The 69,779-nt window shown below is 43.5% G+C and overlaps 1 pseudogene; it reads right to left on the reverse strand.

Annotated features, from left to right (window-relative positions):
• Positions 1-32,277: 32,277 nt before the first annotated feature.
• Positions 32,278-59,428, reverse strand: LOC106977436 (60S ribosomal protein L23a-like; annotated as a pseudogene).
• Positions 59,429-69,779: the final 10,351 nt, after the last annotated feature.

Raw genomic sequence — 69,779 nt, forward strand, 5'->3', positions numbered from 1 at the left:
GAGTAACAAGGAGTCAGGTTGTGCGTGTGCAATTTGATGTGATTTTAGGTGCGAAAGGAAACCACAGGCCCAAAATGGAATCACGTAGGCCACGTCACCAAGGGCTTAATACGTAACAAAAGTGCAGTTGCAGCCTGTCCCGGAGATGTAGTCTCAGTTTTCTGATCAGGCACCAGTGAGACAATCTGCCGTGTGGTCCCCCCAGTCTCCATAGGAAGATGGAGCATGGGCTGATCTGTCTGATGAGTCCCCCCAAGGAAGTGACCTTACTTGAAACAATCTCTTCTTGCTTCTGCTACTAGCTCCCTTGCCCCATCCTCCTTCCGATAAAAGCCTTTCATTTTGTACAGTTCCTCGGAGCTTCTTGGCTTGCAAGACAGGCTGCTGCCCCATTCTGGAATCACTTATAAAAGCCAATCAGATCTTCAAATGTACTCAGTTGAATTTTGTTTTCTACCATTGGCCCTGCCCAGCTCCTGGCAGTTTCGCTTCAGATCTCAGCACTCAGCTTTCTTGCTTTGAGGGCTCCCCACTAACATAGTCTACTTGGCCAATTAGCTAGACATTGCTAATAGAGTCCTGTCATGGAGGTCTATCTTTCTAGTCGTGTGACTTTGTCCAAAATCCCAAGAGGAGAATAGGTTCAGCTCCAGCTGGGTGGGGCCACTTTGTTCACAGAGACGTTCTGTGGTTGGAAGTGGTGACGGAGGCCCCATCAGGAACTACAGGATGAGACACACTTGACTTTCCCAAAATTCGTCCCTGATCCCCTCTCCAGCCCCTGATTTTTCCTGAGACTCGCAGTCCCCAAGAAACACAAGCTCTTTTACCCCCAGCCCACAGTAGCCAGAATTCAGAAATCCCTCGGGAGCCTGAGACGTGTGGGTTTATTTGATACATTATGGGTTTTGAAAGTTAAAATAATTCCAAGTTCATTTCCCAGACAAGATGGGAACCTGGGCACACTCTGTGCCAGGAAGTAAAGAAAACTCAAGGAATGATGGGAATGTCATCCAGTTTGGGGGTCCCTGTAATAACCCCATTTTCTAGTTTCTAGTTTTAATGCTTTGACATCTGGGGCCTTGTTGACCCTGGAGGCACTGTCCCTCTGGGGGTACCTAATTCCTAAACATAGTCAGTGACTCATCTTTTCATACGCAGACCAACCATTGCAGAGCCCACACTCCAATCTCTTCCTCCATCAGGCTTTCGTGCTCAGGGCCACTGTTCCCCTGCCCTAATCACCCCAGGCCCCGGGTACTAGACAACTAAGGACAGCCCCTTTGACCCAGAGCCTGCTGAAATTACTCGAACTAGCCACTCTTACCCCTGCCTACCTTGCCTGGCCCATTCTTTCCCATGGAAACTACAGGAAAGGCCTCCCCCATTTTCCCCTCACTTCCTCTGCCTCCTTTACTGACACTGGTGCCTCCCCATGTGGCCCCACGCTGTGTCTCCTGTTTCGAGGGATCTGTGCATATAAAAAACATCTTCCTGCAAAACAGTCATTCTTGTGTGTGATGTTTTCATATCCCGATTAAAACAATCCTGAGTATCCTTAAAACACTCCCACTGGCCAAAGTGGGGACAGTTTGAACATCAGAGTAAGGAATGCCAGCAATGGCTTAAAACCCATTGCCTAGACTTCCACTCGTTGCTATTGATAATAACGAATAAAGGAACAAAGAAGTTGATGGGGAAAGAGGAAAGCTCTTCCTCACAGTAGAGTGCCAACCAGTGAATGTGGAGGGGACAAGGGAATCAGAAATACGTTAATACTAAATGCTGAAGCCAGTGGGTAAAGGTCTTAGGAACAGGGTATTGACATGGTCTGAAAGGATCTCCCCGGAAATTACTTGTTCATTTGAAAATAAAACTCAGTAACTTTACCGAAGAGAAACTGACAGACACAACCCTCACTCAGAAGGGAGCCTGTTCAGCATGGTAGACCCTGATAAAGCAAGTACGAGGCCACGAGAAGCTTAGAAAACTCTGTAAGAAAGGTTGCCTCAAGAAGGACTTTTAACCACACTTCTGAAAATATCAGAAAATCAAATTAAGCAGAAGATCTTTTCCCCTGAAACTCTAACTGGTTGAATATTGCTGCTCACGTGATAGGAACTCAGATACCCTGTCATTGGGGGGTAATTCTGCCATTTCCAAAGTACTTTGCCAAATATTATCTCACTCGACGCTATTTTTCACAGTAATTCCGTGACGCAGATATTGTTACCTCCTGTTTTACGCAGGAGCAAACTAAAGCCAGAGGCGAAGAGACTTGCCCAAGGTCACACAACGGAGCCACGACCTGACCTGACCCCGTGCTCAGCGCCGGCGTCCCTCCCACGCTGCACTGTCACCTGAGGTCACTAGCACCCTCTGTATCCTTTGAAAAACTCTGGGTGACTCCACCTTACAAAGGAAGGTGTTCTTGACGGGGTAAGAAAAGCATTTTAATATTTCTCTTGAGTCTCATTTCATAAGTACACTTAACCTGGATCACTGTGCTCCTTTTAGTAAAATTCCTGAACACATCAGAAAAAAAAACAAATATCAGAGCAGTAAATTACATTAACAGAGTTGTGTGTGTGTGTGTGTGTGTGTGTGCGCGCGTGTGTGTTAATGTTGGTCAAGTGAAATGTGAAAAACCCCACGGGGATCAATTTCCATCCATCCGGAAAAGCCAAGGAGACAAATATCACCATCACCCACCCCTCAGCACCACTTTTGTCCTGACGGGCACACAAACCTCCATCAGTGTTGTTTTCCGCATCTTCTGGTACCTTGTACACGGAAAGAGTTGGTGGGAAATCAGTCCCCAGAATGCTATCTTACTCTCTCCAGATTGCTATCACAGAATACCACAAAACTGGGTGCTTTCCAAACAACAGAAACTTATTTCTCATAGTTATGGTGGCTGGAAAGTCCAAGACGAAGGCACCAGCAGATTTGGAAGGAGAGTCGTTTGCTCATAAATGGCCATCAGCTTTGTGTCCTCACGCGGCAGAAGGGGTGAGGGAGCTCGCTAAGATCTTTTTCATAAAGGCACTAATCCCAGTTGAGAGGGCTTCACCCTCGTAACTCGATCACCTCCCAGAGGCTCCCACCTCCAGATACTATCACCTTGGGGATTAGGTTTCGACATGTGAATTTGGGTGGGACACGGCCGTTCAATCCGTAGCAGATACTTTTCCTGGTTGTCCTCATGGTTCATGCCAATCACAGAGCAATCACTTGTTTTCCAGAATTAATGCCTTGACTTCTTCTCTTTCTTTCTTTCTACTTGTAATTTTGAGAAATTTACAAAATACCAAAAAAGTCAAAATAATCCAAATGTTAAATAACATTTAACAAATATCCTTATGCCTACTTACCCAGAACTGACTACTGTTAAATTGTTGATATTTCTTTCCATCTTCTTTTTTATTAAAAAAAAAAAAGTAACATAAAATAACAATACTATAGATAAAACAGAAGTTCTTTTTGTTGTTCTCCACCTAAATGTATTCCCCACCCTCTACAAAAAGCAAATATTAAGGGTGCTTGTGTGGCTCAGTTGGTTAAGCATCTGACTTCAGCTCAGGTCATGATCTCACGGTTCATGAGTTCTAGCCCCGCATAGGGCTCTGTGCTGACAGCTCAGAGCCTGAAACCTGCTTTGGATTCTGTGTCTCCTTCTCGCTCTGCCCTTCACCCGCTCACGCTCTGTGTCTCTCTCTCAAAATAAATAAACATTTTTAAAAAATCTTTTTAAAAAAAGCACAAACATTACAGGAATTTATTTATAAAATCTTATACATACATATGCTCAAACAGCCTATACTATTATGTTTGTTATCCAATACTTTAGCACAGATTTTTTTCTTCGCAAGAGAAGATAAAGATGACTACATTCTTGCAGTTTTGAAGGCTTTCTGGCTAAAATCGAATCATCTTATTTCTTCCCAACACAAATAAAACTTCATGAGGTGAGTAGTGATCATAATCACATGTGTGTTTATAGAAATTGTATATTTATGTATAATGTGTATACATTTATATTTATTCATATATAATATGTTATATGTTACATATTATAATAATACATTGTATTATATATTGTATATTATGTATATAAATTCAATACCCTTATTGGCTACTCATGTTTCCTGCTCCTGGGAGCACCATTTTCTCTTGTTGTCTCCATAGATCTTTGCACTTCAGGACTCCATGGCTACCTTTTGGAACTTTCCATCCATTAAAGCAACTAGACTCCACTGCTCCTGACAGTTGAGTGCTGCATCTGGCCTCTGCTGGTCACGTATCCTTTTTCCCTCTTGCTTTTGGAGACTCTAATTCTGTGACCATATCTCCTACCAGCAGCTCCGACCCACGTCTCCCTCTGAGCAGCTCAGCAGTGCTGGTGCTCCCGTTGAAGTCTTCATAAATCAGTTTCAGAGAGAGGGGTGCCTGGGTGGCTCAGTCGGTTAAATGTCCGACTTCAGCTCAGGTCATGGTCTCGCTGTGAGTTCGAGCCTAGCATTGGGCTCTCTGTTGTCAGCACAGAACCCGCTTTGGATCCTTTGTCTCTCTCTCTCCTCCCTCTCTCTCTCTCTGAAAAATAAACACATTTTTTTAAAAAAGTTTTCAGACAGAAAAAACAGGCTATGTGCCTGAACAGGAATCTGAATGACATCAGATTTTCCAACAGCCAAACTCTGAAAGTTAGATTACAAGCAATGCCTTTACACTTATGAGGAAAAAAAAAATTAGTTTTTCAATATAGAATTCTAAACTCAGCAAAACCACCAGTTAAATGTGAAGACGGTTTCAGACATGGAAAACCCCAAAATTTGCCTCTTTTGAAGAAGCTACTACTATGAATTGAGTGTTAGTGTTCAACACCCAAAATTTATACGCGAAGCCCTAACTCCCCGATGCACCAGTACTTAGAGGAGAGACCTTTGGGAAGTGATTAGGTTTAGACGAGATTATGAGGGTGGACTCCCCACAATGGGATCAGTGGAAGAAGAAGAAAAAGAAGGCCAGAGTGCCCTCTCCCTTTTTCTCTGCCTCCTATGGAAGACACGGCAAGAAGGCCGCCATAGGCAAAGCAAGGAGAGGACCCTCACCAAGAACCAAATTTGCCAGCCCCTTGATCTTGGACTTCCAACCTCCAGAATTGTGAGAAATGAATGTTTGTTGTTTAAGTCGCTCGGTCTGTGGTGTTTTGTTACAGCAGCCTGAACTAAAACACGACCCTGGTATGTGCTCTACCATGATGAGAGACTCCCAAGAAGGAGGAAGATGTGTCATTCGCGAAACAAGGAATCCACCCCAGGAAATGAGGCAAGGAATTCCCAAAGAGCTTTGGGATCCTCCAGGAGGGACGTGTGCACAGGGTCGGACTATGTGAGAGGACTGACCATGTAGAAACTGTTTTTGAGAAGCATTTTGTTGAACTGCTCAAGCATACAGTAAGACTTAACCAAGGAGTCAAAGAAACGCACGCAGTTTTTTTTTAATCGACTCAATCATTAACTCCAAGAAAAACAAAAACTACATAAAAGGTTCGCTTGACTCAGACAAAATTGCCATTTTCATAGGTCAGAATGAACAGATATTGAAAGGCTTAACCTGACCTACTCAGAGGAGAACACTCAGCTAATCAATGAGCAGGATTTACTTACTTAAAACTTGGGGGGGAAAATCAACGTGTTGATTTAAACAAAAGTTGTGATGTAAATGTGAAGGGGATAGAAGGGAATAGAAAAGGACTAAAATCTTCAACTATCATGATAGGAAGTCAAAGCAATGCATAATGTCTAAAATGTATGAATCAGGAAGGAAAGAGCAGAAAACAAATTCAGAGGACTCAACGTTTAAATACGATTTGACTTTTTTTTTTTAAGTTGATTTACTTATTTTGAAAGAGACAGAGACAGCACAAATTAGGGAAGGACAGAGAGAGGGGAAGATAGAGAATCCCAAGCAGGCTTCATTCTGCCAGCACAGAGCCCAATGTGGGGCTTGAAACCACAAAGCCATGAGATTGTGACCTGAACTGAAACCAAGAGTCAGACGCTTTACCAACTGAGCCACCCAGGTGTCCCTAATACTATTCGACTTTTTAACTACGTGCAGGTATTGCTGTGATAAAAACAGACTTTCTGAAAAGACATAATCATCTCATAGTTGGGCTAAGATAAACACATCAGTTACCTCCCACCACAGGACAAGGAGCTTGCATCCCATGAACCATGGGGCTCGTGCTGGAATTTCAGAGCCCGGAAAGCACGCTGCAGCACCCCCACCCCACCCCGGGGCTCATTTCCACAACAAGGTTCAAGGCTCAGCAGCTCTGCTCCTCACGGCAGCCTGGACCCAGCAAAGTGGCTTTCTCTTGAACCGGCAGGGTTTCTCTGACACATCGGGAGGTTCGCACAAGAGCAGCATCCAATGGCAGAGGCCAAGTGATACTTAACTTTAATTCCATCTCTGCATGAAAGATGCTTCCAACCTTTGGGGGAGACAGTTTGCTGCGGTTCTGAAGATGGAAGAAGTTCATTAACATGGTAGATCCCACCCCCTGCTTGTTCATGGTTTCACTTTCCGCTGTTTCAGTTCCCGGTGGTCAACCACGGTCTGAAAGAGACGATCCTCCTTCTGGGGTGTGGTCAGAAGGTCAGTGGTAGCCTAATGCTACCTCTCCGTGCCCACGTGACTCCCCTCCCTGCACCTCATCACGTGGGCATTTTATCCGCTCGCTCCGTGGTGAGAAGGGAGGGTGTCATACAATAAGATATTTTGAGAGAGAGGGAGATGACGTTCACATGACATTTATTTCAGGATATATTATAATTGCTCTATTTTAGTATTAGTTATGGCTGTTGATATCTGACTGTGACAAATTCATAAATCAAACTTGGTCACGGGATATACGTATAGGTAAAAAACTATGGGGCTTAGTAGTATCTTTGGTTTCAGGCATCCACTGCGGGGGTCTTGGGAATGTATCCCCCAGAGATAACGCGGGACTTTGGTAATGAATGCTCTTCCTTGAAATAATTCATGCTGCCAGAGGCTTTGACCCTTGTATAGGAAACAAAGTTTCTGCTATTTCCTTCTGCTTCTTCTCTGAGTGTTTCACTCTCCCCAGGAGAGTTTGTAACACCGCGGCTTCAGGCTTTAGATTTTACCGGCCCTGAGTTTAGTTAGACCTACGAGAGCGAATCCCGTCATCTCCTGGAGCCTCAGTTTCCTCTTTGGTAAAAGAGGATAAAGAAGTCGAGCTACATTTGGTTATTTCTGTTGAGCCATGTTAAGTACTGTATCCAGGAAGTGCTCCATAAACAGCAGCTGCTTTTTGTTAAAGTTTCTTCGCTTATTTTGAGAGAAAGAGAGAGACCGTGCGAGTGGGAAAGGGGCAGAGAGAGGAGAGAGAGAGAATCCCACACAGGTCCTGCACTGTCAGTGCAGAGCCCGACGCGGGGCTCAAACTCACAAACTTGAGATCAGGACCTGAGCCGAAACCAAGAGTCAGCCTCATGACTGGCTGAGCCACCCGGGAGTCCCACGGCAGCGGCTTTTCAACAAGTCATACTTTATAGAATGTTGAGGGTGAGAACAAACCTTAGGGAGACCAACCTTCCTTTTGTAGATGAAGAAATTGAGGCCCAGAGGTTTAAATGATTACGGGCCCAGCACAGCCGGCCCTGGAGTCAGGTCCAATGGCACCCAGGGCAGCCTCTGCTTCTCACCATGCTTGCAGTGCTGCTCCTTCTCCATGCAGAAGGCTCTATTCCCTTCACGTCACAGGAGCATCCCTCCACTGAAATCTGAGGGTACCGACTACACCGTCCCGAGTAACTGAATTATTCTTCGTGTACACGTACGCGTCTTCCCAGATGGATCCAAGTTCCTTAAGACCATGATACGGCATCACGTGCACGTCTGATGTACTTTAGCATCCTCGCAGAGTGCCTAGGTAAGGCTGGCAGTTAAAAGGAAATCAGTAAGTTCTTCCTGTTTCTGAGAAAGCAACGCTGTGAAGTCACTCTCAAGTTGGCCCGAGGTCAAGTCTAGGCCAACTTCTCTGTAACGGCGTGTGCCGTTTTGAAAGGTCTCTGTTCCCTCAGCACATGGGAAGCAACGTGGAGATAGTGTCTTTCTTTGGAAACTAATCTTGGTGGTTCTCTTACACGCTTTGTATTTACATTTTATGGAAGATACCTCCGCCGCCATGATTCCTGTGTCTTTTTCTGGCAATAGCAGTGCCGGTTATAAGAAGAAATCTTGCAGAGCTCGGTTTTTAGAAACTTACTGAATTCTAGTGCTACTTGTACGAACCTTCTGCACGGTCTCCTTATACCCACATCTTAAATTAAAAGAAGGTTAGAAGCCTCAATAGGCACTTCCACATCTGTGCAGGAAGATAAAGGTTCAAAGGTAGGTTTGTGCCAAACACGTGCGGGCCCCATGAACAGAAACACTGTCATGGGATGCTAGATAAGCTGTAGGTAATAAGCGCATGTATGCATTAGCTCCAGGTTTTACGTACTCTGTTAAAAGACAATTTTTCGGGGCGCCTGGGTGGCTTGGTCAGTTAAGCGTCCGACTTCGGCTCAGGTCATGATCTCACGGTCCATGAGTTCGAGCCCCGCGTCGGGCTCTGTGCTGACAGCTCAGAGCCTGGGGCCTGTTTCGGATTCTGTGTCTCCCTCTCTCTGACCCTCCCCTGTTCATGCTCTGTCTCTCTCTGTCTCAAAAATAAATAAAGGTTAAAAGAAAAAAGATAATTTTTCAATAAAAATATTGAACCATACAAAATATTCATTCCCTTGATCCACACCTATACATTTAGTCTAAAGAGAGCATTACAAAGAAAATAGTTGAATGCATAAAACTATTTCCAGCCGGAGCATTTATAATCATAAAGAATTTGTAAGCAACACATAAACCCAACAATTGAAGAAGATTAAGGAAATTACAGAACATTATCCAATGGAATTGTATACAACCATGAAAATGATAAATATGAAGACTGCATAAAGGGTCACCTGGGTGGCTCAGTTGGTTAAGCATCCAACTCTTGATTTCTGTTCAAGTCATGATCTTATGGTCATGGGTTTGAGCCTGACGTTGGGCTCTGTGCTGACAGCATGGAGCCTGTTTAGGATTCCCTCTCTCTCTCTCTCTCTCTCTCTCTCAAAATAAATAAATAAATAAATAGGGGCGCCTGGGTGGCTCAGTCGGTTGAGCGGCCAACTTCAGCTCAGGTCATGATCTCTCGGTCCCTGAGTTCGAGCCCCGCGTTGGGCTCTGTGCTAACAGCTCAGAGCCTGGAGCCTGTTTCATATTCTGTGTCTCCCTCTCTCTGACACCCCCCCCCCCCGTTCATGCTCTGTCTCTCCCTGTCTCAAAAATAAATAAAACGTTAAAAAAAATTTTTTTTAAATAAATAAACTTAAAAAAAAGACTGCATATAAAATGGAATAGTCAGGATGCAAGATCAAGATACAAAAATCGATTCTATTTCTATACACTTGCAATGAACAATCCAAAAATGAAACTTAAAAAAAGGAACTCCATTAGCAACAAAGAAAAAATGTCCCTTCTCACCACTCCTTTTCACCACCATATTGGAAGTCTGAGCTAAAGCAGTAAGATAAAAAAGAGAAATACAAGGTATACAAGTTAGGCAAGAAAAAATAAAACTTCCTTTGTTTGTAAATGACATGACAGTGTATATAGAAAATCCAGAAGAATCAATAGCCAAAACTCCTGAAAGTCATAAATAATTATAGCAAGGTCGTAAGATATAAAAGTCAATTGCTTTCCTTTATACCAGCAATGAACAAATGGAATTTGAAATTTAAAACAATACCATTTACATTAGCTTCCTAAAAATGAAATAATGAGATATAAATCTAACAACACATATAAGATCTACATGAGAAAAACTAGATAACTCTGATTAAGGATGTCAAAGAATAACTAAATAAATGGAAAGATGTTCCAAGTTCACGAACAAGACGCAATATTGTCAACACGTCTATTCTTTCCAACTTGATCTATCGAGTCAATGCCATCTCAGTCAAAATCTCAGTGAGTTATGTTGTGGATATTGATGAGCTGATTCTGACCTTTATATGGACAGGCAAAAGATTCAGAATAGCCAACACAATACTGAAAGAGAACAAAGTTGGGAGATTGTCACTACCTGATTTCAAGGCTTACTATAAAGCTACAATAATCAAGAGAGTCTAGTATTGGTGAAGGAATAGAAAAATAGATCAAGGGAACAGAAGAGAGAACCAAGAAATAGACCCATATAAATATAGTCGACTGTTCTTTGACAAAGGAGTAAAGGCAATGCAATGGGGCGAGGATAGTCTTTTCAACAAATGATGCTGGACATTCAATGCAAAAAAAAAAAACAAAAAACAAAAAAAAAAAACACCCTTCACAAAAACTACCTCAAAATGGATCATAGACCTAAACGTAACATGCAAGCGTGTCACACTAAGAAAAAAATCTTGGATATGGTGATGACTTTTTAGATACAACAACAAAGGCCCACTCCATGAAAGAAATAATTCATAAGATAGACCTCATCAAAATTAAAAACCTCTTCTCTGAGAAAGACACTGTTGAGAGAATAAAAACACAATCCACAGACTGGGAGAAAATATCTGCAAAAGACATATATGACAAAGTATATGAAAAGGTGCCCAACACCATAAGTCATCAACAAATTGGAGATTATAATAACAGTGAAACACACCTCTTAGAACAGCCAAAATTGAGAACACTAACACAAGATGCTGACAAGGATATGGAGCAACAGCAGCTCTCATTCATCGCTGATAGAAATGCAAAATGGTGCAGACACTTTGGGAGACAGCTAGGCAATTTCTTACAAAATTAAACATACTCTTACCACACAATACAGCAGTTGAACTTCTTGGTATTCATCTAAAGGAGCTGCAAACGTATGTCTACACCAAAACCTTCACATGGATGTTTATACCACCTTTATTCATAATTTCCAAAACTTGCAAGAAATCAAGATGCCCTTCAGTTGCTGAATAAATAAACTGTGGTATATCCAAACAATAGAATATTATTTAGCAGTAAAAAGAAGTGAACTATCAAGCCCCGAAAAAGCATAGAGGAACCCTAAATGTACATTACTAAGTGAAAGAAGCTAATCTGTAACAGCTACATACTGTATGATCCTAACTCTCTGACATTCTGGAAAAGGAAAAACTATGAAGACAGTAGAAATATCTATGGTTGCCAAGAAAGAGGGCTGGAGGGGGGGGGGATGCATAAGCAGAAAGAGGGCTGGGGGGCAGTGAAAATGCTCTGCATGATACTATAATGATGAATACAGGTCAGTATGTATCTGTCCAAACCCATAGAATGTGTAAGAGTGAGTCCTAATGTACTGGACTTTGGATAATTGTGATGCATCGGTGTAGGTTCATAGATTGTGACAAATATACCACTCTGATGTGAAAAGTTGTTAGTGAGGGAGTTTGTGCATACGGCAGAGTGTGGGGGGTATATTAGAACTCTCTCTATTTGTTGCTCAATTTTGTTGTGAACCTAAAAGTACTCTAAAATACAAAATCTATTCAAAACAATTTCTATGCACAATAGCATCACAAAGAATAAAATATTTAGGAATAAATCTAACAAAAGAAGTTAAAAACTTACACTCTGAAAACTGCAAAATGCCAGTGAAAGAAATTAAAGACAACCTAAATAAGTAGAAAGACGTTCCGTGTTCGTGGATTGGGAAACAATATTGTTGAGACAGCAATACTGACCAAATTCACGTATACATTCAATGCAATTCCCAGATGCCCCCACCCCCTTTTTTTTTCAGAAACTGACAAAATGATTGATATGGAAATGGAAGGAACTCAAAAGAGCCAAAACAATTTTGAAAAAAAAAACAAACTTGGAAGACTCACACTGCCCAATTTCAAAATTTACCACAAAGTTACAGTAATCAAGACAGCACAGGGGCGCCTGGGTGGCTCAGTCGGTTGAGCGTCTGACTTCGGCTCAGGTCATGATCTCACGGTCTGTGGGTTCGAGCCCCGTGTCGGGCTTTGTGCTGAGGCTCAGAGCCTGTGCTCAGAGCCTGGAGCCTCCTTCGGATTCTGTGTCTCCCTCTCTCTCTGACCCTCCCCTGTTCATGCTCTGTCTCTCTCTGTCTCAAAAATAAATAAACATTAAAAAAAAAAAGCACAGTACTGGAATAAGGACAGATATATAGATGACTGGAATAGAATTGAAAGTACAGGAATAAACCCAAACATCTGTGGTCAACTGGTTTTTGATAAAAGCTCCAACACAATTCAATGGGGGAAGAAACAGCCTTTTAAACAAATAGCGCTTCAAACAAAAGAATGAAATCAGCCTACTTCCTTATACCGTACCCAAATTTAACTCCAATCAAATCATAAGCCTGGATATGAGAGCTAGAACTCTGAGACTCTAAGAGAAAACATAGCAGCAAATCTTCATGACCTTCTATCAAACAATGATTTCTAAAATAACAACACCAAAGAGGGGAGCCTGAGTGGCTCAACGGTTAAACATCCAACTCTTGATGTTAGCTCAGGTCATGTTTTCACAGTTGTGAGAATGAGTCCCGTGTGGGACTCACGTTGGGCTCAGATAGGCTCAGGATGGGTTTGTGTTGGGCCCCATGATGAAGCCTGCTTAAGATCCTCTCCGTCTCTCTCCCTTTGCCTCTCCTCCACTTGTCTGTGCTTGCTTATACATGCATGTGCACTTGCTTTCTCTTGTTCTCTCTCACTCTCTCTCTCTTTCTCAAAAAAAAAAAAAAAAAAAAAAAAGATACAGCACCAAAGAAAAAAATAGATAGATTAGACTTCATCAAAATTAAAAATTTTTGTGTTTCAAGGGATACCATCCAGAAAGTGCTAGGATAACCCAGAGAATGGGAGAAAATATTTGCAAATCCTACATCTGCTAAGGGACTTGTATCCAGAGCACCGGAAGAACTCTTAGGGCTCAATTACAAAAAAAGATACACCTAATAAAAAATGAATATTGGGGCGCCTGGGTGGCTCAGTTGGTTAAGCGTCCGACTTTGGCTCAGGTCATGATCTCCCAGTTCCTGGGTTCGAGCCCCGCATCGGCTCTGTGCTGACAACTTAGAGCCTGAAGCCTGCTTTGGATTCTGTGTCTCCCTCTCTCTCTCTCTGCCCCTCCCCCCACTTTTGCTCTGTCTCTCTCTCTCTCTCTCAAAAATAAATGAACATAAAAAAAATTTTTTAAATGAACAAAGACTCCAAACAGACATTTCTCCAAAGAAGATACACAAATGGCCAATAAGAACATAAAAAGAGACTCAACATCAGTAGCCATCAGGTAAATGCAAATCAAAACTACAGTGAAGTACCATTGCACACAGCTGGGATGACTAGACTCAAAAAGGTAAGTAGTAACATGTGTTGGCAAAGATGTGGAGAAAGTGGGCCCCTCATACACTGCTGGTAGGGATAAAAATGGTGCAGTGGCTTTGGAAAACAGATTAAAAAGAGTTACTACGTGGCCCAGCAATTACATCACTAGGTGCGTACCCAACAGGAATGAAAACACACGTTCGTATAAAAACGTGTGGGCCAATATTCAGGAAGACGTTATTCATATTAGCCAAAAAGCGTGACGAACCCAAATGTCCATCAACTGATGAATGGATAATAAATTGTGGTATATCCATGCAGTGGAATAGTATTCAATACTAACAAGAAATGAAGCACTGATACATGCTCCAACATGGATGAGGCTTACAAACTGATACCAGGTGAAAGAAGCCGGGCACAAAAGGCCATGGCGTGTATGACTCCGTTTGTATGAAATGTTCAGAAGAGGCAAATCTATAAGGACAGAAAGCAGATTCATGGTCACCTAGACCTGGAGGAACAGGGAAAAGTGGGAATGAATGCTAATGTAATGTGTACGGGGTTTCTTTTGGAGTGATGAAAATACTCTAAAATTGGTTGTGGTGATGGCTGCACAACTCTGACGGTACAAAGAAACATTTAAAGTGTACATTTAAAACCACGTGAAATGGAAATGTACGCCAGTAAAGCTGTTGTTAAATGAGCTGTATCACAAGTTTAAAAAATATATAAATTATACCAACAATACGACAATTATGTATAAATTCAGCCAAGCATGTAAGATAGATAAAGAATGGAACTCATGGTCAAATCTGACCATTTATATTATTCAAGGGGAAGATTATGGGTGTAGTTACTTTCAAGATGTTGTAGGGTTTTTTGTGGTTTTTTTTAAGGTTTATCTATTTTTGAGTGAGAGACAGAGCGCAAATGGGGGAGGAGCCGAGAGAGAGAGGGGACAGAGGATCCGAAGCAGGCTCCACACTGAAGTAGTGAGTCTGGTGTGGGGCTCGAACTCACAAACCGAGAGATCATGACCTGAGCTGGTCAGAAGCTCAACAGACTGGGCCACCCAGGCGCCCCAAGGTGTTGTAGTTTTTTTTAATAAATGCTATCTTCAGATGGTCAAGGGGTGGGGGGAGAAGGGATAATATTTCTTTCTTTTTATTGGTCCAGTAAAAATGGGGAGCACCGGGGAGGCAGAAAAAGGGCCACCTGCTGACCCACTTCCTGATTACTCCTTCCCAGTACTCATAACCCACCTGGGACATCTGTATACCAGACCTTGCCCAAGTGGGCCTTCCTTCTTCCTTCACTCCTTCTCTGTTCTTTTCTTTCTGCCTTCCTGCCTCCCCTCCTTCAAAAAGCAATTATTGAGTCTGTGCCACTAGGCGGGCCCGGTGGAGTTGGACATTCCCAGACCCACACCCTCTACATGAACCCACAGCCAAATGCTACAACTATGCAGAGTCATAACATGATCTCATTTGTGTGCTCTGGGTATGCCAGTGTCTTCGCTTGGGATGCACTTTTTTTCCTTTCTCAGTCTACCAAAGTCTTTCAAGGCATATCACCTCTTCCATGAAGTCTGCCCTGATTTCCCCGATCAAAATTACATCTTCCTGTGTTTACATTCCTCAGTCACGTTGCTGGTATCATTTGCTCTATCATTTTATTTTATTTTTTTGATGAATATGTGTTCACAAAACTTTATTAAATCACATATACTTAGGTCCTAATTTTTCTGGTTTTGATTTACCACGGTACGCGTACCAAATTTCTTAAGCGATGTACAATCTTTTGAGATCTAGTTATCAGTTTGCTGTGACATATCCAAGTTTATTTTCTCAATTTGAGTGCGGAGTTTCTATGACCCAGAATATTGTCTATCTTGGTGAGTATTCCATGTATACCTTCATCTGATTTTTATCATTTATTTTATTCTGTTTGGTATCATAATTGGTCATTGTGCAAATGCCATTTACTCTCATTAGAGAGAGTCTCAAGTTCCTTGAGAGCAGTTACCTCATTTAATTCATTTATTTCCCAAAACCTAGCATAGGGCCAGACACACAGGAGCTGCCCAAAAAATGTTTGTAGAATCGCCCTGCTGTTTAATTCTTAATACTTTTTGCATGATTATTAAACATGCCTAGTGCCAGCATATTTATGCCTGTTAAAAGCTATATGAACTGTGCTCTTAGTTTTCAACTTTTTTAAAAAGTTGAGGGGTGTCTGGGTGTCTGGGTGGCTCAGTCGGTTGAGCATCTGACTCTTGATTTCAGCTGGGGTCATGATGCCAGGGCCATGGGATCAAGCCCCGTGTAGGGCTCCACACTCATCATGGAGCCTGCTTCAGATCCTCTCTCTCTCTCTTCCCCTGGGCCCCCTCTCCCGCTAGCAATCTCTCTCTTTCTTTCTCTCTAAAAAAAAAAAAAAAAAAAGAACTTGACAAATTAAAACGCCAAAAGGAAATTCTGATTTCTCAAAATTGTCTGCCACATGAAAAAGTTATTTTCTTTAGCTCGGTAAACAATTGACAAAGACATGTGTTTGGGAATTAGGGGGAGGGGAAGATATTTGAATAATTACGATGAAGAAACAACCTAAGATAAATGAAAATACCCTCCAAGAATTTCTTGCAGGTAATTTCACTGTATACTTAGCCAGGTATCATAGTCTGTAGTGAAGCATTATTACCAATTGGTTCTGATTTCCCCAGGGGAAGGAAAAAGAGCTGGAACATAGCTTTTCGTTTGGTCTTTGGACAAGCCGTTCGGCACTAGAGTGACAGAATTCTCTCTCTCCCTAGCGGCGGGCAGTCCTGGGCTAGGTCACTGGTCCCATAGATCTCCTGGGTGGCTCAGTACCCCATCACAGGTCCGCAGAGTGAAATCAGGGAAGTCCAAAGCTCCTGCTGAGTGAGCACACCGCCACCTCCTGGTCGAAAGAGATAATGCAGCCATCTGGCCCTGACCAAGGTCGCCAGGAAGAAATGCCAGAGCCCCAGGTGACTGCCTGTGGGTTAGGCCTCTTTCCAGTGCACACAGCCAGCAACCAACCAGGAAGCCTGGGTATGCAGCTCTGAGGGGAGTCTTACTAGCCACCCTTTGTGTGCTCTGAGGCACCATTCGAGACCCCGAGACTTAGCAGGGAACCAACCAGACCAAGTTTCCTGCCCCCAAGGGGCTTAAAGTGTAATGGGGAGACGGACAGCAAACAAAATATATGCAAATTATTTATAGGGAAGAAGGTACTAGTGCTTAGGGCAAAACAAAACCCGAGAAGGGGTAACAGGGGATGCTGGAGGTGCAGCAAGGAGGGCTGCAATTTTAGCAAGAGGTCAAAGGCCTCCCTGCAGCCTGCAGGAAGGTGTCCCCATCAGAGGTGCTGTGAAGAAAAGACCCTGCAGAAGAGCAAGGCCCGTGGGTGGCATCCTCAGAGAACAGCCAGGAGCTTGGGGGGGGGGGGGGGGGAGGGGGGTGAGGGTGGGGAGGTGGGGGGGAGAAGGGGCGGCACGGGGGAGACTTGGCTAGGTGAGATCCGCCTGGCATTACAGTAAGGATTTTTTACCTGGCTGAGTGAGTTGGGCCTCACTCAGTTGGAGGGTCTCCTAGAGAGGGGCACATCTGACCTGCCTTCTAAAGATTCACTCTGTGCGCTGAAAATAAACTCTGGAGGGAATTAAGAGTGCAAGCGGGAGGCGACTCTGGTAACACAGAGAAGGCATCATGGCGGCTTGGGCCTGGGTGCAGCAGCGGGTCAGGAGGAGGCCTGGAGGGTCGGGGAGCTGGTCCTCCAAGGCAGCCCCGGATGTCTCGTGGAGCTCCAGAAAGCCGTGAGCAGGGGAATCAGGACCCAGTTTAAGGCAGCAGTCCCCCAGACTGGGACAAGAGGCCCCGCTCGTGTTCTGACAAGCACATAATCTAGACAAGTACTGGGCCTCTCTAAGCTTCATTTTCTTTATCCTCAAAAAGGGATCAGAGTTCCCATCACCATGGTGTTTTTAAGATAAGTAGGTTAAATAAAAGCACATGGGTCCGTGCTCAGTAGATCATAGCTTTCTTTCGAGTGAAATCTCTATTCACCAAGCATGGCCTCATCACGTTCTCTCTCCTTCTTCCAGGGAAGGCAGGTGAAGGCCACCTCTAGGATTCAAATCTTCAGATCGATGGGGACTTCAGAAACATCGATTCACAGCCTTCCAGCTGCACAAGCTCACAAGCCAGTTCCACCCGGGGAAACTTCTGTGAAGGAAAGAGCCTACTAAATCAAACATCCGTGCCAACCAGAAGCAGAAAGGATGCTGAGCTCTGGCTGGTGGGTGATCACACGAGATGTTGTGTGTGACTTGTGTTTGGGGCTCAGTCTTCCCGAGTCACACTCGGGGCCCACGCTTGTGGCCTGGCGGTCTGCTACACGTTCCCCACACTTACTTCAAATCGAGTTTCGCTAACTTGAGTCTATTTTCCATTACGCATTCTACAGACACTGACATCATTTCCTACTTCAGAGACACCGATTGTACACAGCTGGTGGCAACATTGGACTTCTTCTGTTCTGTGCTCCCTCGCACGTACCGAGCGGTATTGTGACAAGCCACTGTGCCAAACCTCCTTCAGCAGGCTACTCAAATCCAGTTCACAAGCCTCCTCTCAAGCAAGGGGTACTTTAGGTCTCACGTTTGCATTGATAAGACATTCTGATGTCCCTTTCCTAAACAAAAAGACTCCCGCGTGGGTTTTGCTACTGTCCTCTTCACAGAAAGTTACAATGAGTTCTCACACTGAAATCGGAACTGCTGTCTCCCCGTTTGGATGCTCCGCTACAGGAACAGGAAGCTGCATTATCTGATAATTTGGGGGAGAAAGGTCCACTCCAGGTGAATCTCCTTTAACACGAGATCAAAGTGTCTTAGTGGCTCGGTCGGTTGAGCATCCAAGTCTTGACGTCGGCTCACGTCATGATCCCAGGGTTGTGGGATCAAGCCCCGCATCGGGCTCTACACCGATCGTGGAGCCTGCTTAAGATTCTCTCACTCTCTCCTGCTCCTCTCCCCAGATCACGCACTCTGTCTCTGTCTCTCTCTCTCTCTCTCTTAAAAAAAAAAAAAAGTCCTAATAAAAATGGAGTAAAGCACGACAAGAGATCACTAGATCACTTAAAAAGGAATAAAACCTCAGTCGTCATTTCTTGAGGCTTCTAGGGAACTCACTTTTATTTAACTATGAATAAAGGGAAATAATTGAGTATTTATTTTGTAGTCATCTATACTGTCCCCCGAGGTGACCAAACTGTTGATGAGGGAAGTTTCTCTTTCTAGAAGTATTGTGTCTATGTATGAATAAGCAATGACAACACACTGTCACATTGCAAACCCGTAATGACTCTAATGGATCTAAGCACTCAGTATCCATGGCTCACGAGAGTCACCCGGGCAGACGTGCTCACGAGGGTCTCACTCCACCTATGAGGTGCTCTTGCCGAAATATCAAACTGAGTCTGATCAGACTTCTGGATCTAACTGTCAATTTACAGAATACATGGGAGACAAAAAGATGTGATAACCATGTCCCCAGCAAGCAGGGAGGAAAATCAAGCTCTGAGGAGTTCTGCAGGACAAATCCGGTTCCTTCATCCACAGCAAGATTGCAGTGAGGGAGAGAGGGGAGGAGGAGGAGGAGGGCGACGAGGTTTCCGGGGGCAGGGCGGGGGACAGGCAAAGACAGAAAGGGAGAGAGGAGGGAACCTACAGATTAAAAGAAGTTTAAGGCATCCTGTTATTTAGATCATGATTCAAACAACCTGCAAAATTTTAAACTTGTAAAACAGAAATGTATGCATGAAGCTATTTGCTGCACTCAGGCACTATAGCTAATTTTTAAAGTGTGATTATGGCATTATTGTTATTTTTTTTCATCTCTATCTTGTAGACTTACATTCTGAAATATTTTCAGATGCAGTGATAGGCTATAGAGTTGAGGGAAGGGTGGACATGGAGAAAACAGGCTGTGTGCGTCTAGTACGTGACGTTAAAAGCCAGGATGGTCACTACTTCGGGGAAAAATAGAGGCCTCAAGGGAGCTGGTGACACGGTATCTCTTGACCCCTATGCTGACTAAATTGAATGTTTTATTTTATTTTAGTTTATTGTTTTTAGCTTATTTTTTGAGAGAGAGAGAGAGAGAGCAGGGAGGAGCAGAGAGAGAGAAGGAGAGAGAGAATCCCAGGCAGGCTCCACACCGGCAGTGTAAAATCCAATGAGGGGCTCGAAATCCACAAACCTCGAGATCGTGACCTCAGCTGCAAACACGAGTGGGACACTTAACCGACTGAGCCACCCAAGTGCCCCAATTGATTTTTTAAATTTGAGAAAATTTACAGGCCGTACGTCTTATGACTTATGCACTCTCCTATATATGTTTCTGTGTTTATTCAAAAAAGCTTGGCCAAAGTTAAAAAAAAAAAAAAAGCTGGCCAAAAACTGACCCAAAAAATTGGCCATGAGTTAAGAAATTGTTCAAGCCTGGTAACAGATACAGAGGCGTTGATCAAAGAATTACCTATGTTTATGTTTTGGATTTCCCATCATAAACCAAAATCGTTATAGTCAAGAGTCCAAACATAAGACTCAACTCAAGCTTTGTCTTGAGAAACCACACTAAGCAAGCCAAAGACAAGTTTGTCCGAAGTTTGACAGGATGCAGGTTAAAACTGTATCCACGCGCCAATTCTTAGAAGGAACAAAGTGAATCCTGGGCAATGACATCTTTTGCAGCACTGAGTTTCACAATGAATCCATTAAAGTGGGTGGTGTTTTGCTCCATGACACTGCTTCTGCCGTTTCCCCGGGGACCTCCCCTAGTCAGTCCTTCGATGGTAAAATCACACCCTGATCCAGCGTGTGGCATCGTTCTCGACGAGTTTCTCTCCTTCTCGCGTGGACTGCTTGAGTTCTGTCAGATCCTCACCCGTCCGTGACTCTGCAGATGTTCTGAGCCGTTCTCAAGCACCTATTTCAACACTTGCATGAAATCCCAACTCTTCTGCAAGATCTGAAACTCACTGCTCAGTAATATGCAGTCTTGTTTGGGCTGTGGCTATTCAGAGGCTTACAGGTCAGTCCACACAGACAGGGTGACCAAGAAAACAATGGCCGGAGACCAATTCTGCTTCTTTGTGTCCCCCGACCCACCCCCCCCACCCCCGCCCACGAAAGCCAGTGAGAGTGAGGGAGGGGCAGAGGTAGAGAGAGAATCTTAAGCAGACTCCACATCAGTGTGGCTTGATCTCATGACATTGAGATCATGGCCTGAGCCGAAATCAGGAATCGGACGCTCAGCCGACTGAGATACCCCAAGGCTCCCCTTCATTTTAGATAAAGAGAAGAAGTCTACTTAAAACACAATACATAATATACTATAGTTTAGGAGGAGGAAATAGAGATGATTTAGCACTGGCTGAGTTTGCATGTGGTCGGTGCATTCATGAAAGTTTTCCTGCCAGTTGGCTTGGGCTTCCCTCAATTGGTTCCGTCAATAAATTCCTTCCTCAAATAAATAAATTCCCTCAATAAAACTGAGGGCAAGTGGGGGCTATCAGATAAAGAGTAGTCCGGCAGCAAGGACTTCTATGGCTAACGGGTGAGAATCTATGGCTCCTGACATTAGTGAGTGTTGAAAAATGTCCTGACAGTTTCTGAAGCATGACAGAAGAGGCTTACCTCCATCACATACCCCCTCGTTAAACAGAGTAAGAGGTCCTTCCCAGACCCTGCAGCCCCGAGAATTATTATCACCCCCCGTCCCTCATGCCATATCCGCCTCTCTTGATCCCCTCCCCCATCCCTGGCTTAGCATCTCGCCTCTCCCCCAAATGAAACGCAAAACCCTCTCCCCTCTTTTATATAGAGGGGTTCAGCTTGGCCCCCGCCCTGGTCTTCAAACTGCCTTCCCATTTCTCACAACTCGAAGCACAAGAGGACTTCACAGCCACCGACGTGGCTCTCCTTCGAGGGTCATTCAGCAGACTGGACTTTTTATCTGAGTTTATCTTCTGGGGCCTCCACTGACCAAACATCCGTACCTTCCTTCCAGACACAGAGAGTGCTCTGCTCATGACAGACTCTGGCCAATACCGTTCTCTTCACCCTGGGTGTAAGGAGAGAAAACGGAAAAGCTATTTTAACACGAGTTCTCTCAGAATGGCGTCATTGTGAGACCCTTGTACTTTATTCTCTTTTTGCTTATCTGTATTGTTAAGTGATCTGTAGTATAAACATCTATTTAAAACATTTCACCTTGGGGTGCCTGGGTGGCTCTGTCGGTTAAGCGGCCGACTTCGGCTCAGGTCACGATCTTGCTGTCCGCGAGTTCGAGCCCCGCATCGGGCTCTGTGTTGACAGCTCAGAGCCTGGAGCCTGTTTCAGATTCTGTGTCTCCCTCTCTCTGACCCTCCCCCGTTCATGCTCTGTCTCTCTCTGTCTCAAAAATGAATAAACGTTAAAAAAAAAATTAAAAAAAATAAAACATTTCACCTTTTGTAAAAGATTGTATCGAGCATGAAAGGTTATCATGTGTGTAATGTCAGTGAAACTGACTTTTTACCTAAAAGTTATAGCTTATAGAGAAAGACGTATACTTTTTCTCTTTATCTCAAAGGGAAGAAGCATAAATGGTTTGATATTTATTTTGTTTTTCCCTATCTATCCACTACTGTGGCTCCATTGTTTGATTTTCTCACATCATTTATGGGAAAATGTGATTGAACAAGAATTCTGGTAAATGTAGCAGGATTGGCCAAGAGGCAGTTTGTAATCAGCCCATTGCTTATATAATCAGCAGGGTTTTAACCACTCAGGAAGGAACTTCCTGCCCTTTGTTTAATTAAAACAAGTTCTCTTGAAAAAAAAATTCCCTTTCCTGACTAGTATTTACATGAAGAATTGCCCACATTAAAAGCGGCCGCAGTCTATGAAGAGGCATCGTGAAACCAGCTATGAGTTTTCACGGTGCCAATGACCACTGTCAACAGGGGGCATGAGAGATATCTTAACCTTGAAAAAAATGGAAAAGCCTGTCTTGGCTACGATGATAAGGAAGTGAGGCTTAGATCTCCCCCAGTGTGATAACAGCTTCTGGGAAATTTACTCTGGGCTGTGTATCTATCGCTTGTTCCCGATCCACACATTTGCAAACGATCGTGTCACATTGCTGCTGTACCCGGCAAGGTTTGATTCTCTTCCTCATCCTCCAGCCCAAATCCTCACCTGGCACAAAGGGTTAAGAGGATAGGGCAAAGAAGGCAAGTTCTCATGAGATTAATTTCACCAGTCATAGGGGCACCTAGATGGCTCAGTGAGTTAAGCGTCCAGCTTCAGCTCAGGTCATGATCTCGTGGTCCGTGAGTCCGAGCCCTGCACGGGGCTCTGTGCTGACAGCTCAGAGCCTGGAGCCTGTTTTGGATTCTGTGTTTCCCTCTCTCTCTGTCCCTCCCCCTCCCACACTCAGTTTATCTCTGTCTCTCCAAAATGAATAAACATTAAAAAAAAATTTTTTTTTAAGTTTAACCAGTCATCTGTCCAGCAAACCTAGCCAAGGACTAATGGTTCTACTAATGGAGGTCCCTTCTACTGCTGGTGGTTACCTGTGTCTCTTCCTGAGCCCCAGCGTCAGGGCTCCACCAACCACTCTCTCACCAAACCAGATGCCCAGAAGTTACCCTTGACTCTTTCTCCTTTACTTCCCACATCCAATTAATTGTAAGTCCTGCCAGCTTAGCCTTCTAAACTTTTCTTAGGTGGTCTCTTCCTCTTGTCCTTGCCCCTTGGACATTACAACGCTTCAGTTTTTACTTATGGATAGTTCATTCTTTGCAGCTAAGTAAGCTGAAGAAACCCGAGAATAAAGTTTGAAACAAAGGTTAACCAAGTTCTTTGCCCTGTAACAAAACCAGAAAACTGGCATGCCCTATTTTAGTCCCTCATTCTCTACTAGGCATATCCTCCACTGGTCTTACCCTTTCAAATCCGCCATCAGATCTTCAGCATTGTCCCCTTAATGAAATCTTCCGCTGGCTCACTGTGCATGACAAACGAAGTCGGCTCCTCAGTGGGGGGCTCGAGGGCCACCTGCCACTGGCCAGGCACTCTGGCCGCCCCTCTTCTCCTTTCTGCCTCACACCTCATGCTCCCTGTGTGCAGCTGCCCGGGGAGCTGTGTCTCAGCCCATGTGCCCCCCTCCAACACCCCATCCACATCCCACATGCTTCTCATGTGATTTACATGAGAACTCCTACCTGCAACTGACAACCAAACCCCAATATCTTCTCCTTTCTTTATTGCACACCTCCAAACACACTCACAGGCCTATGAATCCCTATATGGCCTATGTGTGTCTACTATGATACTTAGCATATTGAATTCATATTATTTTTCAGTCGTCATGCTTTTCCTTATGGGGTATTTAGTGATTAAATTCACAAGGGTCAAAGAAGAGCCACAGTGGTGTTAAAGTTTTGGCCAACAGGTTCAAGATCTTTCAGGTAGAAAAGATGACTCAGGGAGACGCTTCAAGATGGCAGGGTAGGGAGATCCTAAACTTACCTCCTCCCAAGACAAACCTACGGCCACATACGGAATAGTTTCCTCTGAAGCAGTCCTGAAAATTAGATGAACAGTGCCTCCACAACAAAGAATAAAGAGTCACACTGAGATGACTAAAAGGAGCAAAAATAGCCTCCTCTGTACGGTGACCCACAATTGGAGGTATCCTGAAACTATGAAGCTTTTCCCTAAGGAGCCAGGAGTTTGTGCCCCACATCAGGCACCCTAGCTTTGAGCCACCAAGATGGGCCTCCGAAATGTAAAACCAATGAGGATTAGGTCCAGAGGAACCATAGAACTGTGGGGAACAGAGAACCCGTCCTGAAAGGGCTCGAGCACAGACTCAGAGCACTGCCCCGGGACCCAAGTTTGGAAAGCACGCAGACCATTTGTGAAGAAGACTCATTTACTAATTACAGTGATTGCCAGAGAGGCAGGAACCTGCTAGGACTCCCTGCAGAGAAGGAAGTGTTACGAGGCGCCCCTTTTGCGATCTCACTCTACCCTGCTAATGTTGGGGATGGTAGGTGTCACTTGGAGATCTTCCTCTAACCTGCTAGTGCAGGTGGGCGTGCCTCACTTCTCCCACAGCCTGTGGCCACAGCCACAGCCGCACCACAGCAGCCAGGCACGCGCCTCCCCTCCAACGCACTGCAGTCGCGCCACAGCCCGGCAATCGGCCTGTTCCTACACACACACACCACAGCTCTGGACCCACCACAGGCAGCAGGCATGTCCAGCCCACACGGGGGACACCTTTGCAGTGCCTGGTGGCCAGGGGATTGTGACTCTGAGCCCCATGGGTCATCTTCTATACAAGGCCACTCTTTCAATCCAGGGAGAGGTAGCTGTTTCACTTAACACAGAGACTCGGGCAAAATGAGGACACAGTGGAATATGTTCCTAACTAAAGATTAAGACAAAAACCTCAGAAAAAGACTTTGAGGGAATCGAGATAAGTAATCTACTTCGTAGAGAGTTCAAAGTAATAATACTGAACTATGGAGAAGAATGGAGGAAAACACAGTAAGAACTCCAAGAAAAGGATAGAAAACATAAGAAAGTGCCCGACAGAAGTCACAGAGCTGAAGAATACAATCACTAAACTAAAAAATACACTAGAGGCTTTCAACAGCAGAATGGATGAAGCAGAAGAACAGACCAATAAGCTGGAAGACAAAGCAAGGGAACTCATCCAAGGAGAGCAGAAAAAATTAAAAAATTTAAAAAAAAAGAAAGATTTTAAAGTGCAGCTACCTTAAGGGACTTGTAGGACAACATCAAGCTGAATACCATCTGCATTGTTGGGGCTGCAGAAGAAGAGAGAAAGAAGAGGCCGGAAAACTTGTTTGAAGAAATAATGGTTGAACACCTCCCTAATCTGGGCAAGGAAACAGACAAGCAGATAGAGGAATCCCAAAACACTCCAAACAAGATGAACCAAAAGGGACTCTCACCAACACACATTAGCATTAAAATGTCAAAAGCTACAGAAATCTTAAAAGCAGCAAGAAAACAACCTGGTACGTACAAAGGAAGCCCCATAAGGCTATCAGCAGATTTTTTGGCAGAAACTTCGTAGGCCAGAGGGAGTAGCATGGTGCATTCAAAGTGCTGAAAGGAAAAAACAAAAAAAACAAAAAACTTCCAACTAAGAGCATTCTCCCCAGCAACATTAGCACGCAAAATAGGAGAGATTAAAAATATTTTTTTTTGGATAAGCCAAAGCTAACGGACTTTATCACAACACTGACCTTACAAAAAAATGTTAAAGGGGCTCCTTTAAGCTGAAAAGAAATGGCTGTAATTAATGATGAGAAAATAGGGGCGCCTGGTTGGCTCAGTCAGTCAAGCGTCTGACTCTTGGTTTCCACTCAGGTCATCATCTCAAGGTTCATGAGTTCAAGCCCCACGCGGGACTCTGCACTGATAGTGCACAGCCTGCTTGGGATTCTGCCCCTCCCACATGCTCTCTCTCAAAATAAATAAATAAACTTAAGAAAATGATGAGAAAATATGCAGTAGTAAAAATCTCACTGGGAAAGGTAGATATATGGTACAGTTCATGGATGAATCCCTTATAAAGCTAGTATAAAGATGAAAAGACAAAAGTAATAAAATTAAAACTGCAATAATCTGTTAAAAGAGACATAAAAAGATGTAAAATGTGACGTCAAAAACCTAAAACATGACCGAGGATTAATTTTTTTTAAAAAAAGAAAAGTTGAATCTTCACTGAGGGATCCATTCTTATGATGACATTTAAAGGCTAATCAGGGGTTCCTGGGTCCTCAGTAGGTTAAGTGTCTGACTCTTGATTTCAGCTCAGGCCACGCTTTCACGGTTCATGGGATTGAGCCCCATGTCAGGCTGTATGCTGACAGCATGGAGGCTGCTTGGGATTCTCTCTCTCTCTCTCTCCTTCTACCCCTCCCCCACTTGTGCTCTCTCTCTCTCTCTCTCTCTCTCTCTCAAAGAAAAGGCTAATCAATGAGCAAGTTATAGCTACCAAATTTTCCTATCAGGCACTTCTGGTTTTTTTTTTTTCCATATTGCCAATTCCTGTTATACAGAAGACAGGGATCGATGCAGAGATTTATATAAATGGTATTTATAATTTCAGACAATTATGATAAATATTATATATTTAATTCTTGGGAGGAAATCGGGATAAATATTAAGAAATCTAGAGAAGGTTCTTCTTTCCTAATTAAGGGATATCTTTAAGAAATTAAAAAGAAGAAGTCATAGAGATACATATGGAAGAACTACAAGAGTGTCCACAAAGCAAAGGAAATTTCAACATTCTGGTATTACCCCACGTGAAGAGAAGGAATTGTGCAGAGTTAAAATATCTAAGAAGTAGAAGTCACTGAAAGAGGAACTAAAAAGAAGAGAAGGGACAAAATGGGAGGACAAGAAATGTTGGAAACCACACTGAAGGGACTAAAGTCCAAGCTCATCCAGTTTTATAAAAAAACAAATCCATGTGTTCAAACAGGATATTAGCATCTGCTCTGTTGGGTCTTTGAACGTTTTGAGTGGATGGGGGGTTGGTTCTGATTCTGCTGCTGATTTCTTCCACACGGGCACCAACTGTGATCTGCTCAACAGCAAGATGCCCCATTAGTCGTATCGTGTATCTAGTGTTATGCAACAAAATACTCCAGAACTTAGTTGGTTACTGTCCAAGATTCTCTGGTTGTCAGTTTGGGCTGGGCTCAACGAGGCAGGTCTTCTGTTGGTCCCACATGGGGTCACGCGTGAGAGAGAATCCCAGGCAGGTTCCATGCTGTCAGTGCAGAGCCTGACTCAGGGCTCCAACTCAGGAACCGTAAGATCATGACCTGAGCCGAAATCAAGAGCTGGTCACTTAACTGACTGAGCCACCCAGGTGCCCCAAGTGGGTGTATTATTAAAAGTACCGATTAACTTACATAGATCATAAGGTCTTCCCAGGTAGGTGGATGCGATATTCACCATCGTACAGGGAATGCACAGCTTAGCGTCTAGATAAAGTACAAAATTGTTGAGTGAATGAATGTAGCTGTAGTTTCCAATGCAGGTCTTCAGGAAAATCATAACAGCTCCTGCTTTGGCTATGTTCCCAGTCAATGCTCTTCCAGACTATCCTGAGTCACCCTGTGGAGTGATCACGGAAGGGGTGAAACTACCATTTCTGCATGATGGCAAAATTATACCCGACACCTTTTCTTCGTGCTTTTTCATATCCAACAGACCCTAAAGATCTAGAAGAGAAGGGGAACTCTGTAATAGCCACACCATGGTTCAGTGGTGAGCCTGAGACCAGAGAAACACTTGAATTGTACTCATTCCCCCATCAAAAAAGAAGCAAAAATGGGGCACCTAGGTGGATCTCTCAGTTAGGCGTCCAACTCTTGGTTTCAACTCAGGTCATGATCTCACGGTTTCGTGGGTTCAAGTCCCGCATTGTGCTCTGCGCTGACAGTGGGAGCCCGCCTGGAATTCTCTCTCTCTACCTCTCTCCCTGCCCCTCCCCTGCTCACGCGGTCTCTGTCTCTCTCAAAATGAATAAATACTTTTAAAAAAAATTTTTTAAAGAAGCAAAAATATGTACCTTCACTGATCTTGGATGAGACCTTGCAACAGAAGAGACATCGGGTAAAAACTAGGAACATATGAATGAAGCACAACCTTTAGTGAATAATAATGTGTCAATGTTCATTCATTAATTATAACAAACGTACCATATTAATGTAAGATGCTCACAACAGGGAAGACTTTGTGCAGGGTGTATGGGAACTCTCGGTACTACCCTCTCAATTTTTCTGTAAATCTAAGACTGTTCTAAAGAATAAAGTGTAGAGGTATCTGGCTGGTTAAGCGTCAGACTCTTGGCTTTGGCTCAGGTCATGATCTCGCAATTGTGAAATCAAGTCCCACATCTGGCTGACATTAGGGAGCCTGCTTGGGATTCTCTCTCTCCCTCTCTCTCTGCCCCTCCCCCACTCCCATTCTATTTCTCTCTCTCAAAATAAATAAATAAACACTAAAAATTGTTATGTTTATTTATTTTTGAAAGAGAGAGAGAGAGAGACAGAACACGAGGGAGGAGGGGCAGAGAGAGAGGGAGACACAGGATCCAAAGCAGCTCCAGACTCTGAGCTGTCAGCACAGAGCCTGACACGGAGCTGGAACTCACAAGCCACGAGGTCATGACCTGAACTGAAATCGGACACTTAACTCCCTGAGCCACCCAGACACCCCTCAAAATAAATAAATAAATAAACTTAAAAAAATAAGGAATAAAGTCTATCTTTAAAAATGTATTGAGGCGCCTGGGTGGCTCAGTCGACTGAACGTCTGACTTCGGCTCAGGTCATGATCTCATGGTTCGTGAGTTCGAGCCCCGCATCGGGCTCTGTGCCGGACAGCTCAGAGCCTGGAGCCTGCTTCAGATCCTGTGTCTCCTTCTCTCTCTGCCCCTCTCCCCCCTCAAAAATAAATAATCGTTAAAACTATTTTTTAATAGAAATTCTAAAAATGTATTACAAACACGCAGAATGGCGCATAATTAATATGCAGTCTAATGTGTGGACTAAGGTCACATCTCTTTTAGTATTCAAATTCAGTGACTCCTAGTGTCCGTGGGGTTAGCACAAAATGATCTTTTCCTTCCTTCTCTTCTCCTCCTAGAAAGAAACACCGGCAAAATCTGAGCAGCTCAGAGGGCCACGTCGGCTGAAGACTCTTGCCGCAGCCACACGGGATCTTTGCTGGCGGGGCTGGTGCCACGGCCCAGTGCCCTAAGCAATGTTGTCCTGGGCACCACCACCAGAAGCCCGCTGTGTGTGGATGTTACGATTCCTGGGCTGCCTTCCTTGTGTGTGAAGAGGTTGTGGTGCAGCCGAGTAATGTTGGTAACGACGGTAAATGATCATTGCTAACATGTCTTCAGTGCCAGGCACTGTTTTAAGCACTTTGTGTATATTAACTCACTTAATCCTCACAACCCTCCCGAGTAAAGTCCCGTTTTACTGCATGCCTGTTATGACGTTTGGCAGTTTCTTATAACATTAAACCTACACTGTTGGACCCGGCATTCCTGCTCCGACTTGTTTCCCCAAGGGAAATGAACATTTACGTTGACATCGAAACACGTGCGTGAATGCTTAAAACAGAATTATCCATCCTAGTGAGAAACCGGAGACAACCAAATTTCCTTCCAATTGGACAAAGGGAAGGACATCACACAACGGAATACGCTCGGCAATACAGAGAAACCAACGAGATTTCACGTACCGTTTGCCGGCGATGTTGTTTCACGTGCTCCTCCGTGCCCCGTGTTTCCCAGAAACAGGTACTTCAATTAGTTGTTGAGACTTTGAAGAGATTCAAGTTCACTTTTTTTAACAAGACTACTTCAGAAGTTCTTCTGTTAGGAACATAACGTCCAGTGGTCTCTCTTTTGTGAGGTTAACGCCATCGACGATCGTTGCTTAGATATATTAATTCACTAAGGATTTGCAAAATGAGGAGATTCTAATTCTGTCATTCCTTCTGGCAGCCTTCTGCAAAGAGAAACTTCCCTTCATCCATGTCTGATTAACCACAGGCGTCTAACCTCCTCCCAAGGTAATTGACAAAAAAATGTTTCGTGGCTATGAACTTGTAAATGGGAATATAGTTGCTGTGTTTCAGTGCCCTGCTATTGGTATTCTCACTGATGCTCAAATTGTGTGGTATTTGACCACAGGGAACCTCCTCGAGCTGTTTCCAAGGTCACTGTGACATGGCCATTGTGTGTGTGTGCGTGTGTGTGTGTGTGTGTGTGTTTCATTGAGAAATAATTGATGTATAACCTCATGTTGGTTTCAGGTGTACAATATAATGATTTGATATTTGGAGATTTTGTAAAATGATCACCACGATCAGTCTAGTTCCAGCGGTTTTCACGGCTTCCTTCCCTCAGTCAGAACAAGATGTCCCAGATTCATCGTGTGGATTTCCTGTTCCAGACTTGGGTTCCCTCATTTCTCCAAGGAGCTGTTATTCCTTTTAGTGGGAAAGAATATTCAGAGACCACAATCTGGATGCTAAAAGTCATGTTTTATTTCTTAATATGACAGGGGTCTCAATAAACTGATGTGGCCTGGGCCTCTCAGTGCATTTAAAAGACCCTCTGCTGAGTGCTATACGCATGCACATACACACACACACACACACACACACACACACACACACACACAGAATAGAGATCTAGGGCCTGCAGTTTGGGGAAAAATTCTTTCCCTCATCCACTCAAGGCCTGTACTATTTTGTCTTACCTTGTCATAAGAATATTATGTAATCACACACAAAAAATGCTTTCAAGAAAATGGAAGAGCAAACTGTATATGGTGTAATCCCATTAACATAATATATAAATATGTGTGTGTGATTAAGTGAATATACAGAATACAAGACTAAAAATATGTTACCATTTGAAACTCTGAACTTTAGTCCTATGAAGCCACATGTTGTCCGCCTTCTCCCCACCATTCCACCTTCATTTTCCTCATTTTCTTCTCTCTTGCCTGAGAACCTTGAGCCACGCTGACTTTCTTCCGGTTCCCAGAATGCACTATGTCTCCATGCTTTGGTCTCCCTTCCTGGATGCTGCTTCTCCTTCCGGCCTAATCCTTCCAGTTCCTGCTCCTGTGCCGTGTCCCTCCCAGTGATGCCCTGAGAAGGTAGATGGTTCTTTTCTGCCAAAGCACCTTGTTTCTTCGTAGAGCTCAACATTTTGTAATTATGTATTTGTTCATCTATTTATCACCTGATTCCCCCATTAATCCCTTAGCTTCTTGAGGGCAGAGGCCATGCTTCCCTCACTATTCTATACTCTGCAAGTATTTTTTGATACATGAAATAGTGAATATATATATAGTATATACATAGTGTATTGTAACTAGAAAGAGCTATCAAACTAGTAGTAGTAATTCTGTCTGAACAGGGATAACATTTGTCTTCTGTTTGCTTTCCGGTACTTTTCAAAATAAATTTTAGCGCAAATATACATTGCTTTCGTAGTAAGAGGAACAACGCATATTTTTTTGACTTTTGCTTTTTGAGAGAGAGAGCGAGCGCGCACGTGCGTGCACTCAAGTTGGGGAGGGTCAGAGGGAGAGGGAGAGAGAGGATCTCAAGCGGATGCCACGTCCAGCGCCGAGCCCAACTGTAACACCATGAGATCGTGACCTTGGTACCAGTGGCCATGAGATCATGACCTGAGCTGAAATCGAGAGTAGGACGCTTAACCAACTAACTCATTCAGGAGCCCTAATAATGCATATATGTTTAAACCCTGAAGGCAGAAATGATACTTCAATACTTTCTGAAAGTAAGGCCTTGCACCAGACTGGGTATCCCAGCCTCCACCCTGGGCCCCTAGCGTGATGTGAACTGCTACATCACCAGGCCGGGTCTCCAGGCTGGCACATGTGACAAAGTGCCTCATTGTTTATGATGGACGCTTGGTCCCATTTGCGGTCCAGGGGGAATATCAGGCAGGGCTGCTCAAGGCACGACATTCAGCCGCCATCATCCCTGCTGTCCCTCCCAAGCCCCCGATCATTAAAAGCCTGTGGACTTGTCCACCAGGCTCCTGGTCTTTTTCAGAGGACCAAGCTCTCCTGCCTGTCCCAGAAGCCTAACCACCTGGAGGCCTACTGTTTCTGGAGCCACACGTCTGAATAAAGGAGGAGTATTCTGTAGGTGGTCTCACTTCCACGAGTAGGACGTGGCAGTTGAGATTCTTTTCCACAGAAGGAACAGAGAAGAGGCTGGTGAGTTTTCCAGACGTCCATGCTGGTCACAGCAGGCTTGCACCAGGAAGGTCACTAAATTCCGGTGCTCATTCTGGGAGCTGGGGCATGCTGCTTCCTGCCCACGCAGAGCTGGCAACAAACTCAGGAAAGGGCCCACACTCGTGAAGCTTCGTAAAACCCCCAACTAGGGCTCTGTGAGGTGATGTGTTTTCCCAAACAGTCCATGAGAGACACCCAGAAGTGGAGAGAAGAGCCATCCCTGGGAAGGACTACAAAGAGTTTCATTCTGAGTTCCAGCTGGAAAACTCAAAAGGCGGTGAAGTCACCCGTGAAACTCCTGGGATTTTTTTCTAGAACTGGAGACACGGATGTTTCACCTGAAACTCTCTGTGTGTTTTCCTTAGTTCACAATTTCAAAATGCCTTGGAGAACTCAAAGGGGAAGTTCCTGCAGCTCTCTGGGTCAGAAATGGAAATGTGCTAGGGGTGACTAATAACTCTCTGTGGCCTGACCTCTGGGACACGAAAATGTCTAAAAATTGTGGAAAGGCAGCAACAGGGAAAGTGTCCGTAGGCTGACTGCAGTCTAGGGCAAAGGCCACAGCTCGCTCCAAAACTGCACCAAGGGAACATTCATGTTGGCTTGCCAGAGAAAAGACAGTGACTCACCAGCTTTTCAGATGAGCGCAGACACTTACTTCCTAAGCTGATGCAGTTCGAACTTACTCACCAGGCTGAACCTAGCAGTCCATGCCGTGGCATCTGATGTAATACTCAAGACATGGAGAAGCACAGAATTGCAGAGAGCCGACAGAGCATCGCTTCCGTCTGGGGCTGTTTGTTCAGCTGGCAATGGGTACATACAATGACCGACGCCACGGGTGGGTCAGGTAGCAAGCAAACGAAAAAGCAATGAAATGACTGTGGCAAAACATGAGGATGTCGTGTACAGCGAGGCCTGGTAAACACACACAGGCACACCAAAAGGTGGGAATGGAGAGGAACAGTATATTTTTGTGCGTGTGGTTTGGACCTGAACTGGTCCTAGGACACCCAGAACTAGATTCTCTTTGTGTCCAAAGGAAAATGAGCGGTAGGCCAGGGCTTGAAATGCCAGGAAGGATGAGACCAATGTTCAGTCTGGAGAAAAGAAGACTGAGAAAGACAGAAGTCCTCAAGTGTTTGAAGAGCCATCGCGAGAAAGAGGATTTGACCGCGCTCAGAGGAGGGAGCAGGGACCACTGTGAAATGAGAGCTCCCTAAATTTTCTAATAATTAGATCTCTCCGAAGTGGAAGGAGCTGCCTGGAGAATAGAGCTTTTCTGCCAGTGGGTGTGTGTAGCAGAAGCTGGACGCACGTTACGATGACTGCAAAGGCCCCATTGAACCCCATCTGAAGTCCGGATCGAGAATTCGGCCTCGTGCCTTCCTGGGTGCCAAACGTCAGACTAAGGCCTTTGGTTACATAAATTGAACCCTCACAGAGCAGGTGTCATCATTCCCCCATATTACAGATGAAGAAACCGAGGTTCAGAGAGGCAGAATAGTCTGCCTAAAGTTGCCTACTCAAATATCGCATGCTCCCCGTCACACTAAATGAGCCATTCGTCTCTAGGCCCTTAAGGCAGAAAAGGTATTCTTTTTAAATGTCACCCAAATCCTACATTCCTAAAGTCATAAATGAAATTCCGTCAAGTGTAGAACCTAATGATTCCCCAAGCGTCTGATGGCATGCCAATGGACCCCTCTGCTGGAAGTCCTTTGGTTTCGTAATTAACAAGAAGAAATAGAATGAACAGGCCCCTTCTGAAACTTCTACTAGGAGCCTCAGAAATTAAGTTTGTGTTCTTCATACCATAAAATCAATGCAACACTATTTCTGAAACTAGTGGTTCATATGTTTTTGTTACTACCACGCTTGTTTCGTCTTGTGACTGCGGGGGCTCTACGTCAGTCGTTTTCAAAGTGTGGTCTAGGGACCCTTGGGGGTCCTCAAGATCCTTTTAGAGGGTCCACAAGCTCAAAGCTATTTTCAAACAAAGATAAGTACCTTGTTTCCCCTTTTTGACTCTCGTTCTTTTCTCTCCGTGATGGTTTTTGCAGAGGTCATATGACCTAAGACACCACAACAGATTGCAAAGAGAAGCAGATATGAAAATCCACGCGTCTTCAATGAAGCCAGATATTAAAGAGATTTGCAAAATCCTAAAGCAATACCATTTTGTGCAGTAGTGTTTTTTTGTTTTGGAAAATAGCTATTTTCCGAAAAGTTACTTATGCTAACATGTAATTGTTTTATTATTTTAAATAAGTGAATAAATAAATATTTTTTTTAATTTCTCAGTTTTAAGTTCTAATATCATGAGTATCAATAGACACGACGGCCATACACAAGAGCTTTCTGTGATCCTCAACAAATTTTTAAGAGCATAAATGTATATGTGACATGGTTTATAAACTAAGAATTAGTTTAATTCATAGCAATTTGACTTACTTTGCTTTGAATTTCACACACCATAAAAGGTGTTTACGTGGCCTCCATGTCTAACTATTGATATTCACCCTATAGTCATGCCTCTAGTGGCTTCCAGGAATCTGAATTCTCCCTGTCTCCTGCTGGATAGGCTCAGTCAAGCACCCCAACAGAATGACAAACCAAAGGTCTGGTGGTCTAGTAACTGTACTTGTACTTCTGTTTTACAGAGATGCTAACATTTGAAGGTTGTAAGGTTGTAAGTTTATTACTTGAGAATGTATCCATCTCATCTCATTGGTGCCTCCCTCTGACTTAACTTCTTGGCCATCTGGAGAATATGTCATTTGAATCACCATGTCACTGAGTCCCTGATGTTTCTTGTTATTCTATATGCTGTATTCAAGAACTTGAACAATTTGAGATTTTACCCTATTTGCAAACTAACAATTTCGTATGACCCAATTTCATGGATACTGACAGAAGACATGAAACTCCTGAATAAGAAACAAATGACTTTATTACTCACAGTAATAGCAATAGTCTTAGTGTCACCATTTGGGCAACTTCTCCAGGTCCAAATTCCCACAAGGCAATGAAAAAAGGCCAGGTGATGCCTGCACACACACTGAGTTGAGATACAGGAGAGGAACACTGAGCTGAAGGAACCCAAATCTTTTATAATGGGCAGTAAACCAGCCTGATTTTTGTCCCAGAAGAAGACATTATCTTTATTATACTGGATACACCCTCAATCATCTGACACTGTTTACTATATAAACATTCTTGAATAGATAATATAAAACAGAAGCCGTTAGTACCTCTGCAGGTAAGACATAGAGAAACACAAGAGGAAGTGGAGAATTGTCTCTAACAATCACTGCTTCCATTAATGCACAGTGACCAGTCTTGAGCCCAAATTTGCATCATTTTCATTTTTATTTTTTTCTTTTCCCCAATCTTATGAACAGGCCATAAGTCCTTCTTCTCCTGTACTTATTCAGGTATGATTATCTTTTTGAAGAGTTTTCTAGTTTTTTTTTTTTTTCCATTTCCACCCAATTAAGGTAGATATTTGGACACCTTCTCCATGCCCACAACAAAATTCAGAAACAAATCTATAGAGATATCAAAATAAGAACTAAAAAGGGGAGGGGAGTTTGCAAAGTAAACACCAAATGAGAAACTCATTCTAGAGGGGCTTGGAAGGATGTGGATAAAATGATTCCCTGCCCTTTTCAAAATGGGCATTCTTAATTTTGTGTAAAGAAACTTTCTCCTACACCAAAAAAATACGATGTTCACTCCAACATTCACCTTTTAAAATCTGCTTACATTTCTGGTAGCATACCCAAGGAACTGTCAGTAACAACTTCTTCTGGAAAGAACAACTCTGGACCAAGGAGGAGAGAGCACTTTCACTTTATTGCATTCTTTCTACTCTGTTGACTTATATGATAATAATTTAGCATTTTTATTTGGTGTTTGCTTTATTGACCCCATTATATAGGCTATCTGGCCATGGGCTTCCCAAACTGAAGCTGTTCTTTCTCTGCATCTTGACCCAGCAACCTGTTCCACATCTTCTACCTAGCTTAGCAATAAGCAAAGGAGATATCATAAATGTTTAATATGAAGAACCCTAACACAACAAATCCATTGGAGCAAGCCTGCTACTCAAAGTAAGCTGAGAATTGTTTCAAACCAATTTGTCCTGGATACTTTTCTTAAACCATCTCAAAAATGCAGACAGACCTCACCAAGACCAGGGGAATGGAAGGTGACAACACTGGACAAAAGTCTTTGTATTCAAGACAGAAATACTATGAATTTCACATTACCTCTTAGAACAAAGACAATGGGTACTCTAACAATCCTTGAAAGTTTAAGGAGACACTTCTCATGAAAGTCAAAACTTATCTATCTTTGTTATCTCCTGGAAATTAGCAATACATTATCATGGAAAGAAGCTAAAGTGAGGGATCATTAACAGCTGGATTTGCAACCCCAATTCACCATTAATCAGTTGTGTAACCAGGAGCAAGTTACTTGAACTCTCTGAGTTTCTATTTCTGTTCTGCAAAAATGGGAATAAACACTTCCACCTTTAGATAAAGAGCTTGGCACAGAGCCTGGCACACAGTGGGTGTTCAGTAAGGTGTTGTTGTGTTGACAGGCGAGGATTATAACTCATTTGTTCTCCACAGTGTCAGTCACATTGTGAGTCATCAGCTCGTGTTTGTTGATGACAGTTTGTGCCCTGAATCAGAGCTCAGTGTCCACTTAGAACAGGAAGCAAAGTTGGGTGTTAAGAATGTAGATTCTGAAAAAACAAACAAACAAAAAAAGAATGTGGATTCTGCAGTCACGCCGCCCAGGGTCAAATCCCAAGTCCACCATTTCCTAGTTGATAATCCTGAACACATCCGTAACCTCTCTGCTTTAGTTTCCTTGTCTGCGAAGTAGGGGAAAACCAGCCTCACACAGTAAAATGTTGGCTTGCTTGCTACTCAGACAACACTAAATAATAATACAAATAACACTACGAATTTGTATTATTAGAAGGGCAAGTCCAGGAGTAAAGCAGAATCATTCCCCAAACCTGAAATTCAAAATGAATCAGGAAATGCAGAGGTCACTTTTGGAAACAGAAGGGTCTCGATGACTCGGGTATTTAGAACTTTCTGAGAAGAGGCAGCTGCCGGAACGGAAGGGTTGAACTCCAAAAATTTCCTGTGTTCTTTTTGTGTGTGTGGGAAAAGAAACTGATTATCTTTACAGTACGTTTTCTAATAGTCCCGCATATGAGCCTCACATTTATATAGCAGGTCCTAAACAATCAAATTTGTCGATCTACTTTTCGAAACACATCACAAGAAGAGTTTAAACCATTACCTGGTAATGTGAAGAAGCCCTTGGAAGACCTCAGTAACTTCAATTGAATCTCTCATAAAAATACTCCAGGACACCCTTGCCATTCATGAGTAACATAAGACCCACAAATCCTCAAACTGTTAACAACACAAACGACACTGGAGCAGACGATGAGCTTTTTCATGCATCACGTTTCTTTGAGGGTCACGTTTTCTTTGCAGATCCCCAAACCATTTGTTACCTGTAATTTAACTTGAAGTAAGTCTTGCCACATTCAGTGGAGATTTTTCACAAAGAAACACATCCTTTTTCAATTCATAGAGCTACTGAATGCACCGTGAACCTGCAGCCCCGCTCCCCGCGTTCAATTCCTGCTCATACTTCTGCCGGAGGGACTGTGGGCATGCTACTCAGAGTCTCAGGACCTCAGGTCCCACATCCCACCGTAAAATAACAGCCCCTACTTCTCACGCTGGTTGTGGGATCAAAGCACATAGACCTGTGGTCACAGCCCCACCTGTGTAAAACCTGAGCCTTGGACTTAGTTTACTACATGATGTGAATCTTCTGTCAGCTCATAAAAATAAAAAGGTATCGTAAATCTGCAAATGTCATGGTCTAACCAATAGCTAGTGGAGTAGCTCATATGTTCCAGGTGCTGTGTTATTAGTTCTAATCTCTGCAGCGCTGCCCTAAGATTATTACCTTCATGTCACAGAAAAGGCAATTGAGGTGCAGAAAGATTAATTACCTGCAAAAGGTCACCCAACCAGAAACAGCTGAAGCCGTACCACCCCACTTCCGCAGCCTGATGCCCTTTTGTTAGACCAGGTGGTCTTTCCAATAACCCTCATTCTGCAACCTGCATGGAATACCTACTTTGTAGCAGACAGACCCCGGTACCACACAGCTGCACAGACCCGGGCCCTGACCCGAAGAAGCCCCGTCCCCTCGGTCACCGTTTACTTCTCTTTCCTAATAATTCACGGAGGGCGCAGGTGACAGAGTTTTTCATACCCTTGATTCGTACGCTCTACAATTTGTTTGCCTCGTTCGCTGTTGCCATGCAAGATACGTCGCCACCCGCCTGGATGAATTCACAATGGCGTAGGGTGTCTGATAAGGAATAAGCTTTACTGGGGAAAGGGAAAATTAAATAGGTCAAGGGTCAACAAGAGAGAAGGCATGAGAGTTTACTTCAAGAAATAGGCACCAAGCAAAAATAGAACAAATACAAGCAGATTTCACAGAGAATATAAGAAAGCGAAGGGTTTTGGGGGTTGGGATTTCCAAGAGCTTGTTAAACAATACAGATTATTAAATCCAGTCACCTCCACATCAACTCCCTTCCCCAGAAGTGCTCCAAATCAGTGATTTTTGCCAAGGGATCCAAGAACAAAGAATTCACACTGGCAGGGTTTGATATTCGCGAAACAATCAACATGACACGTCACATCAATAAGAGAAAGGACAAGAACATAAGATCATTTCAATAGATGCAGAAAAAGCATCTGACAAGGTACAACATTCATTCATGATAAAAAAAAAAAACCCTCTGCAAAGTAGGTCTAGAGGGAGCACACCTGAAGACAGTGGAAGCCTTCTATAAAAAACCCACAGCCAGCATCATCCTCAACGGGGAAAAGCTGAGAACTTTCTCCCTCAGGTCAGGACCATGACAGGAATGACCACTCTCACCACTCTTATTCAACATAGTATTGGAAGTCCGGGACACAACAATCAGACAACAAAAAAAAAACGGAAGGCATCCAAATCAGTAAGACATCGGGCTCTGTGCAGACAGTGCACAGTCTGCTTGGGATTCTCTCTCTCCCTCTCTCTCTGCCGCTCCCCTGCTTGTGCTCTGCCTTTCTCTCTCTTGCTCTCACAAATAAACAAATAAGTCAAAGAGAAGGCAAATTTCACCTCTACGTGGATCAAAACTGGGCTTTGGGGGCAAATTCTTTTTTGTTTCATCCGGTACAGTAAAAATGAAGAAATAAAACTCGATGTTGGTCTTCCACTCTCCATTACCTTCCCATTCGCCCACTTCCCCAAAAGAGTTTTGGGTGGAGAATTAGGATACTCAAGGCTAATAATCACAACATTCACCCATCTCAAAACAGAGTATATCGATCAACTTGTTAAGGTGCCAAGTGGAACACAAAACAAATTAAGACTTCCAAGTAAAACTATCACAGATGCTCTGTGCGTGGGTTGGTTACGATGCGCTCAGGCCATGAGACAGAGGGGAGTGCGCCGCATGGCTTCTTCAGAAGCTTCTGGTTCTATGAGGTTCTGTAGCACAAGTTCTGCCTAGCCAGGGTGGCTCTTTATATTCCTAGCCTTTCCAGGATTGTGTTGGAGAGAAAGACCTGGAAAGTCTGAGAGTGAGCCTGAATTTTGAACACTCAGCACTAGATGGCACCAAATATTTGTCGAGGACCTGGTTTTTCTATGTTTGTAACTCCTCTCTAACTAGCAAAATGCCATTGAACTTTTTGGCGCAATATTTTTTTTAACTCGTTGGTATCCCATCGTGACTTTTTTTTAAGGGTAATTCTATAATCGGCACCATCTAAGCCTGAAGCGGATGCAGGAGAAGGCTGTGAGAGCCCAGTGTGGAAATATGATCTCCAGGTATGTGACCTGGCTGAGGAGCAGCTCTCCGTAAACCCTGGTTATCAAATGTATAAATAACCCAGTTTCATACTTCAGACTTCAAAGGCCAAGAGCAGAAGGATGTATACAAGTAAAAGAAGCAACACAATTCAGTTCAGAGTAACACCGTTCTGTGTTCAGAATTTGTGAAATTTCCAAGGTTGAGTCTACGTCTTTCTGACGATAGAAGAAAGTCAGGTTTTAACTGGATCGCAATATGATGCACGGGTTATTGCTTCTCTTGTGTTTTCTCCTCCTCCTCCCCAAAGACCTTTTCTGAACGGCCAGTTACAAGTGCATGAGTCAAGCCTGAACACATGGGTCCCTGGTGGCCAGCGAAACTTGGCCTCTCATTTACTTTGGGTGCTAAGAATGACACTCGCCAAATAAGTGTGCGGCCAAAACTATCTATAACTCTCCAAGTCTCTTGCCTGAGCCCAAATGCCCTCCACGCGAAAAATAGTAACAGCTAACATTTCCTGAACACCTTACTGCATGCCGGGTGATGTGTTAAGTCCTCTGAATGCGCACTTCATCCTATAAGAAGCCTTTGAAGAAGGTAATATCACACCCATTTTATGGTAAGTGAAGAGAGGCTTATTTACATAACTTTCCCAAACTCACACGGCCAGGACATAGAGGGTCTGGGTTCAAATCCAGGTTTAATGACCGCCCCCCCCACCCCAGACCAATAAACTGCCAAGAATTTTTTTAAATTCTTCATGGAATTTTCCAGCAACACAGCAAGTGAGGTTAATAAGGGCTAATGCGCAGGGCTGATCTTGGACTTTTTCTATAGTCTGTCTGCTCTGTGGCCTCCAAGGGGCCCAATCATGTGGCCCTTTATAAAGACCGTTATAGTACCTTAGATAAGCTGTTCCCAGAGAGCTGGGAAATGGAATATTTGCTGTTGGGATGTGGGGCCCCTTCCACATGCGTGTGCATCACATGAAGCCTATGTGAGCATATGATTCCTATGTGAGAAAGTAGACTTGAGTAATGGAGTGCCTTAGTAACTGAAATGGTTGCCAATTTGCTCTTTGAATTTGCGTTTTGTGAGGGAAGTCTGGCAAGATGGTGGAACCTGTGCTCCGGTTGGAGTCTCCCCCACAGTCCTGCCCCCTGCTGGCTCCTTGCCTCCAGGTCCTTGGCTGCCACTTCTCCCTGCTGTCCCAGCTCCCCCCACCCCCACCCCCCACGGCCAGCCACACCCCCCCCCCCCAAGGTGGAGGCCTGGCAGGGGCATAGGCGTAAGATATACATGATTTATGCGCCTAGTCACACAGCGGGGCCCTGGGCGTCTGGGAGGGCCTGCGTTCACCCTGCAAGTATCCAGTGCCTGAGGCAATGAGATATTAAAGAGAAAATAAAAAGCACCATGACAGGTTGAGAGAAAGACTACAGAAGGAAGGAAACCGCCCCCCCACACATTTATTTTGTAATGTTTATTTATTTTTGAGAGGGGGGTGGTTAGAGGCAGAAAGAGAGGGAGACACAGAATCCCAAGCAGGCTCCGGGCTCTGAGCTGTCAGCACAGAGCCCAACGCGGGCCTCAAACTCACGAACCATGAGATCATGACCTGAGTTGAAGTTGGATGCTTAACCGACTGAGCCACCCAGGCACCCCTCCCCTCCCTGCTTTTAGGCCAAGAGGCCCCGCATTTTCATTTTGCACCTCACCCCGTCTCCTTGAGTTGCTCAAGTTTCCAAAAGCAATGCAGAGCCAGATGGGCCTTTGAACGGGGCCATTGCACCAGGCCAGGAAAGAGCTGTTGTCTTACAAAAGAATTCAGTCAGGCTTCCTCAAGCAACAGCCTCCCTTGGGGCATTTAGGAACAGGGTCTGGTTAAGAAACACGTTTGTGCCCATCTAGAATGAATGTTTCCCATGACGGGGATCTTAGTCTCTTGTAGTCACTGCTGTATCCCCAGTGCCCACAGCAGTGCCTGGCACATAGTTGGTGCTCAAAAAAATACTTGTGGAAGAAATGAATGAATGACTGCTCAGGAATCCCTCTATGGAGAGGTGTTCTTCCAGAAAGCAAGGCCCATATCTTTGTTCCTATTCCCCTTCAAGCTGAGCGCTTGGCCGAGCACTGGGAAGGGAACCAGGTTCGTCCTTGCTGGTGGCTCAGTTGGCCCTCTGATCAAACGGGCAAAAGTCAGCCATCTTTTCACCCAGGGAAGTCTCACGCACTGGATCTTTATGGGCACCCCCTGCACATCCGACGGGTGCAGAGGGCCCCACACAGTGCTATGATTGTCGTGCAGATGCTCACTGATGAATGACCAGGAAATAAGTTGCGGGGGCGGGGGGAGGGGGGGTGAGGGTGGGGAGCCGGAAGGAAAGAGAATTGTTGGCTCTTCCCTCCACCTCTGTGTGGCCAAGTTCCTATTCGCCCTGGGGGGAGGAGTTGGGGGGCCAGGCGCGCCCAGCCACGTGAGGCCTCCAAGAAGAGCAGCCAGGGGCAGGGAGGGAGGAAGTTACAGCGGTGAGCCACAGGAGTCACAGATTTCACAGAACATGGACGCAGCTCTCGTCAAGGGCTGACCACAGAGCCATAGGGGCTTGTGTTCTTTGCCCAGGTTACCTGAAATGTTGTGCCCAGAGGGCAGTGACGCACGGAGGAGTTTCAGCAAGCATGTCTGGGGGGCCAGCCACCTGTCAGACTAATCCATTTCTATTGGAATAACATTCAGTTACCTAGAACTGTCAGAACAAAGCCTTAACTGTGCCACTCCCAACTTCATACAGAACTAGATTTCCCTACCGCTGGGGGGATGAGTTCGCCTGCTCTGGAAGACAGATAGTAAGGCCCCGTGCTAATGCCATTTAGGTGTCTACAAACTTAATCATTTTCCAAATGAGAACATGCCCATCAATTGTTCTCCATATTCACTGGGGGGCAAAACAGAAGGAAATAGGTTAACAGTTTTGAAAAGAGACCTTTTTAACGTAAGACACCTTTTTTAACGTAAAGATGACTAATACATGGAACAGGTTTCCAAGAAAATTACAAAACCCCCCTCACGAGACAGACAAGGCAAGGCGCTTGTCTATTCATTCAGCAAGCCCCTAACAAGTGCATAGCGCTAAGCTAGGTGCTAGGGCAGACATAAAGGAATGTGAAACAGGGACAAAAGGAGAGATGGAATTCACAGGCGACACAGTGGAAAAAAGCAATCACGCCTTCACTCAACGTACGTGTAAGTGCATGCCATGCAAAATATACATGCAAGGCTCGAGAGCAGGTTATGAAATTGAGTAAGAGTCCTGCTTCTAGGTGGACTAGAAGTCCTGAAACCCTTGTGCTACGAGACCTAAAAATTTTAGATAAAATATAAAGTCTAAAATTTTAAATGAGTGGATAAGCTCGTAAGAAAACTAAGGGAGCTCACACAAGAACAAGATAGGAGAAGCACAAGTTCAAGGAGGCAAGACGACAATGCCGCTGGCTGATCCAGCCTAACCTCTAAACAGTTTCGTTTCGGGACGCAGGAGACAAGCCTTGTGCACCACTGAAAAGGAGTCAAATCAATGAACACCCCCCGCCCAAACCCGAACACACACATGCACGCACACACACACACAGCCCACACCCAGGGAAAGGCCGGATCCTCAGGAAAGGGTGAAGTGAGAAAAAAGGAAATCTACCTCCCAGAAGCACAAAGCAAAGACTAGGTCGATCTCTGCATTGGTTCTAGGGTAAGGTTTTAAAATTCTCCCTGGGTACTCATAGCCACTGATAAGCCTTCAGGTCAGAAGGGTTTGCACAGCCTGGAAAAGCCACAGATGGAGACTTTTTTTAATTGAAGGACAGTTGACACGCAATCTCGTATTAGTTTCAGGTGCACAGCATAGCGATTGGGCAACTCCATTCATTACTCAATGCTCGTCACGGTAAGTGTAGTCACCATCTGTCACCATACAACATGCTTACAATATTGTTGACCATATTCCCTATGCTTTTCATCTCTGTGACTTCTTTATTTTGTAACTGGAAGTTTGTACCCCTTAAGCCCCTTCACCTATGTCACCCATCCCCCCCCCCCCCCCCCGGCAACAATCAATTCTCTGTATTTAAGATTCTTTGTTTTGTTTTTTAGATTTTGCATATAAGTGAAATGATATGGTATCTGTCTTTGATTGACATATTTCGCTTAGCATAACAACCTCTAGGCCCATCCATGTTGTCAAAAATGGTGAGACACTTCTGATTTATTTTATTTTATACTGTTTATTTATTTTTGAGAGAGAGACAGAGTGCAAGCTGGGGAGGCATAGAGAGAGAGAGGAGACACAGAATCAGAAGCAGGCTCCAGACTCTGAGCTGTCAGCACAGAGCCCGATGTGGGGCTTGAACTCGTGAACCTTGAGATCATGACCTGAGCCCAAGCTGGATGCTCAACTGACTGAGCTACCCAGGGGCCCCAAGACTACTGATTTTAAGTGGACATAATTTGAAAAAGTCTTCAGTGCCAGGAAGATACAAACACAAATCCTTTCTGATAATGAACTTATTCAAATTAATTAGGCATTAAGTAACTCCCATAGTGCAATGACAAATATCATGGGCTCACACTCAAAAATGATGACATACACGAGGAAACAAGACACCATGAGTAAGAATGAGCAGAAAGAAGAACAGAACATCTCCAAAATCACTTTAACATTGTAGTTAACTAAAAATACTAATTGCCATAATGAAAAATTGAACAGCAAACACCAGACTAGACACAAATAAACTGGAAGATAGTTCTAAATAAAATACCCACAATATACCTTAGAGGGACAAAAAATGAAAAAAGAAAAATATTAAAAAAAGACTAAGTGACATAGCAGAGTGAAAGGCCAGTCTGTAGAATCAGGATTTAGAAAGCAAAATAGAAAAGAAAGAAAAGAAAAGAAAAGAAAAGAAAAGAAAAGAAAAGAAAAGAAAAGAAAAGAAAAGAAAAGAAAAGAAAAGAAGAAAAGAAAAGAAAAAAAAGAAAAGAGAAAGAAAAAGAAAAAAAGCAAAAATAAAGAAAGTAGGAGTGAGGCGATCTTGGAAAAGTTAAGTCTGAGAATTTTAAAAATTGATATCACATATTCAATAAATCCAGCAAATCCCAAGCAGAATAATTTTTAAATGCACGCCGTAGAGACTTTATACTAAACAAAACGAAAACGAAAAGGCCTTAGAAGAAGCCAGAGAGAAAAGACAGATGATGTACAAGGGAATGAAAATAAAATGAACAGCTGTTTCTCAACAGCAAAAGTAGAAGCCAGAAAACTGTACATTAATATCCTCAGTATTAATGCTGAAAAAAGTGAATATCAACTGAGAATTGCCTGCCCAGTGAAACAATCTTTCAAGAAAAAGAGTAAAAAAAAAAAAAAAGTCAAATGGAGACATTTTCAGAAAAAAACAAAACAAAAAAAACACACCTGAGAATGATTACCATTAACAGATCCTCAAAACCAGCTCTTAAATAGACTTTAAGAAAAAAGGTATGATTACAGAGAGAAGGTCTGATATACAAAATCTTTGTGAGTAAATAAAGTGTAGGGAAATTAAGTGGGGAAATGTTACACAAGCATAGACTATATGAACCAATACGATATTTAATATGCAAAGTCCAAAATGACTGAATAGCTTTGGCATGTGAACTAGGAGTAAATAGACTGGTGTTAAAGCATGCTAAGGTTCTTTGATTTGGGAGGAGAATAAAGTTGGTTAACTAACTTTGGGTTCTGTAAGGTATTCATGTTAAATCATCAAAGGCGACCAATAAAAGCAAAGATAACTTACCAATGGAGGGGAGAAATGAATGAAAAAATGCCCTACTCCACACGGACGAGTCTCAAAAACATAATTCTGCACCAAACCAAGCTCATACAGTAGCAGCTGATTTATATAAAGTTAAAAAAAATAAAGTAATACATTTCTTGTTTAGGGATACATGAAAATTGGGAAAATTACAAAGAGAGGCAAAGAAGTGGTTAACAAAAATTAGGATTATAGTTAGCTCTGGGAAAGGAATGTGGAACGATATTTGGTAATACATGCATGTTCTTTTTTTTATGTATTCGTAGTATTATTTAAACTGTACACAGGCATTCTAGATCTGGTTCTAAAATTCAAAATGTGTTCCCACTTCAATGAGCTTGCCAACTGCTGAAAGCCACACCACACCAAAACTCAATGGTTTTAAACACGAATCATTTATAATTGCTCTCATGCATCTGCAGATTCTAGGGGCTCAGCTAAACCCTTGGGTTTGACAAGGGACAGAGAAATACGCCCTGTTGCTTGGGAGGAACTGTAAAGTCAGATGACAAAAGTTATTAATAAAGATGGAAGTGAAAACTTGAGGTCAATAACGCACCGTATCACAGCTCTTAAGAAATTAAGAAGTTCAATAACTCAACACATTTATGTCCTTCTTTACTGTGGTAAAATACACATAAAATTACCACCGTTCACCATTTTTAAGTGTGCGGTTCAGCGTATTAAGTGCACTTACACTGTTGTGTGGCCATCACCACCAACCATCTCCAGGAGTCCTTCCAACTTGAAAAACGGAAACTCTCTACCCATCATACATGAATTCCTCATTCGTCCAGCCCTCCGGTCCCTGGAGACCACCATTCCACTTTCTGTCTTCACCAACTGGATTACACTAGCAAGGCACGTCCTATAAGCGGGATCATACGTTTGTGTGAGTTTTTTGTCTTTTTGTGACTGGCTCACTTCACTTAGCATAATGTCTTCCAGATTGATCTACGTTGGAGAGTGTGTTGGCATTTATTTCATTTTTTAGGCCCACATTTCATTCCATTCACCTGTCAGTGGACATTTAGGTTGCTTCGACCTTTTGGCTACCATGCTGCTCTGAATGAGGATGTACAAATATTTCTTCAAATCCCTAATTCTATTTCTTGGGGGCATATACCCAGAAGTGGACCTGCTGGATCAGATAGTACTTCTATTTTTAATTTTTGGAGGAATCCCCGTTTTGTTTCCCATTGTAGCTGCACCATTTTACATTCCAACCAAGGGGGCACAAAGGTTCCAATTTCTCCCCATGCTCACCAACACCTGTTAACTCTTTGTTTGTTGGTGGTGGTGTTTTTATAGTTGCCATATAATGAGTGTGAGGTAATATCTCACTGTGGCTTTAGTTTTCCCGTATCCAGGGATTAGTGATTTTGAGCATTTTTTTATTTGTTTCTTGGACATTTGTATATTTTCTTTGGAGAAATGTCTATTCACGTCCTTTGTGCATTTTTAAATCAGGCTTGGGGTTTTTGTTGTTGTTGAATGGTAAGAGTTCTTTATATATTCTGGATATTAGTCCCTTATCAAATAAATGATTTCCAAATATTGCCTCCCATTTTGTGGGTTGCCTTTTCAGTGTGTTGTGTTCTTTGATGCACAGAAGTTCTTAGTTATGTGGTTTACTTGTCAAAATTATTGCCGAATCTAATGCTGTGAAGATTTTCCACTATTTTCTTCTAAGAGTTTTATAGTTTTAATTCTTACGTTCAGGTCTTAATTTAGGTTTTTATTTTTTGTATATGGCATAAAGATCCAATTTTATTCTTTTGAATGTAGATATCCAGTTTTCCCAACATCATTTGTTGAAAAGACTGTCCTTTCACCCCTTGAATGGTCTTGGTATCCTTGTTAAAAGTAATTTGACCGTATGTAAGGGTTTATTTCTAGGATCTCTATTCTATTCCATTGATCTATATAACTTTCTGTAAGCCAATACCAGTTTACTTTAAATGTTCTGATTCCTGTATTTTTGTAGTAAGTTTTCAAATCAGGAAGTGTAGGCCTCAAACTCTGTTTTGTTTCTTTTTTTTCCCAAACCTGTTTTGGCTATTCAGGGATTAGCCAAAATCTCTCTTGAGATTCCGTATGAAGTTTAGGATAGTTTTTTTCTTTTTCTGCAAAAATGTCGTTAGAGTTTTGATAGAGATTGCATTGAATAAGTAGGTCTCTTTGGGTACTATTGAATTCTTAACAATATTTTGTCTTCTGATTCATGAATATAGCATGTCTTTCCATATACTGGTATCTTTCATTTCTTTCAGCAATATTTTGTAGTTTTTAGTGTACAAGCATTTTGCCTCCTTGGTTAAGTTAATTCCTAAGTATTTTATCCTTTTTGATGCTGTTGTAAATGAAACAGTTTTCTTAACTTCCTTTTTGGTTTGTTCATTGATACGTTTACTTCCTTTTTTTTTTTTAAGCGTGGTGACTTAAACATATGCCCAAGTGGGTCATTCACCCATGTACCAATTATTTCTTAAGTAAAAAAAAAATGTTAATATTGAAAGTAGATATATTGTATAGTTATAGAGCACTTGAGGAAAAATAATCTATAATTAGGTATCTTAACCACAATGAAAATTCAGGCCCCCAAATTTTACAGGCACGTTTTACCAATTATTCAATTATTCAAGGATTCAAAAGGTTGAACATACCAATTGTTTCAGAGAATATAAAATCAGGAAAACTCCCTAACATATTCTATGAGTTTAGTGTAACCTCATCATTACCAAATCACACATAAGAAAGAAAACATGACTCCTGAACACAGATGCGAATTTGTATGCAAAATATGTGCAAAATGAATACAAGAGCATATTTTTTTTTTGAGAGAGAGAGAGGGAGAGAGAGAAGGGAGAGGGGAGGGGCAGAGGAAGAGAGAATAGTAAGTAGATTCCACACCCAGTGGGGAGCCCAACGAGGGGCTCAATTCCACAGCCACGGGATCATGAACTGAGCCCAAACCAAGAGTCAGACACTTAACTGACTGAGCCATGCAGGTGCCCATAATATATTTTTAAAACATACCATGACCACTGAGTTTATTCCAGGAATGCAGCAAGATGGCTTAATTTTTTAAAAACATTCATATATTTCACTACGAAATACATTAAAGGAAAAAATTGTATGTTTATCTCATAAAAAGCCTTTGATCTTATAAAAACGTTTAATAAAATTCACCAGCAATGCATTAAAAAAAAAAAAGTCTTAGCAAATATATTAGGATCCCTGCACACTCAAATGGGGTAATTTGAGAAAAATTTAATGACTTGCAATGGCGAGGGCATAATAAAGAAAAATCAGTTGAGATATTGTATCTTTTTTTAAGTGTATTTATTTTGAGAGAGAGAAAGAGAACATGGAGGAGGGGCAGAGAGAGAGGGAGAGAGAGAGAATCCCAAGCGGGCTCCATGCTGTTAGCACAGAGCCTGATGCAGGGTTCAATCTCACAAACCATGAGATCATGACCTGAGCTGAAGTCAAGAGTCGGATGCTGAACCAACTGAGCCACCCAGGTTCCCCGAGATACTGTATCTTTTAGGTCAAGTTCCCTTAAAAGGCTTGAGACAGGAGTTCAGGTACATGTATTTACTGAGAGTGTTCTCAGGATAAAAGGAGTGAGGGAAGCAGGGAAAGAAGGTAGGAAAGGTGTGATTTACCTAGACTCTGGCTTCAGTCTAATCCCATAAGAAGTTCTGCAGCATCAATTGCACTGCAGTTGGTCCCACCTTTAGGCAGCCCAGGGAGTCAGATTTTTGTGCCCCTGTTTTACTCGATCTTTGGCTATAGGCTGCTCCAGCAGGGGGAGGTGGGAATGAGAGTTTATTACATCTCTGGCAAGGCAGTTTTTCTTAGGCCAAAAGTAATTCTACCTGTTGAGGACATAAGAGTCATTGGTTGAAGGTATATCATGCATCCTGCAGCGTAGTAATCTAGCCTCACAGAGGTCCACTCCAAGTTGGAACCTTAGCTACAGCTTCAAGAGGATGGGGCGCCTGGGTGGCTCAGTCAGTTGAGCATCCGACTTCGGCTCAGGTCATGATCTCACAGTCTGTGAGTTCAAGCCCTGCATCGGGGTCTGTGCTGATGGCTCAGAGCCTGGAGCCTGCTCGGATTCTGTGTCTCCCTCTCTCTCTGCCCCTCCCCTGCACATGCTCTGTCTCTCTCTGTCTCAAAAATAAATAAAAACATTAAGGAAAAAAAATTTTTTTAATTAAAAAAAGAGGCCATTCCATCACCCTTTTGGGCTAGCCACTTCTGAATGGTACAGAATACAGTAAGACCTAAAGTCATGTGCCCATGATCTGTGCCCGTCATCACACCTACTTTGCTGTCAAATGAATCCCTTAGTCCAAGACAATATCAAAAAGAATCCCATATCTATAGACCAGACATTCTGTGAAATATTGGATAATGGTTCTGTTCAAAGTTCTATAGACAAGGAGGGCAACCCGATGCCCCCGAAACATGACGCTCTCAGTCAGGGAGAATTATTGTCCTTTCTGGGATTAAAGGGGGTTGATAAATCAACTTGCCACCAGGGACTGGTGGTCTCTCCAAAAGCTGTTAGTATATGAGAAGCTCAGCAACTGGTCTCTGTCTCTGTGAATGGCAGATCAGACACTCACCAGTGGTAGTGGCTGGGTCATCCTTGGTGACAGGGAGTCTAGGCTGCTGTACTAACGTGTAGCCTGCATCTGTCTACCAGCTGTACTCTGAGCCTATTTCACCACATCATTATATTGAGGACAGGAACTAGTTGGCATTTACTGGCCAGGCAATTCTGTTCACTTGGAAATTTAGTGCCTCTTCTATGGTGAATGCTTTTTTGAGACCATTAACAAATGATGCAAAGATTCTCACATTTGGTGCCCCCGACCACACATTCATCCACATTCCTCTTCTCCAGACCTGCATATCTTCAGTCTTCTAACCATGCTTCTCCAAAGCCCCTGACCAATTGGCAAAGCGCTTCAGTTCATATACATTGTTTCCTCTTCGTTTTGCTCTCCTCACAGAATAGATGCCCAGGTGGACTGCTTGAAGCTCTGTCTACTCAGAGGATTTTTCCTCACCATTCTTCAGCTCCACTCCTGAGTGCTACTCCAGAACAGCAGCGGCCCACTCTCCAAGTACCCCATCCTACTGTGCCAATCCATCTATGAACTGAACCTAAGCCTTTCACTGTAAGTTGAGCACAGGGAACGTCCACCCTGTGGACCACTCCAAGTGAATGCCACAGGTGTGAGCTGAGAAGAAGGTGTTTGGACCAGCCCTTAGAAAGAATGAGTATCTTTCAATTGCAATGATTAATAATAAACATGTTTCCTATAAAAAAATTTTTTGAGTTGTAGATGACATGAAACTTACATGCGCCTCTGGACTTTCTCCACCTCAATACCAGATGTACCTTCGCCATTTTACAAGGGATTCCTGTTGGCCTATCTGATGTTAAGACTTTGTGGGTCTGACTATGCCCAACTCGGGATGGAAAGTTTTGGCTTCACGATCATTTGGGGTCACATTGTTGGACTCTGTCTTTACCAGGACCCAGAAGCACATCAGGGAGCCCCTTTTCAAATAATTAGAAATGTCCTCTGCTCTAGATAGCACGTGCTTGCTGCAGAATCTTAGGAATCTCTAACCTCCTTCTAAGACGTGTTAAAGGCTCCAAAAGATATCTTTATCAGTGACAAAGACTTCTGGCATACTGAAGATCTTCTGAGTCATATGTCCTAAATTTCAGGGCTACTTATAATACATCCTAGACCTGCTACGGATTGCTTTTTGAATCTGGACTCTATTCGAAACCAGCAACATTCCACATCATGTGGGTCAGAACAGTTTTCTCAAACGTGGAAGATGCTGACTCTAAAATTGAAGAGAATTACCAAGCACCGTGCTTCTTCTCAGTGGTAGGAAGCACAAGGCACAATAGCCTGTCCTGTCATGTTCTGGACCACAGAACCACTGAAAACTGCACCAATGTGGCCGGTCTTTGAATTTTTTGTAGGATTTTTCTTCCACCCTCTGGAGCCCATATGACTTAACCAAAGCACCCTGATTACCTACCACTCCTTGCTCATCTGATTAGCATGATGTCATCGAAGCAATGAACCAGTGAGGTTTTCTGTGCAATGTCCAAATGGTCCGGTTTCCTTGGGACAGAAAGCAGAGAAACTGATGTAGCCCTAGGGCAAGACCATGAATGAATGTATCCTGTTGTCCATTCTTAAGTGGATGCAAAGTATTTCTGATCCTATTTTCCAACAAATATCAGGAAGGATGCATTTGCCAGATCAATAACTGGTATACCAGAATCTGTCCACCTGGTTTAATAGATTCCACATCTGGCCCAACAACTGCAGCTGGGATTTAAACTTGGTGAAGTTTGCATTAGGTCACTGTCATCCGTGCTAACCCAACTATTTTTGTAGGGACTAGAGTGGCAAAGGAGAGGATATGATGAGGATCACTAGTCCTGCATTCTCTGTATCTGAGGATGGCAGGGATCGTCATTCCCCTCATAATTTTAGGGGATGCTCATTAGCTTTTTTGGCTACAATAACTCTTCCTCTAAAATTCAAGAGACAAGTGTGAGTTCCAAATGCTAGTGGGTGCTTCGTTCCTATCATACATTCAGGAATCCAGGAAGTAACCACTAGGTGAGTCTGTGTAATTTGTGGACCCACTATGAGATGGACCTAAACTAGGACTCCATTTACCACCTAATCTCAAGCTGCCCCTACTCTAACACAGGCCCAGGAAGGCAGGAAACAACTCAACTCGGTCTTGTCTCCAATCGTCTTCAAAAGAGGTGAGTGTGCCACTTTCCTCAGCATACGATTACCCAAGTAAATGCTTTAAGGGAAGGACTAGGCAAATCATTACTTTATTCAGACACCATGATGTTTTGGGATCCTTTAAGGAAACGTGGCCTCCCTGTCAGCTGATATTTTTTTTAAGTCTAAGGGCATTTCAAGTCCAGAAACAGGGAAAGGGGCTCTGACTTTCCATTGTGGCGACTGACCTCAGCCTTCTTTTCACTTATTGTTGAGGTCCTTTGATTTTATATATTGAATAACATCTATCTCTCTTGTCCTAGGACCAACATCCTCTATTAAACATCTTTATAGACCTCTGTGGATGAAGGCCATTCCAACTCTGCTCCCTTCTGGTCATTACATTCACCTGGCTTCTGAGAGTTAAATGTTGCCAGCTGGCATCACTTTGGCTCCTAGGGACCCCTATTCTAGAACAACATCTCCTCCCATCAGCCCTGGCCCAAGAAGATAACCTCCACTGAGCTTCTCAGCCATGTCTGTGCTCCCCTAACCAGCACATTCCTTATTATCTTGGTAAACAGGGTCTCCTACAGAGCCCCTCAAGAAACAGCATCAGCTGGTGGTTTCCCTGTCTTAGCAATCTCAGCAGGAGGGCCCATCTCTCCAGGCCTTTTGGTCCCCTTCCTTCATAGTCTCTACTTCAGTTATCATGACCCAACACTTTTCCTGAGCAAAGTCATCCAGCCAAGTCTTTGCTTTTGGGCCCTCAGCAGTGTTTTCACTCCTATATAACAGGAGAGTGTCTTCATATTGGCAAACACTCCCTTTTCCAGTCTTACACTGATCCACCTTGACCCTGAACCCTCAAGAACCCTTCCACAGGTGCACCGAGAAACATGAAAAGACATAAAAGCAAAAAGACCAGAGGCAACCCAACTGTCCCTGAATGGGGGAATAGATAATGAAATGACAGTCTTTTCTTTTTCTTTGTTTTTAAAGACAGTATTTTCTTATAATGAACTGCCTACCCATTACCAAGACCAATAATGAAAATGAACGAAGTGCAGATACGTCAGTATGAATGAATCCTCAAAGCTTTAAAAGCAAATCGCTGAAGAATACACACAGTATGACCTTGTTTTTATAAAGTTCAAAATCAAGCAAAAGAAACAATGCTTACAGTTTGATGTAAACATGATAAAATCTAGAAGGAAGCAAGGAAATTCAGGAAGATAGTGCTGGTAGAGGGAAGGACATGGGGTCAGAGAGGAGCCTCATTAATAATATCAACCTCATTAGGGACACCTGGGTGGCTCAATAGGTTGAGCATCCAACTTCAGTTCGGGTCACGATCTCGTGGTTTGTGAGTTCGAGTCCCGCGTCGGGCTCTGTGCTGACAGCTCAGAGCCTGCAGCCTGCTTCGAATTCTGTGTCTCCCCTTCTCTCTGCGCCCACCCCCGCCCCCGCTCATACTCTGCCTCTCTCTGTCTCTCAAAAATAATTAAAAGGTTAAAAAAAGTTTAAATAATAATATCAACCTCATTAATGTGTATTCGATTTTTTCTACATATATATTAGTTCATAATTTTTAAATAAAAAATAAGACTTATTAGACACAATCCTTTGCCTCAAGCTGCTCACAGTCTCAGAAGAGAAGTCAGACTTATAAAAACAAACCCTAATACAAAATATAGAAGAAAATTGCATCAGGGAAAAAAGGTAACTAATTATAACTGGGAAGATCAGGAGAAACTGGTGGCATTTGAGGTAAGCTTTGAGTACATTTCTAAGGAGTAGAGGGAGAGAAGAAAGTTCTCTCCGAGGTATGAGCATATTAGGATAACCTGCAGAGAATGCCGGGAAATGAGGGACATGGTCCACGATTCCATCTATTTGCTATTCCTTCCACCTTCACCCCTTAGAATAACTTCTACAATCCCCAGGGTGTACTCATTTTCCCCAGTGAAACAGAAAAAGCACAACTTTGAGCACAGAGAAAGGTGGTTTGAATTACCTTCCCACCATTCACCAACTCTTGGACTCTCCCCCGTTCTCCTGTGCAAAATGGAGACATCATAGTTACCGAAGAGTTATCTCGAGGGATGAAAAACGTAAGGAAAGGTTAGCTCCTATTCTCAAGACACATTTCTGTCAGTGGCTTGATTTCTATCATTAGCTGGATTTTATCTTTCAATTCTATGCAGAACAGACATTGTTTCCTTGACCTCAGAGAGAAGGTGGCCTCAAAGCCAACCCAGCCATGACGTATAGCACCGGAGGAGAGTTTATTTGACCTCCCTGAGCCTCGGTCTCCTTCCTTGAAAAGCAGGAGGAAAACTGAACCAGGGGTAGATAAATCGATTTCATCCCACTCAGGGGTAGATAAAGCGATCACGTCTCACTTGCCATCAGTAGGCAGTGGCTATCTTGTCTGAGCAAGGAAGGCTTCTGAATCTGCCTTTAGCTTCCGTGAAAGAGAAAGTCGCGGCCAGTTCGTGTCTGATCAATGGGCCTTGAGCAAGAAAGAGAGCAAGTCTGCCCTCCTTCTAAATTGCTGTGGAGTCAGAGGCAAAGTGAAACCGCTAGTCGGCTGGCCAGACAGTCTGAGTGATAAAGGTTATGATGAATTCCCTGCTCCCCCGGCATTTCTTGAATCTAAGTAAACAAGTCAATTTATGGTGTAGGCTGCTTTCATCCCCAAAATGAGTGTCACAAAAAAGCTGAGTGTACTTTTAGGAAACGGCCCCTTTTTAGAGAGTTCATATCTAAGGTGATGTCATGCCGAGGCTTCCAGATGAAGAGGAATCTTTTCTGGAGGAAACTTCTGACCTTTAACCAGGGGTATTCGATAGCCTATCCTCATTTCAACCGGGGCCTCTGGGTTCCAGCTTTGATAATCAATGCCCATAACAGTTCGATGTGAAACTCTGATTTGGTATATGAGTCACCATAGGCCAGTGTGGGGCAGGGGAATACCCTGTCCACTAGAAAGAAAAGTCACTGCGGCACGGGGGGGGAGGGGGGTGTGGGGTGAGTCAGACCACAGCTACTCTTGAGAACCTTCATGCTGATAATTCACCCACTTATCTCAAGGAACCGAGGGGCTTTTTCCTTTAAAACAAAACAAAACAAGAAAAGTTGCCAACACCCCAACTGGGATTTCAGAAGCTAATTTCCAAATTGCTCCATTCCACATTACTTTGAGGGAATCTTTGGTTTCTTGGTATTAACATCTTGTTATGGGACAGTTTTAAGTGCTATGGAATCAGAGGGAATAGGAACACAAACTGCCTGTACTGATCCCTCAGCTTTGGCCGTTTTGAATCCATGGACGGTCTGGCTTTATCTCTTCCCCCACCTGCTGCCCTCCCCATCCTCTGGGTTATTTCGAAGTAAATCCCGCATATATCATTTTATTGGTAAATTCAGTGGGGTTTTTATACTTGTGCTTTGCAAGTTGAAAAAGCTCTACCAAAACTTATCCCCCGTCTGTTACCATACTGTCTTACAGACCTGGCTGCAACCTGTCCCAGGTCACAGGGATAGTAAGTGACAGAGCCAGAGGTTAAACCCCAGGGAGCTCCAGCTCAGACCAGCAGATAAATTATTTAAACTCAGAGCCCTTATCTAATTACAAGCGACTCTTTAATAAAAAATACTGAGGGGCGCCTGGGTGGCTCAGTTGGTCGAGCTTCTGACGACGGCTCGTGTCATGATCTCACAGTTCGTGAGTTCAAGCCCCGCGTGGGGCTCTGTGCCAACAGCTCGGAGCCCTGAACCGGCTTCGGATTCTGTGTCTCCCTCTCTCTCTGCCCCTGCCCCGCTCTCACTCTCTGTCTCTCAAAAATAAATAGTGAATGTGGAGACTAGCTGCTAGCTTGCATAATACAGTCAACCAATATTTCTAAGCACCTACTATGTTCACAATAAACACTTATACTTAAATAGTGTTTTGCAATGTACAAAGCCATTTATTTTTTTAATGTTTATTTTTGAGAGAGAGAGACAGAGAGCATGCATGAGCGGGGGAGGGGCAGAGAGAGAGGGAGACACAGGATCCGAAGCAGGCTCCAGGCTCTGAGCCGTCAGCACAGAATCCAATCCGGGGCTCGAACTCATGACCCATGAGATCATGACCTGAGCCAAAGCTGGACGCTTAACCGACTAAGCCATCCAGGCGCCCCTGTTAAAAGCCCTTCAAGCTTCCAGATGGCCCCTGAGAACTATTACAGTGTGTATCTTATGAGGTAATAAAGTTCTGAACAGCCAGCTCAAGCTCTCTAAGTTTTGCTGGTAAGCGGTCTCAAACTCTGACTTCAAGGGCAACTCCCCTTCCAATATATAGGTCATGTGTTGCTGTCAGCAAAAGTAAAGCCTGGAAAAGCAAAAAGCATTGTACAAATGTAAGTGACGTGTCTCCTTCGCTACCAACAACGATCTACCGAACACAATACATGAACAGTGAACAGTGTTTCCCCAAGGAGGGCAAACAGAGTATCAACTCCTGAACTCACTACAAATTATTTGTGAGTATCTATCTGAAGGCCCCATCTTGTGGCTGACTACACCAGCAATTCAGACTGTGGTACACTGAAGTCTGAAAAGACGAGATGTGCTCTAGCTAAAATGAGAGCCCCCACAGGAAATTCTGCATTACTGAAAACCACTCATCTCCAGCGTGGCTCTGCCCCCCACCCCAAGCCCCGCGGCCTGGTCCCGCCCCTGGGAGGAATGGGTTGATTGGGAAGTTAGACATTACACCAAGCCACATGGACAAAGCCTGTCTGAGAAGCAGCCTCAAGAGGGAAGAAAAAAATGCATTAGATAAAGGAAACTCAAGAGGCCACAGGAAAAAAAAAATACGAGCACTGAAATGGCATTTCCTGTAGTTTCAGGGAAACATGCACTGTCGTCATTCTGTGAAACCTCATCCACTATTCTGCTTGTGGGCAGGGAATACGAGGAGAAGCCTGCCGGTGTTTCCTGCCTCCTCCACTCCTGCGAGCTCACAAAACCACCCATCAGAATCTTCTACCATGAGGCCTCTTGACCCAAACATTCAAGCCACTCTTTCAACAGAGTGCTCTTTTTGCACACCAAAAAACAATGCATGCGTTAATTGTTCAGTGGACCCAAAGGAAAAAAATGTTTGCTTTATTGATGTACTTGAGACGTGTTGCCTTGAATTACTTTTGCACGGAATACTTAAAATATATTTCCAAACGGTCAAACGTCAACCACGCGCACATTTTCAAGCAATTTAGGGTTTAGTATGTTCTAGTGAACGAATTCCTATATTGCAGATTTAACCAAAAAGAGCTCTTTGAAAAGTCTTAGTTATTTTTCCAAATAAGAGCTAAATAGTCAGTCCACTTGGTAAGTATCTTTGGCTGTGATTTTTAATTTTTTTTTTATTTTGACCTAACTTTTCCCCAGATACGAGCCAGAAAAATCTGCTTACTTGAAGATGGTTTTAAGGTGACAGTAAAATTACCAATTCCAATGGGGCAGATAGGACATCGTGTCTCCTACGAGAAGGGTCTAAGTTATGATATGCATCTTCCAGGAAGAGACCATGGGGTGGACGGGGTGATCAAAGCAAAAGACATTGCCGGAAAGTCTACACGGATAATGAATCTTGTTTATGAGTGGCATGACCTTGTTTGCATCATTGGTTTTTGCTTCCAGTCCTTAGTGGTCATTTCCTGCTGGTTTCTTAAAATGAAATGACCAAACCATCCCAACCTCATTCCTGCCCCCCAAAAACTAACAACCTCAACTCAGTTTTGTGGTTACTGTTATCCCAAAGGTTCTAATCAGACATTTTTTCCCCCTCACCTGAGCTTAGCAAACTTGCTCATTCCTGAGCTGTGGAACCAGCTGGGGACCTCTTGCCTCATGGATACATGAAGGACCAATAAACATTTAATGAGTATTTGGAGTTTAGGCTCTATCCTGAAGTTGATTTTTTTTTTTTTATGGTGGAAAAAAAATGTATATTTAGATTTAGCCAGTTGGACTCCATCTCAACGAAGCCAATTTTGTTGGCGGAATCCAAAGTGTCATAGTCGGGACTCAGCCGCACATATGCCTTCTTCTCTCCGTTGGGCCCGACCCAGGTGTTGACCTTGGCCACGTCAATGTCATAGAGCTTCTGCACAGCCTGTCTGATCAGGTGTTTGCTGGCCTTGGCATTGGCAATGGATACAAGTGTGTTGTTGTCTTCTATTTTCTTCAGGGCTGACTCGGTGGTCACAGAGAACTCGACGATGGCACAGGGCAACTTGTTTCTCTGGAGGCGCTCTTTTAAGGATATTTGGGCTGCCTTTGGAGACGCCATCAGAATGGCCATCGGAATGTAGGTGATAGGCTGCTCTTCCTTTTTTGTGACTGTGGATGCCTTTCAGCACCACTTTCTTGGTCTTCAAAGCCTTTGCTTTGGCTTCGGCTTTGGGAGGGGTAGGGGCTTCCTTCTTTGCCTTCGGCGTCATCTTTGCGAAAGGTATCCTGAAGTTTAGACGCTGCTGACCACAAATTTATTTTTTAAATGCACTCTTCAGTAACAATCTAGATCTTGTTTGTTTTGAAGAACAGAGCTCTAGTGACTAAACAAAAATACATATACCAGATGCGCTTCTCTGTTCCAAAGGAACCAGAATGAATTTTCCAACCACATCTCCTTAAATCTCCAAACAAGGGAATGAGTGGATGACCTGGTATCTTCATTTTCCATGTAAGAGTCTGATGATCCAAGTTGGCTCAGAGAGTTCAGTCAATTTCTGAAGCCACATCTATCCCTTTATAAAATCTGGCTCTTAACCAAAATGTAGATGGCTACACACTTACACACACTGAGTTTGTGTACTTTATGCATTTGGGTAACTTAACATCATGCACATAGAATCTGATACTGACATTTGTCCCATATATACTTACAAATAAAAACAAGAACGGACAGCATACGATGAAGAAGGAATATGGAACTTTTGCTTTTTCACAGCCATTAAGAAGGATTCCAGGCTGAGGATTAAACTGTCATGAAGAATTATCTGCTGAATTACCTGTGTGTTCAGCAACGCTTATCATGAGGAGTAATCATTCAGTGGCAGAGCACAGATAGTAAATACAGCACGTTCTACTTACTATAATTCAGTAGTTCTCCACCTTCCACCAAATGCCTCCTTTACTGTTATGAAGTGAACCTGATAGAAAATAAAACCTACACGCATTAAAAAAAAAAAAATTTAATTAGAGGGGCGCCTGGGTGGCTCAGTCGGTTGAGCGCCCGACTTCGGCTCCGGTCATGATCTCATAGCTGGTGAGTTCGAGCCCCCCATCGAGCTCTGTGCTGACAGATCGGAGCCTGGAGCATGCTTCGGATTCTGTGTCTCCCTCTGTCTCTGCCCTTAACCCACTCGCATTCTGTCTCTGTCTCTCTCAAAAATAAATAAACATATATATATATTTAATGTATATATATATATATTTAATGTATATATATATATATATATTTAATGTAGAAAGATTGGGGGGGACTTAAGAGAAGTTATAAATAGAGTTTTAATGTTATTACAACGGAGAGATTAACTGTGCTGGAGGAGGGCCTCGATGACTTCCAGTTAAAGATGGTGAGTTGAGCACATGTCGTCATCCCCATGCTCTCCTGAAGTACCACTATTGTAACAGCAAAGGGTTTTTTAAAGGCATAAGCCATAGAGAACGACAACAACAACAAAAAGTGGGGGGACTGGAAAGTTATATGTAACAGACTTTGTAGAACCAAGCAATTGAACACTAACCCAGTATTGGGGGAAAGTTAAGAAAGAACCCGATATAAATTGCAGACCTCCAAAATGCCGAAGAAATGGCATCATCGGATACTTCTAGAAAAACTAACCAGAGACTTGGTTAAAAGTCTGTTTCAGTAGCAGTAAAGTTTCCATATCTACTCCCTTACTCCTGAGACTGTCCCTCCTTTCCCTGGTGCAAGGTTTATTCTCTGGACAGAGTAGAACAGAGGGCATCTGGGCTGGGGGAGACCAAGCATAATTTAAGGTGATGCTTAGGTTTCAAGAAAAGAAGGATTTAGTGAAGACATACTGAAAGTTGAGACCCTGACCACCCTCCACACTCGGCTCCCAGAGGCTGACAGCCAGACTTAAATCACCCACCAGCAGACCAGACAATGCAGAATCCACTTCAAAAGGAAAGATCTAGAGACGCAAATACTGATACTAATAGTGACTTTTTCCCGATGAAACAGCATGTCCAGATCATGCTAAAGTGCACCCACGGGTAGAAATCAGGCCCCTATGTCCAGCACCATTAATCAGCTCTGAGCTCTGGATTGTTAACTATGAATGGATAGCCAAGGAGCAGCAGACATTTGGAGAAACCTTTGCATAGGAAGAAGAAAAGTCAAAGCAAAATTAATCAACAATAAAAATGTTGGGGGGGGGGGAGTAAGAAAAAAAGAGAAGAAAACTTTAAAAAGAAACGATCATCAATTTCTTGAGAATAAAATAAGACAAGATATTCTTTCCATGAAATAAGAACAATGTTTTCAAAGAGGTTTTCCTGAGAACAACAATGTGCTTTAAAGTTAAAATATCAGGATGTCTGGGTGGCTTAGCCAATGAAGTATCCAACTCTGGATTTCGGCTTAGGTGATGATCTCACGGTTCATGAGATCAAGACCCCCATCAGGCTCTGAGTTGACAGCATGGAGCCTGCTTGGGATTCTCTCTGTCTCTGTCTCTGTCTCTCTCTCTCTCTCTCTCTCTCTCTCTCTGCTCCTCCCCTGCTTACACTCTCTCTCTGTCTGTCTGTCTCTCTCTCAAAATAAATAAACATTGAAAAATAAAATTAAAAGATAATCAGAGAAAAAAATTTAATCTCTGAAAAGTTTTGAAGTTAAAATTGAGGAAATATCCCAGAAATTAAAAAGGAAAAATAGAAGGAAATACACACACACAAATTATAAGATCTAATTAAGAGTCCAGAAAAAGCTAACTGAAAAAAATGAATAACGAGAATAACATTAAAGAAATGATGTGTATAAATTTCCTAAATCTGAACATTAGTTTCCAAATTAAGAGTCTAGAACTCCAGAATACTGTGCTAAGGGTCATTGCCCTGAAGTTTCAGAATGCTGCAGTCAAGGATCAGGAACCTGAATGACTTTAACATTGTCAAGAAGCACACCAGAAGGTAGAATAAAATAGAACAAAATACTTGCAACACGTTGAAGGGAAATCACCTCTTATCTAGGCTTCTATACTCAGCCAACTATCAATGAAGCACAAGAATGGAATAAAGACATTTTCCAAAATACAGGTTCTTAAAACTTTGCTTCCCGTGCACTATCTCTCAGGAAGCAATGACGAAAGTACTCTAATGAAATGAAAAAGTCAGTGGGTCAGCAAGTGGCATGGAAGCCTCTTGATGGTGAAAGGAACTCCCAAATCTCCAGCCTTATGTCATGGCTCCGTGGAGCAGAAGGCTTCAAGTTGAGCAGAGAACCTAGAGATCAACAGTCTGGGATGACAAGGGTGAGCCCCTGAGCAATTCCTTCAGCAGAGCACCTGTTGGAAAAGGGAGCTGTCAGGGACAGCCTCCAGCTACCATGCCTGGCCATGCTGTCACCAGGCTGTTCCCGGCCAACACCCCAGCGCTTCTGTCCAACATGCGATTCCTCCGGTGAGGCTCTCAGCCAGCCGTGCGGGGAATTCCTCAGAGCTGTACTGCAGTTGAGGCTCTCTCTTCCCCCTTCCCGTATCAGCCCCGCATCCTGGTCCGAAGGCTCTTCCTGCCTCTCCTGCTTTCACTCTCTATCTTTCCACAGGCCTTTCCCCCCCAAATTCTCTCACCCTTCAGATACCATTTTCTTTTTTTTTTTTTAATTTTTTTAACGTTTATTTATTTTTGAGACAGAGAGAGACAGAGCATGAACAGGGGAGGAGCAGAGAGAGAGGGAGACACAGAATCTGAAACAGGCTCCAGACTCCGAGCTGTCAGCACAGAGCCTGACGCGGGGCTCGAACTCACGGACCGTGAGATCATGACCTGAGCCGAAGTCGGATGCTTAACCGACCGAGCCACCCAGGAACCCCTCAGATACCATTTTCATGTCTACTTCCTGGAGGACCCAAACTAACCCAAATCCAGAACAGAGGTTAGAAACTCCTGGAAAAGAGCCTTCAAGAAGACACAATCGGGGCGCTGGGGCGACTCTGTTGGTTAAGCGCCTGACTCTTGATTTAGGCTCAGGTCATGATCTCAGGGTCCTGAGATGGAGGCCCGAGTTGGACTCTGCACTGGGTATGGAGACTGCTTAGGATTCTCTCTCTCCCTTTCTCCCCCACCCGGCTCACTCTCTCTCACGCTCACTCTCTCTCTCTCTCAAAAAAAGAGATCATAGTATTAGAATACCCAATGTATTTGATTTCACTGAACAACGTTAATACAAACGGAGATCTGGGAATAATCAATGATAAATACATCGACGATTAGCCTCTTTCCCACCCCACAGAAAGCAGTAGTTAACTCCACTGAGTAAAAGCCTAGTTGGCTGCATGACACAGCTCAGAACAGAATAAGAATGTAAGCACCGCACAGTAATCTACCTGAAGTTACAACTTACGTTGGAAAAACAGAGCGACAGGAAATTTCCAAAAATGCGGTAGGGATTAGTTGTGAAAGAGAACTAAACCTTCAGCTTGAATATTAAGAAATCAATAGCTAATGCCTACAGCAGGAAAATGAAGAAGCAACAAGTATGTTACACAATGAAATGAGGTGAATGGTACCAAAAGAATCAGAATTGTTGGAGGTAGTTGCCCCTGGAAAACAGATAATGAAAGGGGGCAGTTTAGGAAACTGGGCTGGTTTTTTTTGCATTAAAAACCATAAAGAACAATTTAACTCATAAACTATGCCCAACTATAACTTTCATGAAAAAAATGCATTGCTGGGGCACCTGGGTGGCTCAGTCAGTTGACCATCTGGCTCTTGATTTTGGCTCAGGTCATGATCTCATAGCTCATGAGATTGAGCCCTGTGTTAGCCCCACTAACTTGGGGCTCGCAGCCTGGGATTCTTGGGATTCTCTCCCTCTCTCTCTCTCTCTCTCTCTCTCCAAAAAAAAATAAATAAATATTAAAGAAATAATACATTGCAAAACAAAAGAATGCACTGTAGGGAAGCTCAGTGTGAAGTAAGAGGAAGGCCCCAAGCAGACCGTGAAAGAGAGGAAAGCATCAGCCATGACGAGGTGGGTGAGAGAGGCCTGGGAGCGAGAACCAACAGCTTATGCTGTGTCCAAAATAGAGTGAACAATAGGTTGGTGTGGCTGAAGTGTGGTGAGCAGTGAGAACAGCACACGATGACCCTGGACACACAGGTGGGGACACACAGGGCCTTGTCAGCCACATTATCACAGGACCTTATCTTAGGAGCCACGGGAAGACTTTTGAAAAGATTTCTGTGGGAGGATGTCTCACATTACTGTTTAAGATCACCAGTGAGGGGAGCGCCTGGGTGGGTTCTTGGTTAAGCGTCCGTCTTCGGCTCAGGTCATGATCTCATGGTTAGTGGGTTTAAGCCCACTAAGTCCGGCTCTGTGCTGATAGCTAAGAGCCTGGAGCCTGCCTCAGACTCTGTGTCTCCCTCTCTCTGCCTCTCCCCTACTCGCTCGCTCTCTCTCTATCTCTCTCTAAAAAAAAAAAAAAAAAACAAAAAAACGAAACATTAAAAAAAAAAAAATCACTGTCAAGGGTGCTGAGAATGTGTTGGAGGGAGACACGAGTCCGGGAGGGTGAGGAAGAGGGGGCTGTCCCAAATGATGGCCGGTTGTCTTCCTTGAGGCCCTGGGGGGATTGGCGGTGAATTACTGGTAAAGCACACGAGGCCTATGCTGAGGAGCAGCAGATGTGGGACCAAAGATAAATTCAGTTTTAGTTATGATGGGTTGAAGGTATCGGAATCTAAGTCAAGAGGTCAAGTAAGCAATTGGAATCACAGGTCACGGGCTTAACGAAAGATCTGGCCTACACGTGCAGATTTGAAGGTCATCGACGTACAGAGTGATGGTGATTAAAATCCGTGGGAGAGGGGAAATGCTTAAGGAAGAAAGCTGGGAGTGAAACCCTGAGTGGAGCCCTGTGTTGTGCCGTGATAGAAAGGTTGAGTGCTGGAGGAGCCGCCAAAGGAGGCAGAGAAAGAAAAACTGGCGGGGAAGAAGGGAACCATTGGAGGGTTCGCTGGAAACATGGGAAGATCCTCTGGGTCCACCACACACACAGTTCAGACATCCAGATGGAACTCTCAGGGCTGGAGTTCAGCCACGGAGAGAGAACAGCCTCAGGAGTAGACAAACATTGAAAAAAAAAAATGGCGGGAGGACAGAGTCCCCCACCAGGTGTGTGTCTCAAAAAGCGTGTTACTGGTCACAAAGGCTGGGGCACAAGAAGAAGGTTCAAATGATGCAGAAAAATAAAAAGAACAAGAGAGAGAGAGAGAGAGAGAGAGAAAAGAGGTTGTGACCAACTAGAAACTCACTCAACTTCTGAGCGTTTCGACACCCAACTTCATAGGTGAAACACTGTGGTAGCCAACGGGTTTATAAGAAACCGTTTGATGCATAGAAACTAATTTGTGGGTGAGTTCTTTGGCTCTTTGTCATTCATTTGGTCAGAGTGATGCAAATTCTCACATTGCTTTACCCTTGCCACTGACGTGTGTCATTTCTGGAGAGTTCCTCCCACCAGTGGGTGGCCTGGGGTAAGTATTGTCAGAGCCTCCGGTTCTGCCCCGTGTGCCTTATCACACTCGGTGACTGAGGTCTTTCCAACTGCTGAAACCACTTCCTAAGGCTGAGAAATGAGATGTTTTTCTACTCAGGTGAAAACATAAACACAAGCCCTCTTGAAAGGGTAACCGAATAATATTATGCCCCATTGGAATACCTACTTTAAAAGTGTGAAAATAATAAGCTCTTTGTTGAAAAAGTCTGATCAACTGCTGTTTTTTCTACACACTGTCTTAATAAAACAACATCAAAAAACCTGATTGGAAGGTATGATAATATTTTCCTTTAGGGAAAAAAAAAATCAGCACAGCTCAGTGCGCACAAACCTCTGCTCCCTGGAAGGACTGTATGGATATATTCTGCATATTGTCTTGATTGTTGTGGATCGTAAATGAAGAGTAAATGCCTCAGGGGAAGGCTGCTTCATACTAACTCGTATGCTAACTCGTAGGAGTAAAAATAGGGTATCAGAAAAATCAGAGAACAGTGGTTTTGACCACATTGGCCACAATTTCTATGGTCGTGTGCTGCAATTCAAAGGAAACGCTTCCTTCTTTTCTTTTTCCTTCCCAAAACAATGCTCGTTAAATAACGCTTTGGGGGGAAAAAAAAAGAAAGCAATATATATTGTTCTCTTCTCATCGATTTCTTGGCTCCTTCATTCGCATTTCATTATTTCCATGGCTTGAAACTGTAGGCTGAGGGAATGGGTGAATCACATCCCAAGTTCAGCTCCCTGGAAAGATCTGTGTGTTTTGATCACGGTTCTTGGTGGCAAACGATGAAAAGTGACTCCGGTAAATTTATGCAAAACTTATTGGAAACATAGCGAGTGGCTCTCGGCATCTGAAAACAGCTAGCAGCCGAAGGAGGCCAGGCAGCTGAGCAAACCCCAGGGTGAGGCTGCTTAGAACTCTGCCATTGGCCTTTGCTACCAGATCCCGGTCACTTTGCACCTTTGACTGGCCATCCTCCCACCCCTCAACCGCATCCTGCCACTCTGGCAATCTCCAACTGCCCTGAGTCTATGCTTCAACCCTTCAAGATCCCAAGTTTCAGGTAAGAACACCCACTTGTGCTAACCTTGCTAATGAGACCATACCCTGGACTCCAGGAAGAGAGGCTATAGAATGTTCTCTTCCATTTTGGATTCTGTAGTTTTGGATTCTAATTGCTCCTCAACACCAGAAAGGGTTTTCCAATGTCGGGCGACCAAAAAAATGACGTGATCACCATAACGTGTTTCAAAGTTTGCTGACTATGATTCCTAAGAAGAAACACATTTACAGCACACATCAGCACTCACACACACACTCATACCCATACATATAAATGAAAGTGTCATATGACATTTACCATTCCTTATCAGACCACCACCTTATGACCTTTGGGTGATACACAAAAAACACAGGGGGTGTCATCCACATGAACTAAAATGCAAATGACATTCTTAAAATGTGCGGTGCACAACCTACAAAACCGTACCTAGCTGCCTTATCTACAGTGCACCTTATTGTCTTTTTTTAATTTAAATTTTTGCAAATACGAATCACAAACCACTAAATGGACTTCATAACTCACGCAATGAACTGAATCGTGTCCCCCACCTCCACCACCAGCATTCAGATGTTGAAGCCCTAACCCCCAATGTGACTGTATTCAGACATAGGGTACTTGGGTGGTAATTAAGGTTAAAAGAGGTCATCAGAGTAGGGCCTTGAATTCAATAGGACTGGTGGCCTTACAAGAAGAGACCTCTCCCCCACCTCTCACCCAACAGACACACACGTAGGAAAGGCCATGTGACCATACAGCTAGAAGGTGAGAAGGCACACTTCTGCAAGTCAGGAAGAAAACTCTCACAAGCTACCAACCCCTGCCGGCACCCTGACCTCACCTCCAACCTCCAAAACAGTGAGAAAATAAATTTGTGCTGTTTAAACCACCCCGTCTATGGTATTTCGGTACAGTTGCCCTGGCCGACTAAGACAACCCCGCAGTATGAAAAACACGACATTACGCGGTACTTAGGGCAATGTATCAGAAACACGCAGACTCCCTTAGCAGTCCATTTCTAGCTTCAAAGACTCCTTGATAATTCCAGGCTGCAGTTGTTCCAGAAGAAAGCCCTCCTATTCTGCACTCCCATGTCCCTTTTCTCTCCCTCTGGGTCTTTTCTTCCATTTGGTTCCCATTTGACCCCTTCATTAACTCTCTATATGCGCAAATTACACAGATCTTCCTTCTTTCCTTGTTTGCTTATTTCTTTTCCTTCTTCCTTTCTTTTCTTTACTCCCTCCTCCTCCTTTGCTTCCTTTGATGAACAGATCCTTTAAGATCTCAACACTTCCTTAAGCTACAATACCTCTTGGGAGCACTTTCATGAACTCACTCAATGGATTTCACGTGCATAAGGATCACTATTGGATACCTAGCTTTGAAAGCTTTGTCAAACTTCTCGTCATTAGCATTCTCTTATCATTACGAGCAGAATTATAGCTTCTACCAATAAAGAATAGAAAGGCCAATTTTTTTTTCCCGTCTTGAAAGCAAGCCTGGTCGCACCCACCGTATCGAATCAAATCTAACGTGGTCTCGATTAGAACATAGCCAAGACTGGTCTCTATCAAAGGCAATAACAAATTAAGGGAAACTACCCTAAAAATTGTGTTATCTCCCCTGGACTCTGTTCGTGCTTGTCTTATTTCAACTCCTTTCAGCACTCAGTATTGGCTTGCATTCCAGAAAGAAGGTGTTTTCAATTGCCTCCTTCATTCAGTCTCTCCCTTGATGGCTTCTATGCCTTAAGATGTTAAAAGGGTGGCGAATGATCTCACCTTGACATGTACTGTGTCTCAGTTACTTTGTATGCATCATCTCACCTGATCTTCACATGGCATGGGGTAAATACTCTTAACATCACCTTTTCAGGTAAGGACCTGGGGAGTCAGACCATTCAGGTTCACACTGGTGTAAGTTATGGATCCGTGTTTGTCCGATTCCAAAGTTCACAATCCTTTGCTGTATACAACATTGTCTTCCAATTGCATCATTTTATTCAGATTCAACCAGAGTACTGTCTTTCAAAAAGTCTGTATTTGGACATCGGAGTGTCAGAGGTGGGGACACCACACCTTACTTGATCTTAGCCAAAAGGCTGAGAAGCAAATGCCTACTTCTCTTCCAGAGCTCACAAGTCCAAGTTCTGATGGTAGATACTGCACGCAACACCCTTGGATGACAGGGTTTGTCCCCTAAGAATCTCTCCAGCCAAATGGGCTTCCATTGAAGATTCTATTAAATTGTTTAAGAAAAACTCACCAGGCTGAAAGCTTTGTGGTTTTCCTATCACTGATCCAATTATATTTCTTATATCTCACTTTCAAAAATATCTATAATTTGAATCCATCCGGCCTCATCCTCCCATTGTAAACTATGACATAAGAGGCTTCTCTTCAGTGTCTTTTGGACCATGTTGCTGTACAAATAGGACAGAACCAGTCAGAAAAGCCTAAGCCTTCATTCTGGTTTTGACTCCTGACAGCTGATGGTCTTTTAGACCATCTTGGAAGATTGTCCCAGCAGCTCTGAATTAACAGAATTCTACTAAATCCTTCCTAAGGTCTCTTTTTTGCTTTGAAAGTCAGTGATCTTTTCCCCCTTATTTGCTTTTCAAGGGTTTTGTAGCCTTAGACTTTTTTCAAAATGGTGCTAAAGCGTTCTCTTTAGTTCTGAATCCCGATAGTAGTCCTGACTAGCTAATTCTAAATGCAGCAGTTTAGAATCAACACTGTTTTTCAGACTAGGAAAACTCATTTCTCCAAAGACTTAGATGCCAATGCTATCATGTTTCTAGATGGGCAGGGAAAGAAAGAAAAGGCGTGGGAAGGAAGTGGTGAGGGCAAGTTACCGGTAGTATACTCAACAAGGTAAACAGTGGTCAGTGAAGTCCAGGGGAATTTCTCTCTCGGGCCCTGCAAACAGGACAGCACGCTAGAGTGATTCCCCTAGACACCTCTTCCAGAAGTGTCCCC

This window comes from Acinonyx jubatus, chromosome B4 (assembly GCF_027475565.1).
Source record: "Acinonyx jubatus isolate Ajub_Pintada_27869175 chromosome B4, VMU_Ajub_asm_v1.0, whole genome shotgun sequence".
Taxonomy (NCBI): domain Eukaryota; kingdom Metazoa; phylum Chordata; class Mammalia; order Carnivora; family Felidae; genus Acinonyx; species Acinonyx jubatus.